This window comes from Elephas maximus, chromosome 5 (assembly GCF_024166365.1).
Source record: "Elephas maximus indicus isolate mEleMax1 chromosome 5, mEleMax1 primary haplotype, whole genome shotgun sequence".
NCBI classification, from domain to species: domain Eukaryota; kingdom Metazoa; phylum Chordata; class Mammalia; order Proboscidea; family Elephantidae; genus Elephas; species Elephas maximus.
The window spans coordinates 86,035,196-86,107,284 of NC_064823.1; positions in this window are offsets into that span (position 1 = coordinate 86,035,196).

Sequence of the window (72,089 nt, forward strand, 5' to 3'; positions counted from 1 at the left end):
AATCTATGAAAATACAGAAAATATCTCATTGTAATGGTAATCCATTGAAACTTAAAAAATTTTTTTTCTTTATAAATGTTATTTGAATTGTTTAAAAATATACAAAACAATAGAATTCCCCTGAGCTAAATAAAATCTTTGTAATGAAGCCTTCTGACTGGGTGGTATAGGTAGATGGGAGGAGACTCAAAGCAATAGAGCATTTTGTAGGAGAAAAGAGATCTGGGAATAGTGTTGCTTATCAAGAACACTTGTCTTTCAGCCTGCTCACGGCAATAATGAAAACCAAACCCTTTGCCATTGAGTCATTTCGATTCCAATTCATAGTTACCCTGTAGGACAGAGTAGAACTGACCCATGGGGTTTCCAAGGCTGTAATCCTAATCAAGAATAGGTTCATGTTCAACCATTTCGGGAGGTAGAATATGATCAGGAGCCAATGGTACTGAAGGAAGAAGTCCAATGCACTGAAGGCACTGGCAACAAACAAGGCTCTGGGAATTCATGGAATACCACTTGAGATGTTTCAACAAACAGATGCAGCGCTGAAAGTGCTCACTCATCTATGCCAAGAAATTTGGAAGACAGCCACCTGGCCAACCAACTGGAAGAGATCCGTATTTATGCCTATTCCCAAGAAATGTGATCCAGCCAAATGTGGAAATTATCGAGCAATATTATTAATATCCCACACAAGTAAAATTTTGCTGAAGATCATTCAAAAGTGGCTGCAGCAGTACATCAACAATGAACTGTTAGAAATTCAAGCAGGATTCAGAAGAGGATGTGGAACCAGGAATATCACTGCTGATGTCAGATGTATCCTGGCTGAAAGCAGAGAATACCAGAAAGATATTTACTTGTGTTTTATTGACTATGCAAAGACATTCGACTGTGTGGATCATAACACATTATGGATAACATTGCAAAGAATGGAAATTCCAGAACACTTAATTGTGCTCATGAGGAATGATTACATAGATCAAGAGGCAGTTCTAACAGAACAAGGGGATATTGCACGGTTTAAAGTCAGGAAAGGCGTACATCAGGGTTATATCCTTTTACCAGACCTATTCAATCTGTATGCTGAGCAAATACTCTGAGAGCAAATAATCTGAGGAGAACGGAGCATCGGAATTGGAGGAAGACTCATTAACAACCTTCGTTACGCAGATGACACCACCTTGCTTGCTGAAAGGGAAAAGGACTTGACACACTTACTGATGAAGATCAAAGTCCACAGCCTTCAGTATGATGACACCTCAACATAAAGGAAACAAAAATCCTCACAACTGCACCAATAAGCAACATCATAATAAATGGAGAACAGATTGAAGTTGTCAAGGATTTGATTTTACTTGGATCCACAATCAACATCCATGGAACCAGCAGTCAAGAAATCAAAAGATGCATTGCACTGGGCAAATAGGCTGCAAAAGACCTCTTTTAAAGTGTTGAAAAGCAGGTATCATGTTAAGGACTAAGGTGTGCTAACCCAAGTCATGATGTTTTCAATCGCTTCATAAACATGTGAAATCTGGATGATGAATAAGTAAGATCAAAGAAGAACTGATACCTTTGTATAGTGTTGGAGAAGAATATTGAATATACCGTGGATTGCCAAAAAGAACAAACAAATCTGTCTTGGAAGAACTACAACCAAAATGCTCCTTAGAAGCAAGGATGGTGAGACTATGTCTTACATTCTTTGGACATGATATCAGTAGGGATCAGTTTTTGGAGAAGGACATCATGCCTGGTAAAGTAGAGATTCAAAGAAAAAGAGAAAGGCCCTCAACGAGATGGACTGACACAAGGATTGTGACGATGGCGCAGGACGGGGCAGTGTTTCATTCTGTTGTTCACAGGGTGGCTATGAGTCAGAATTTAACTGACAGCTCCTAACAACAACAACAATCTTAGCCACTCCTTGGAAACCCTTTGTGGCAGTTCTACTCTGTACCATAGGGTTGCTATGAGTTGGAATCAACTAGACAGCAACGGGTTTGGCTTGGTAATCTTTACAGAGGCAGGCTACCACATCTTCCTCCTGCAGAGGGGCTAGTGGGTTTGAAATACTGACCTTCTGGTTAGCAGCTAACGCTCTTAACCACTGCACCACCAGGACTCCTTGTTCATAGGAACACACTGTCCCACAAATCACCTTCCTATGGAGTGAAGTTATCAGAACCACAGCAATGGGTCAGTTGGCCTGCCCTCTCTTCAAAGACCCAGAGTATTAATCCCACAGTATCTTGTACTCCTGTGTACCTCAGGACCACCAAGAACCCCAACCATTAACTTCCTGTCATTCCTACTGCTCTGTACTTTTGCTAATCTAATCCAATCCCTCTTCACTCCCTCCGCAACCCTCCACTCAGCCTTTAAAAGTCTCTATGACATAAACAAGTTCCTTTTAACTGTCCCAACCCCTTCTCAGAATGTTCCTTCCCCCTTGACTTAAATTAAAACTGGCTTTTTCCCTGAACACAGTAAATCATCTTGCATATGCCTCTCAACTGAACTTTATACATATATATATATATTTTCTTATTTAATCTCAAATAAGTATTTAGTTACTTTTAAAGTAAACCTTGAGAAAGTAAAAGGAGATAGGCCAAAATTTAATGTGTTTTTATTAATCTATATGATCATCTAATCAATGTGACCGGAGCTGACAGCCTCTGGCCACCATTACCAACCCCCAACTTGTAAGTAAAGTAGCATGAGCCACCTCCCCTTCTAAGTGGTTTCTCCAGATGCTTTTTAGGCAATCGGCCAACTTCCTGCCCAAGATAAGAAAAACAAGAAGCTGGGGTCGCAGACCACAGAACCAGGTAAGACCAGATCTGGCCCACCTAACATGTGCAGAACTATCAACCCCCGTCCTCTGTGTGACCCCGGAACTTTTCTCCCACTGGATGGAACAAACTTTAGCGGCCCAAGACTGGGGGAAGAGTTTAAGGAATTAAGGGTTCAAGCCTAAGATCCGGTTTGAGAGACTTCCCCCTCCCTTCTTTGAACTGAGCAATCGCAAATGAGGGAATTATCCCGGGAACGCCTTTTTGGCCAGGCCAATGACTTTGTTACTTCGTGCCAGGACCCTTCCTCAGTTTTTGCCCCTAATAAAAGCTGTTCAGAGACAGACAGGGAATCGGACTGGCTCAGGTAGATAAACTCTGGTTCAATATTCCTAACTGAAGCCTATACACAAGTTTCACCGCCCCTCCTCTCCTATGGATTGTTAGAATGTATTTCCTTCTGAGTAAATAACCTTTTCTTATATTTTGTCAGCAGCAGGTAAATGGCAACTTCCTCACGGTTGTTTTTCGGGTTCCCTGCCGGCTGCAGAGCTTGCACAACATTCCAGAGTGGGTCCTGTTTGACCCCCAGCAGCCCGCACGAAGGACTCCACCTTTGTTCCGACAGCCCTTGTTGGGGCTCCATCTTGAGTTTGGCAGCGAGGGCATCTGATTTTCATAATCCCTCCCCTTCTCTTGGAAATCTCCACCCATTTCATGAATAAAGATAATGCTTCTTCCTCGCCCCCCCCCTTCCAAAACCCTTATAAACCCTGGGAAGTCCTTTGTTAGTGGAGAGACTCGAGGCTAGCATAGGTTGAAGCCCATCTCTGTCTCTCCCTCAGGAGCCTCTGCCTTCTTTCTACCACTAATAAAAATAAACCTTTGTTTGTGTGGAAATTCTGAGCCTCTCTGGTCATTCTTGGTCAGGAGACGGCAAGAACCTAGGAAGAACTTAGTGCTGAACTGGGAAATCTTAACCTGCAACAACAGTTCTAGCTATTGTTCAGAGGGCCATCTTGACAAAAACAGTCCTGAAGTGCTCTTTTGCTTGGCCACCCAAATAAAGCTGCTTCTTTCACCTTCATCAGTTTCATGTCTCTGTATAGCCACACCGAGTGAGACCTAGACCCCTGGTAACTGACTGAAGAGCCGAAGTATAAACCTAAATCACATTAAAGTGTTAGTATCAAGAGAACACCTTGACTTTAATGGATTTTTTTTTAAGCCTTCTGATGTGCAAATTTGAAAATTATTAAGATATTTGCTTTAGCAGTTTAAAAGTTCAAATGGATTAGTTGCCTTATGAAATATTGTGGAAAGTCTGTTTATAATTAATTCAGATTGTTCGAGTCCAGTTATTGATTATTTTCAGAATTGTCACATTTATCTTTTTCTGGAGGTTAGTGGTGGTTCAGTGGTAGAATTCTTACCTTCCACGCAAGAGTCTTAGTTTCAGTTATCAGCCAATGTACCTCTAATGTAACTACCACCTATCTGTCAGTGGAGGTTTGTGTTTTGCTATGGTGCTAAACAGGTTTTAGTGGAGCTTCCAGACTAAGACAAACTAGGAAGATAAACCTGGAAATCTATGTCTGGAAATCAACCAAGGAAAACCCTTTGTATCACAGTGGTGCCAAACCATTGTACATGGGGTTGCCATGAGTCAGGGGCTGACTCCATGGCAGCTAACAACAACCACCACTTTTTTTCTTTTCTTTTTTGAGGGAGGGGTTGTCATTCCTTCTTGAAATTCTAATCTTCCTTCTAGGACCATTTTTCTCATTTTGAAGTTCATTCTTCAAATTTCATTTCATGAAGTGCTGTACCAATACACCAAAACCTGTTGCCATTGAGTGGATTCTGACTCATAGAGACCCTATAGGACAGGGTAGAACTGCCCCATAGGGTTTCCAAGGAGAAGTTGGTAGATTTGAACTGCTGATCTTTTGGTTAGCAGCCATAGCTTTTTACCGCTGTGCCACTGGGGCTTCAGTGAAGGGCTATTAGTGGTAAATAACCTGAGTTTCTGAGGGGATGGTACTCCTAAAACAGAAGTATCAACTTTCCATCAAATACCCGCTTAATAGTTTCAACATCTACCAACGATTCCTATTTGAATTGTTTCATTAAAAAGTTATAAAATGGCACTTTTTCTAGTTATTTTATTTCTTCTATATTTATTAGGGGCATTTTTCTTATACAATCAAATATAATTTACTCATTAACTAAGGCTATTTGGCTCTTCCTTTTTATTGTTTAATTACATTTTTAAAAGCCTCTATCCTACTAGGCTGAATCCTGCACATTGCTTTACAAGTGGATTTTGGAACAGTTTCCTCTTCTGAGACTAAACAGTATGCACAGAGTAACAAGGAAACAGCACGTGTATAAATCACTTATACACATCCATTAACAATAAAATGTTAGAGGAATGATCAATAATATGTCCCCAAATCAGTAAAAATAGTTAGAATAATCAACAGAGTTATGGAGTTTTTCATATTTCTTAGCCAAGATTTCAGTCAGGCAGTCTCACACCATTACTGCTGGAAGAGTGTCAGAGAAGTAGCTGCATTCTGAAGGTCGTAGTGTTACTTCAGCTCCAGATTGCTTCAGCTCACATATGTCTGAAATCTTCTTCAGAGAGATCAGAACTAGGAAGAAACGGGCCAACTAAGATCAATCCCATATAGGGAATACGGTGGTAAAAGAAAATTTATTATACTCTCCAGTCACTGAGGAGACAATCCTACCAACCACAGTAAGGAAACTTGACCTAAACAGCTCTGAAATATCACCAAGTTACCAGAGAATGAGATAGCACTTCTTTTTTCTTGAGTAGTAAACGTAAAATTTTTGTAGTAAAACTGTCTATGTCCAGGTGAGCAATATATTCACAGAAGTATTTTGGCATATACATAAGGAAAAGATTCCATTGCATATTCATTAGTTAAATGGTTGTGATTTTGTTTCCTCCTGACAATTATATTAATCCTACAGCAAACCCTAGCTTGGTGAGACAGCTTTTGTCCTTGAAGTTCTCCCACATTCTGTAGAGCATTCCATCTTTAATTCAGTTCACATTTTTATTGATTTGCAGTCATACCTAGGATATTATGGGTATCAAACCTTTGCCTGATATACTAATAAAGTCTAAGTGTTTTTGTTTTTTTATACTGTCTTTATAGTGGTTTTAAAATTTTAATACACTCAAAGCTATCATGTTTTTACTTTAGAGTTTACGGATTTAATGTCCTATGTAGAAAAATCTATGTCTTAAGTATATAAAAGCATACACTACTATTTTCTTCTAGAACTCTATCTTCAATTTTGACGTAAATCTTTTGTTGTTGTTGTTTTCCCTTCTGAAATTTTGGCTACAGAGTAAAATTGAAACCAAAATTTATTTATTTTTTTTATTTAGGCCACCTAGGAATAACATTTCCCAAGTTTTGAAATCTCCATTACATTCAGTATGTCTTCTGGAAGGCCAAAAAATCTGTTGTCATCAAGTCAATTTAGACTGAGAGAGGCCCTTTAGGACAGAGTAGAACAGCCCCATTGGGTTTCCAAGGCTATAATCTTTAGGGAAGCAGACTACCACAATTTTCTCCCAGAAAGCAGCTGATAAGTTCAAACCACTGACCTTTTGGTTGCCAGGTGAGTGCTTAACCACTGAGTCACTAGGGCTCCTCCTCTTAAAGACAATGGGTGGAAATGACTAAATATGCTAGAGTCCAGAACTACTGACAGAAGAAATGTTATCACTCACACCAAACACAGAAAAACTAGCCATCCGCTTCTCCAGAAGCAGACCAAGAAACGGTAGAAGTAAAGAAAAATCAAGGATTGACAAGAAAAAAAAAAATGTATACAAATCAGTAAACTGCTAGAAAATAGACTCAGGCTGTGGCTTGGATATATTTATCAGATATAACCACACCTTAACTTTTTAAATAATAAAGTGAAACATTCTCACTATCTAATTCTGATATGGCTGCACCAGGCAATCAAACAAATTTTGACCCTAAAACTGAAATTCCACTCAAAATCTTGGCTAAAATAATATAGAAAAGGTAATTGTATTTTGTTTATTACTGCTCTTTTGTATACAACTAGAGAATAAAACAAAACATGACAAAGCTAAATATTCCTTAGGATGTGGGCTCTCTAATTGGTAGCCACTAGCCAAATTAGAGGAGCCCTGGTGGTGCCATGGCTAAGCACTTAACAGCTAACGGAAATGTTAGTGGTTGGAACCCACCTGTTGCTCCTTGGGAGAAAAGACTTGACAATCTGCTCCTGTAAAGATTGCAGCCTAGGAAACCCTACAGGGCAGTTTTACTCTGTCATCTACTGTCACTACGAATTGGAATAGACTTGACTGCACACAACAACAACCAACCAAATTAGGCTACATAAACTAAAATTCAAATAAATAAAATTCTAAAATTTAGTTTTTCAGTCACATTAGATGAGTTTTCAGGCCTCAGTAGTCAGACGTAGTTAGTGGCAATCATATTAGACCGGACTTATTTTAGGTCAGTTCCATCGTTGCAAAAAGTTCCTTGGGGCAGAATTGCCTTGGAGAGCAGAATTCAACTCATAAAGTTTGAACTACAAAAAGCTAAGTCACATTAAAAAATCAATAGCATACCTTCCTTTCCCTTGTGATCATAATTTTATATATTAATTTATTCCTTCAAAAATACCTATTGAGTGTCTGCTATGCGTGAGATGCTAATCTAAGTATGGGACATAAAGGGGTAAAAAAGAGTGAAAACAACTCTTTTCTTGTAGCTTCTGCTTTCTATAGAGAGAGAACGGTAAAAAAAAAAAATAAACAAAAAAAGGATTTTGTTAGTAACCACACTTAGCATGTGAAATGAGAAGATATAATAGAAAGTGATTAGGAGAAGCCATGAGATGGGATCATGGAAGGAGATATTTCCTGATGTTAGAAGGTGAAACCAAACCCTTTGCTGTCTGGTCCATTCTGACACATAGCAGCCCTATAGGACAGACTAGAACTGCCCTATAGGGTTTCCAAGGCTGTAATCTTTACAAAAGCAGACTGCCAGGTCTTTCTGCTGACATTTTGGTTGGCAGCCAAGCACTTAAGCACTTCGCCATCAGGGCCCCTCATTAGAAAGTGAAGGCCTCTTTAAAGAAATTACATTCAGACCGAAACCTGAGAGACAAAGTGGAGCCCATCATGCAAACACCTGGGGAAAGAACATTCCTGGTAAAGGGTACAGCTAATGCAAAGATCCTAAGGCAGGGTCAGGTCTGGTTCATTCTAAACTGTGCAAAGGCTCATATTGCTAAACAGTAAAAAAAAAAAAAAAAAAAACGGGAAGACTGGTACGAAATGGAATCAGAAAGTAAACAAGGCTAGATCAAACAGGGTCTGATATTTCATTGTAAGGGTGTGAATTTTATTCCAAGTGTGGTGGGAAGTCATTGGAGAGTCTCCAGCATTGTTTTTAAACAATGGCTGTCGTGGTTGTCTGTAGATTTTGTCTGTCTACTAAATAACATTGACTGTCTGTACAGATATCTGCTTCACTCATTCCCAAAATTGTTATAAAGTCCCAGCCACAGAGCCAGCCTTCCCATGGTCAGCCTTGGAATTTAACATCCTTCAACTCTTCCCAGTACCACAAAAATACATTGAAAATCTTAGGTCAGGTCTGCAATGCCAAAAATATACTACCCACTCCACCACTTACTATTCATATGAGATTGCATAAGCTGTAAAACATCCATGGACCTCGTTTCCCCCACTCTAAAACAGGGCATGAAACCTACAACCACAATGGCCGAAAGGGATTAAGGGGGGAAAAAGTGTGTGAAAGTGCTTTGTGAAATTTAAGATTTTACTTAGTCATACCACAGCTTCATGTCCTGTGTTAAGTTTTGAACATAAAATATTTTAAAGTGTCAAATCTAGGAATGTAAGTTTTTATGTCTATAAATGTTGCACAACGGAACTAAATGCTGTCCAGTTCTCATCAGATCATGGTATCCATAGACTTTTCATGGCTGATTTTCAGAAGTGGATCACTAGTCCTTTCTCCTAGTTCATCTTATTCTGGAAGCTCCACTGAAATCTGTTCAGCAACACAGCAACAAGCAAGCCTCAACTGACAGACAGGTGGTGACTGTGCACAAGGTGCACTGGCCAAGAATTGAACCTGGATCTCCCTCAAGGAGGGCTAGAATTCTACTAGTGAACCACCAATGCTTCACCGATAAATAGGCCTAGCCAAGAGATGTATACTATATGATTTTTTTCAAAATAAATATTTAAGACCTAGGAAAGAAAGAATGAAAAAGACTTTACCATTCTGATAGAAATCTCCCAAGCTGTTACCTGAAATTTCTATGAAGTTACTACAGGTATTTTAACCTTAAAATTATTCAGCTTAGTCCATCAGTAAACTGTACATATGACTGAATATTCTCTTGATTACAAGCTGAAGTGCTAACAAATAAATGTATATGATCTAAGCAATCTCTTTGACACGAAGCTGACATTTCATTTTCGATTTTTTTCCTTTTCAAATTCAGTACATTGCTTTCAGTTGATTAGCAACCCGCTGGAAACATTTACTTTCCTGTTTTCCTTTTGTTGCCTCTCTGCTTACAAGCAGAGATGAAAACAGCTTTTGAATGTCAAGGGAAGTGAAAGTATGCTTCCTAAAGCTATTGTAAATATTCATTTTACCCTTTTACTCTTGGTTATAGAATCTTGAAGAGTTTCGTATACCATATTTAAGCAAATAATGCACACCTTCTATGTTTGTTTGCCAACCGAGCCCTCCCTCTGCAAGCTATTTTCATAAGTGCCGCTATGCCAATTATTTTTTATGTATTGCTGTAAAAAATTAGCATGATTCGCTTACAAAAATACCTTGGAGAAGCATGGTTGGCAAACAAATGTAGAGTTATTTGCTTAAAAACATGGTCTATGAAACTACCACCAGTTGGGATCCTGTAATATGTTTTTATTACATTCTATGGAATCTTTAAGAGTCCCATATATTCTCTTTATACTGTTTCTTAATATCTTACAATGAATACATCAGAATCAGTAATACCTTCTCACTCCATCTCTCCAATGTTATAGCAGATATTTGCATTTTAACACACTCTTACGTGCCAATTCTGGAAGTGGTTTAAAATATTAACATATTTAATCTCCATAACCACTGAAGTGCGTACTGCTTTGTTCCTATTTTACCACTGAGAAAATAAGAGAAACGTAGGAGTCAAGCAACATGTCTATACGTAAGCAGCTAGTAAAAGCTAGGATTCGAACCCAAGTAGTCTATGCTCTTAACCTGTACACTAAAATAGTCTATACTTGATATTATCAAAGTTGGTGTCAATGAATACGTGTAACAGACTGATCTAAGCCAACTTAGTCATACACATCCCTTAGGTCCTTCTTATAAAAATCAGTATTTGGAGGCTTCCTTACAAAGTTATAATGAAAGCAAGTCTCAGACAAAATTATGTCACAAATATGGACATTTATTACCTAGCAGGAACAAAGCAACCATACAATGGCCCAGTTCTGTCCTTTCAGTTGCTCTCGCAGCACTTGCATGAAAGATGCATGCATATTAATTGAGGCAATATCCTAGACACAGGCTCTGACAAATCATCTAGTCAGGGGTAGGGGGCCAAATAACTCTGAATTAGCAGCTGAACCCGGGATTACTTGAAAGTCAGCCTTAGGGCACCAATCCTTTAAGCTAAAAGATTCTTATAACCCATCTCTGTTAGGGTGAGAGTGTCTCTCCAATCAACAGATCATGAACATTACTAATTGTACCCATGAAAAGCCACTTCTACCATCTGCTAAGCTAATAACAAAACCTTTGGTACTGATCAGGGATAAAGGCAGCTGAAACACATATAGTAGCGTCCTTTTTAAGATTAAATGCTAGCCCACCACTCTAGGAGTATGCACCCCTTATCAGAGAAGCTGGGAACTTCTAGGGTATAGGCTAGAATTTATGTCGTACTATCAAAACTGAAGTATTGATAATAAAACAAATTATAGAACACCTATGTTATGGATTGGTGCCCTGGTGGTGCAGTTGTTAAGTGATATAGCTGCAAACCAAAAGGTCAGCAATTCAAATCTACCAGCTACTCCTTGGAAACACTATGGGGCAGTTCTACTCTGTCCTATAAGGTCTCTATGGTTCAGAATCAACTCAATGGCAATGGGTTGTTGGTTGGTTGGTTGGTTTTATGTTATGGATTGAATTGTATCCCCTAAAAATGTGTGTCAACAAATGATTCCATTTGTGATTTCCACCATTTTGTCATTTGATGTTATGTTAATAAGGTAGGACTAAATCTATAAGAATACATTGTATCTTGAGTCAATCTCTTTCGAGACATAAAAGAGAGAAGTGAGCAGAGAGTCAGGGGGACCTCACTGCAACCAAGAATGAAGTGCCAGGAGCAGCACGTCCTTTGGACCCTGGGTTCCTGTGCTGAGGAGTTCCTAGATCAAGAGAAGACTAATGATAATGACCTTCCCCCAGAGCCAATAGAGAGAGAGGGCCTTCCCCTGGAGCTGGCACTCTCAATTCATACTTCTAGCAACTGTGAGAGAATAAATTTCCGCTTGTTAAAGCCATCCACTTGTGCATTTCTGTTATAGCATCTAGATAACTAAGACTATTAGCTTTGTCTCCCATCTCCTTTAATAATCCTGATATTAGGCAATGCCAATATTGAATACCCATTAGGTAAACTAAGCATGTGTTTAAACTGCCAACAAAGCAGTGGTTTCCCAAAAATAAAAATTTTTTTTTCAAGTAAGTTGATTTCTATGTTTTAAAAAAAAGGGCTTTAGGTAGCCAATAAGTATCTTTTTTGGATTCGTTATATTATGATTTTTTTTTTTTAAAGGGTGTAGAGGAATAAGTCTTGGGCCTAATATTTAGGGTCTCTAAAGGTCTTAATCCAGCTCCAGAAATTGTCATTTGATCAAAATTACCCTAGCCTACAGCTCCCATGTATATATATTCATCCAATGTAGCTCTGCATCATTTTCATAGATTTCTTTTTCTTAGTTATATATTGTTTCATATTTTACGTTATTTTAAAAACAATGGAAGACCTCAATCTCGGGAAGTAGGTAACCATAATACGTATAACCTTTTAATAATCATCTTATGGTTTTTTTAATGCAAAAAAAGAGGCCTCAATCCTAAGAAGACTTAAAAATTTGTCCTAGGAGAAAATAAAAGAACTGTCTTTTCACGCACTTCTTGAAAAAAATAAAATCAATTTTCTTTTGTTGATGATAGAATGATTAAAGGCTGACACAAGGGTTGTAATAATTAAAAAAAAACAGCTCAATACAAAATGGGCAAAAGATCTCAACAGACATTTCACCAAAACAGGATATGTGAATGACCAATAAGCACATGAAAAAGTACTCAACATTATCAGTCATCGGGAAAACACAAACTAAAACCACAATGGTACACCACTACCACCCCACTACAATGTCTAAAATTAAAGATTGATAATACCAAATGTTGGTAAGAATATGGAACAACAGGACTTTAATATATTGTTCATGAGAGTGTAATATGATACAACCACTGTCTTTAATTATCTAGTGCTGCTATAACAGAAATACCACAAATGGATAGTTTAACAAACAGAAATTTATTCTTTCACAGTCTAGAGGCTAGGAGTTGGAATTCAGCATGCCAGCTCCAGGGAAAGGCTTTCTCATTCTGCCAGCTCTGGTGGAAGGTCCTTATCATCAATCTTCCCCTGGTCTAGGAGTTTCTCAGCACAGGAACTCTGGATCCAAAGAATGGACTCTCCTCTGGTTCTTCATTCTTGGTGGTAGGAGGTTCCATCTCCTCTGTGCTTATTTCTCTTCTCTGTAACTCAAAAGAGATTGACTTAAGATACAAACTAATCCTGTAGCTTGAGTTCTGTCTCATTAATATAACTACCCCTAATCCTGCCTCATTAACATCATAGAGGTTAGGATTTGCAATACATAGGATAATCACATCAGATCACAAAATGGTGAACAACCACACAATACTGGAAATCATGGCCTAGCCAAGTTGACACACATGTTATGGACTATTTAATCCATAACAATCGCTTTGGAAATGTTCTGTAATTTTCTTATAAAATCAAATTATAAGACCTAACAATTCTCATTCTAGGTATTTATCCAAAAAAATGGAGACATATATTCACAAAAAGACCTGAAAAAGAATGTGCATGGTAGCTTTATTTGCAATAGCCAACATCAGAAAAAAAGTGCAGGTGTTCATAAGAGGATGAGTAAACAAACTGTCATGTGTTTATACTACCAGCAATAAAAAATAAAACATTACTGATATATACAATGTAAATGAGTCTCAAAAGCATCAGCTAACTGAAAACGAGTCTTACAGAAAAGAGTCCATGTGTATGATTCCTTTTCTTTGAAAAGCTAAAAGTCATCTATAGTGGAAAAAGAATTAGAACATTGGTTACCTCAGGGTGGAGGATGGGGAGTTGACTGGGAAAGAGCATGAGGGAACTTTGTAGAATGATGATAATATTCTATATCTTAACAGGGGTTTGTGTTATGCAGGTCATACTCAGTGAATGTACATACAAGATTTATACACTTCGTTGTATCCAGCTTTTACAGAAAAGAAAAACAAGTGTAAATAAATATTAAACTATTGTTAATAATTTTATGTTGAATTATTTAGGAGGAAGTATACAGGGGTCTGGAGTTTGCATTGAAATTAACTAAAAATAAGATGGATTAGTAGATGGACAGTGATATAGAAATGGATAGAGAGGAGAATAGGTAGATAGATATGTGATGAAAACAAATGTAGTAAAACATAAATGGAAAAATCTAGATGTTAAGTATGCAAGTGTGCACTAAAAAATTCCTTCCATTTTTCTCTATGTGTGAAAATGTTCATAATAAAAAACAAAACAGAGAGCCTTTGTAGCATTTCATTCCACAAATATTTATTGAACACTTTGTATAAACCATGTATTGCTCAAGGTGCTGAGAATATGGCAGTGAAAAAAACAGGCAGAATCTTTTCTCTAGTGAAGCTTACATATTAACTATACAGAAAGAAATAATAACTAAGCATGAAAGTAGATTATGTGTCAAGTGGTGAGAGGTTCTTGAAATAAAAGTAAACCAAAAAAAAAAAAAGTTGCGGTCAAGTCAATTAGGACTCATGGTGACCCCACGCGTTTCAAAACTGAGCTCCATTGTGTTTTCAGTGGCTATATTGCAGAAGGTAGGTCACTAGGTCTCTCTTTTGAGGGGCATCTGGGTGGATCCAAACTACAAACCTTTCAGTTACTAACCAAGTGCTTAACCATTTGCACCACCCAGGGACTCCAATATAAGGGTATGGGGTTGCCATTCAGGTATGGCTAACAGGGAAGGCATACATGATAAGGTGACATTTTAGTAAGGACCTGAATGAAGTGAGAAAATATACCTGGGTTAATATTCCAGGCATAGGAAACAGCAAATTAAAAGGCTTTGAGGTGAGTATATATATGCCTGTTAAAAAATAAGGAGACCAGTGTGGCTGGAGCAAAACAGAAATGAAATAGAAAATAAGACCAGAGACATGGTGTTGGACAGAAGGATGGGGAAGATGAACAGTTCATGTGGGGCTTATAGACCGTGCTAAGAAATTCAGATTTTATTCTGAGATATATGGGCAGTCATGGAAAGGCTTTGAGAAGAGGAGTGATGGGATTTGACATAGATTTTTTAGAAAATCACCTTCACTGTTCTCTTGGTAACAGACTATAAAGAGACAGTCTTGACAATAGACTTGATGTGGACAAGGATACAAGGGAGACCACGTAGGTTTCTATAAAGCCTAAGTCCAGTCAACATATACAGGTGTCCCTGATTAGGGCAGTTGTAATGGAGGCGGTAAGGAATAACGTTATTCTGGAATATTTAGACAGTAAAGCTGACAGAATTTTCTCATGGATCTCATACAGGATGTGAGAGAAAAGAGACATAACAAGAAAAAAAAATAGAAAATGGAGTTTCCACATATTAAAACAGGAACTATTGAAGGGAAGAGCAAGCTCGAAATGGAAAAGATATTAAGAATTTACATCAAGGTCTGTCAAATTTGGCAAGTCTTTTAGCCCTCCAAAGAAGGGGTCTGTAGGTGGCTGGATAAGTGAAACTGAAGTTCAGGAAGTGGTTTGGTGTTCTGTGGAACTGGGTGCTATCAGCTGCGGAGTGTAGTAGATAGAATAAGAAGGAAGCTCAGTTCTACTCTGTCCTATAGGGTCGCTATGAGTCGGAATCGACTAGATGGCAGTGGGCTTTTCAGGTCTAGTACGTAGCTCTGAGGCACTTCAAATGTTAAAAGTCAGGGAGATGAAAGTCACCATTCAAGGAAACGAAAAAGGAATGCCCAGTGTAGTAGGAGGAGAAGTAAAAGTGTATATTCTGAAAGTTAAGTAAATAAATCTCAAGAAGGAAAGAGTAATGAAATGTGCCAAATGCTGCTAACAGCTCAGGTAAAGTGAGGCCTGATAATTGACAATTAGTGCTTATCAGCAACTAAATGCAAATCACCATGCTGCTGCTGCTGCCCTTGAGTTGATTCCGACTCGCAGCGACCCTAGGGGACAGAGTAGAACTGCCCCGTAGAGTTTCCGAGGAGCGCCTGGCGGATTGGAACTGCTGACCTTTTGGTTAACAGCCATAGCACATAACCACTACGCCACCAGGGTTTTCCAGATCACTATACTGCATGCATTATATTCTGATTTTTGAAGTTCTCTTTTACCCTTTAGTCTTCCATATTGTATGCTTAAGATTCTTAGAGCTGCTTTTTTCTTTAGATCTAACTAAATTAAATTTTAGTGCTACCTTTGAAACTGCAGTCCTCCCAACTGGTGGTGAAAAGAATTTCAAAAAGATGAGAAAGGGAGAATGTTCCATCTTCCCCTAGAGCTGCAAAAGAGCAAACAGAATTCTGGTCATAAAACCAGATTTGATAAGGTAGTAACTTGAAAACACCCATGGAAGGATTCATCTAACTTTTCTGTCCTGTGTGGAGCCTAGTACGGATGTAAAATTCTGTTCTATTTTTCTGACATTATAAAACTGTCCTTGAACTATTACATACACAAAAGTACATAAAAAGTATGCAGATGTATTGCTGAAGAGATTGTTCCCAATGTCCTGAGAAATGTAACCTTTAACACCTAAAACTCTCCAGTCTTATTTGTTGTTTTGACAATGTGTTCCCATAGTAATGACATTAAAATAACAACTCTGTGTTAGTTTCCTAGGGGTGCAGTAATAAAATACCACAAAGTGGATGGCTTTAAACAGTCCTGGAATCTGAGTGTACAAGATCAGAATGGCAGCCACGTTGAGATCTTTCGAGGCTTTGAGGGAGAATCTGTTCCTGACTCTCCTAGCTTCTGGTAGATCCGGGTGTTCCTTAGCTTGCAGCCACAGCATCACATGGTATTCTTCCTCTGCCTCCCTATCTCTGTGTATATCTTCTCCTTTATATAAGGACATCAGTAATATAGGGTTAGGACTCACCTTACTCCGGTATGACCTTGTGTTAACCTAACTGATAACATATTCAAAGATCCTATCTCCAAACAAGGTCATGTTCACAGGTGATAGGGATTACGACTTCAACATAGAATCTTGGGGGAACACAATTAAATGCATAAAAATATCTATTTTCCAAAAGGTTTAAATAAAAATGGCGATCTCTTTTTTAAGGCAAAGCTCCCCTCTTTTCCCTATATTAGTAAAGATTCTACAAGAATCCTTTTTCAAATAAGGAGTTCAGAGTCTTTGTTTCATTTAAATTAGCAGTGCCTTTCATCAAAGTCTTTAAGTGGAGTGGAGTAGACACAGTAAGTAAAGAAAACTCATCAAGAAGTTTTGCTGAAAAGGGGAGCAAAGAAATGGGACATTAGCTGAAACAGAATGTGGTTAAAGAGGATGAGTTTTATGTTTTTTTTTTTAAATGGAAATATTTATATTATTTTTGTATGCAATATAAATACAATGGAGACAGAAATTTTGAAGATGTAGGAAGGAGGGGTGGAGAATTGCAGGCACATGTCTTTGAGAACACTAGTGGGGATGGGACTTGAGCACAAGTGGAGTGGTTGACCTTGGATAGGACTGCAGTATCATCCAGTGTAACAGGAAGACAGGCAAAAACCTGAGTACAAACGTGATAAATTGCTACGTTTGATGGTGAGAGCATGTGGATGTTTCCTTTGCATTTCTCCGATTTTCTTGATGAAAAAAGGTACATGTTCATGTTCATCAGCTGATGTCAGGAAATAGAGTGTTCTAAGATTCAGGGAGTGGGAAGAAGAGAGTGGAAAATAGTGTGTAGAATTGAGGGAGAATATTATATTAAACACAGAGAACTTTAACAGAAACTTGACTAAACTTTAAAGGTCATAATTCATAAATACAGAGATAATTACAGTGCAGAAAAGCAGCAGCAGAATTTGAACAAGTAGTAACTGACTTAGCAAACCTAAGAAAACTGGTTCTAAAATGCAGTGGTGAAAGCTTAAAAGAAACCTCATTTATAGAGAAGGCTATGGCAAAGACTCACAAATTGATGATTGAGAGTGCAAAGAGATGTGGAACTAAAAACAACATTGATTGAAAGTCTGCTGAAGAAGGAGTTAGGAGTAAAAATAACAGAGTAAGGAAATCCAGAGGTCCATCCCTCAATAAAAGCAATGAAAAGACTAGCAAAAAAAAAAAAAAAATGGTGAGAATCAACACTTTTGGAACCTTAGAAACTAACGGTAAGTCTGCAGCAACTAGGGGAATGTTTAATGAAGAAAAACCAGTAGAATCTCAGTAAGAACAGCAAGATTTGTGGCATTTTGACTTACCCTGGTCCCATCCTCTGTTCCTGAGGCTGAGGTGTCCTTAAAGAAAAAAGCTCGCATTTCCATTACAGGTACCAGTACTGGAGGGAGCAGAAAGGATCTCATTTGTAAAGAGTATTGGTTGTTTTGACCAATCTGGTGGCTCCATGGAGGACCAGCTCAAAGGGCTTGCCTTTATCTTGCTTGACTCAAAATGACTCCATGTGCTGAGGCAGCTACCCAAAGGATGTTTTCTAAAAATATTTAGAGGCAAATGTATTAGTCACCTCTGACCAGGCAATGTGTAATAGTTGAGGGAAAACAGTAGTGGTTAAGAGCTTGGCTGCTAACCAAAAGACTGGCAATTCAAATCCACCAGCCATTCCTTGCAAACCCTGTGGGGCAGTTCTACTCTGTCCTACAGGCTCACTCGCTGTGAGCCAGAACTGACTAGAGGGCACCAAACAGCAACAAACAAAAATTTGAATAAAAGACTGGGTAATGAGGTAATACCATGAATAAGTGTATGACAACAAATTCTTAAAAACAAACTACCAGAATGACTGGAGAAGAAAAAGAAGATCTGAGAAATAGAAAATCTAGCTAGACCTATAAGAGTAAAGAGATTAAATAAGTAATCAAAAAAAATTCCAACCAAAAAAAAAAAAAAAGAAAGAAAAGCCAGGACCAGCTGCCTTCACTGGTAAATTCTACCAAAAGTTTAAAGACGAATTAACATGAATCTTTTCAAATTCATCCAAAACTAGAAAAGGAGGTAATACTTCCTAAATCACTCTCTGAGGCCAGTGTTATCCTGATACTAAAGCTAGGCAAAAAAAAAAAAAAAACCCACAAGAAAAGAAAACTACAGACTAATATCCCTTAAAAATACAGATGAAAATTTCCACCAAAATACTAAGAATCTAAATCTAACAGCATATTAAAATGATTATACATCATAAGCAATTGTGATTAATCCCAGGAATGCAAGGGTGGTTAACATATGAAAATCAGTCAAGGAAATACACCATATTAGAAGCATGATGGGGGAAAAACACATGATTATCTCAGTTGTTACAGAAAAAGCATTCTACAAAATCTAACAACCTCACATGTTAAAAATATTCAACAAACTAGGTAGATCTTCCTGAATCTGATAAAACATACTGATGACATCATACTTAATGGTAAAATGCTGAAGTTTTTCTCCTAAAGATCAGAAAAAAAGATCTATTTTTGTCACTTCTATTCAACATCTCACTGGTAGTTCTAAATCCACTGCTGTCGAGTCGATTCCGATTCATAGAGACGCTATAGGATGCAGTAGAACAGTCCCATAGTTTCCAAGGAGCTCCTGGTGGGTTCGAATTGCCTAACTTTTAGTTAGCAGCCATAGCACTTAGCCGTTACTCCACCAGGGTTTCCACTGGTAGTTCTAGCAAGAGTAATTAGGCCAGGAAAAGAAAGAAACAGCAACCAACTTGAAAAGAAATACAGTTATCTCTATTCACAGATGACATGATCTTATATATAGAAAACCTTAAAGAATACACACACACACATAAACTATTAGAGCTAGTAAACAAGTTTAGGAAAGTTGCAGGATACAAGATCAATGTGCAAAAATCAGTTACATGTCTATATACTTGAAATAAATAATACAAAAATGAAATTAAAAAAATCCATCCACAATAGTACCCAAAGGAATAAAATACTTCAGAAATAATTTAACCAAAGAAGTGCAGAACTTGTACACTGAGAAGTACAAAATATTGCTGAAAGTAACTTAAACAATGGAAAGACATTGCACATTCACAGATTGGAAGACTTAATACTGTTAAGATGGCAATAGTCCCCAAATTGAGCTACAGATTCAATGCAATCCCTAACAAAATCCCAGATACCTTTTTTTTTTTTCAGAAATGGACAAGTTAATTCTAAAATTGATATGCAATTACAAGGGAACCAGAATAGTTAAAAATCTTAAAAAGAACAAGTAGGAGGACTCAGAGTCCCAATTTAAAAATTTATGATAAAACTACAGTAATCAAAACAGTGTAGTATTGGCAGAAGGATAAACATACAGGTCAATGGAATAAATTGAGTGTCCAGAAACAAGCCCATACATCTATGGTCAACTGATTTTCGATGAGGGTGCCAAGACTATTAAGTTGGGAAAGAATAGCCTTTTCAGTAAATGGTGGTAAAACAACTAGATATTCACATATTCAAAAGAAAGAGTTTGGAACCCTACCTTAAACCAGAAAACCAAACTTGTTGCCGTTGAGCCGATGCCAACTCATAGTGACCCTACGGGACAGAGTAGAACTGTCCCATGGAGTTTCCAAGGAGTACCTGATGGATTCGAACTACACACCTTTTGGTTAGCAGCCATAGTTTTAGCCACTTGCCTCCAGGGACTCACTATATATAAAAATTAACTCAAAATGGATCAAAGACCTAAATGTAAAAGCTAAAATTATAAAAATCTTAGTCATTAGGGAAATGCAAAACAAAACCACTTCACGTCTACTAGAATGGCTATTAAAAAAAAAAAAAAAACAGAAAACAACTGTTGGTGATGATGTGGAGAAATAAGAATTCTTACTCATTACTGCTGGGAATGTAAAATGGTACAGTCACTGTTGAAAACAGCCTGGCGGTTCCTCAAGAAGTTAAACGTAAAAGTATCATATGCAATCTGGTGGTTCCACTCTTAGGTGCCCTGTGCCTAGAGAAATGAAGACATAGGGTCACGCAAAAACTTGTGCATGAATGTTCATAGCAGCATTAATCGCAATAGCAGAAAGATAAAGACAACTCAAATGTCTATCAATTGACAAGTAGCTGAGCAAAATGTGATATATCTATACAATGAAATATTATTTAGCCTCCTTCCCCACCAAAAAAATAGAAAAGAAGTACTGATACACGTGGATGAAATATATGGATGAAAGAAGCCAGATACAAAAGGCCACATATTATATGATTCCATTTACATGAAATGTAGATAAAGCCATAAAGACCAATGGATTGAATTGTGTCTCCTAAAAATATGTGTTGATAATCCATAGTGACTAACTTCTGGGGATTAGCAACATGTGGCCTTTTGTGTCTGGTTTCTTTTATTCATATGTTAACATGAATCAGTGCAGCGCAGTAAAGTGCTCGGCTGCTAAACAAAAGGTCAGTGGCTCAAACCCACCAGCCATTCCGTGGGAGAAAGATGTGGCAGCCTACTTCCATGAAGATTAAAGTCTTGGATACCCTATGGGGCAGTTCTACTCTGTCCTAAAGGGTCGCTGTGAGTCGGAATCAATCTGACAGCAATGGTTAATGCCTGTGGATATAATACCATTTGGGAATAGAGTTTTTCTTTGTTATGTTAGTGAGGCCATATCCATGTAGGGTGTGTCTTAAACAAATTACTTATGAGATCTAAAAGAGCAGGTTAGGCATAGAAGCAAGCAAGCACAGACGGGGGAAGACAGATGCCATGCCACACGAAGATCACCAAGGAAGTGACAAGGGCCTTCCCCCTGAGCCAACAGAGAGAGAAAGCCTTTGCCTAGAGTCAGTGCCCTGAATCCACACTTTTATCCTCCTAAACGGTGAGAAAATAAATTTCTGTTTGTTAAAGTCACTCACTTGTGGTGTTTCTGTTATAACAGCACTAAGAAACTAAGACAGTAACAGCAAGCACATTAGGTGCTGGGGAGAAGAGGAATAGGGGGTGACTGCTTAATGAACAAGAGGTTTCTTTTGGAAGTGATTAAAATGATCTGAAATTAGATAGTGCTGATGGTTGCACAACATTGTGAATATACCTGAACAACTGAATTGTACATTTTAAATTTATTTAAATGGTGAGGTTTTTTGTTGTTGTTGTTGTTATGTGAATTTTATCTCAATAATAATAAAAATAAATTAACCAGTTAGACACCCATATCCCTCCACTACAACTTGCAGCCAGTCAAGACCCTCCAACCACCCACTCTCATCTTCAACCACTTTGTGGAAAACTGAAGTTTTATTTTCTGGAGAGAGTAAAAGAAAATCTCTAAATGAGGGTACCCCAAGATTGTTTAATGGGAGTAAGATGGTTTTAACATTGAGAACTAAGTGGAAATGTTTATATTAACCACTGAGATGTTTAATCTGCTTCCCTCTTCTGGCTTCCAGAATTCTGGCAGCGAGGGTTACATCCATATGAGTTGAGGATGTCTCCTAGAACATGGAGTAAGATATTTTTAAAAACAGAAAAGAAGTTACAAACAATAAAATTAGAGAATCAATCCAAAAGATTGATCATCCAATTAATAGAAATTCCAGGAATATAGAGAATAAAGAAGATTAAGGAAAGGAAATAATCAGTAAGTAATCCCAGAAATTTTACAAAAAATTAGGCATGAGTTTTAGATTTACAGGGGCCATAAACAACCCAGTAAAATGGAAAACAAGAGACCCAGAACAAGGCCCATCTTGTGAAATTTCAGGACACTGGAGGCAAAAAAAGTAGATTGTGAAAGGTAAGAAAGAGAGGTGAAGAAGAAAAATGGTAGAGAATTAAAATGACATTATACTTCTCAACAGCAACATGGAAAGCTGGAAGATTAAGGAGCAAAGCTTTCCAGGTTGAGAATGAATTCCACACCCAATCAAGTTATCAATCAAGTGTAAGTATAGTATAAAGACAGTTTCAGACTACAAGGTCTAAAATATTTTATCTCACCTGTGATTCTATTTTTCTTAACAATTTCTGTAGAAATACTTTATCCAGGATTATAAGTTTGAGAAAAATACAAATTAATTTTTTAAAATGTTTCTTGTTTTTCATTGACTTACATTTAATGTAATGATTAATAGGAAAGTTAAAATTTTGAATTCTAACTTTGCTGAAGGGAAAGACAGTGCACAATATAGGGGAATCATCACAGCTTGACCAAGGCAAAGTTGTAGAAGCTTCATAGACACAGCCAAACACCCTAAGGGAAGAGTTACTGGGGCTGACAGCTTGAGGACCATGGTTGTGGGGGTTGTCTAAGTCAATTGGCATAACAAAGTTCATGAAGAAAATATTCTATGTCTAAATTTGGTGAGTAGAGTCTGGAGCCTTAAAAGCTTGTGAGCAGCCACCTAAGATACATCTGCTGGTCCCATCCTTTCCTGAGCAAAGGAGAATGAAGAAACCCAAAGACACAAGGGAAGTATTAGTCCAAAAGACTAATGGATCACAAGTACCACAGCCTCCACAAGCCTGAGCCCAGAAGAACTAGGTGGTGCCTGGCTACCACCACCAATGGCTCTGACAGGGATCACAATAGAGGGTCTTGAACAGAGTGGGAGAAAAATGTAGAAAAAAGTTGGCTTTGTCAAGTCTTTTCAATTATTCAATTTAGTTTCCATAGAAACAACTTTAACTATGTTACATAATTATAATAGCAAGTACAATTGGTACAAACACTTGGTAAACCTACAACTGGATTGATGGAAGCAGAAAAGAACAGCAGCCCACCAATCTGAAGGTCCAAAGTTTACCTTAGAGTTTCTGTGTTCAATATGGTGGTCATTATCCACATACGGCTACAAAGAGCTTGAAATGCAGCTAGTCTGCATATGTAATGTAAAAATATATACACAAAATTTAAAATACTCATTAAAAAAAGTAAAATCTCTTATTAATATATTTATATTGATTATATTTTGAAATGATAACTGGATATATTGGGTTAAATAAGATATATTATTAAAGCTAATTTTAATTAAGTATTTTTTATTTTTTATATGGCTATGAAAAATTTAATATGTGGCTATGAGAATATGTAGCCCACACTATATTTTCACTGAATTGCCTTGAAGGTAATAGGCAGCATTAAAGTGATTGGAGTAAGTAGAGCTTATTAAGAGAAATTCTACTGTGATTTGAAATGACTGACCCTTCAGCTCTGCTCCTCCAAAGCCTTGCTACTTATGATGATAGATCTGTGGGTGAGAATCAGCATAAAGTCACTTCTCAGAAGGCAGCGATCAATCCTATTCCTACTTTCCCATGTCTCCATAATTTCTGACACCAGCCACCCGCACAGCATGCTCTCTCCCTTGTCCCTAGCCACCTGAGGCTAGGCCAGGCTTTACAAATTAAGAGAACACTGCCCTTGGGATCATTAAGATCATTAATTCTTTGGAACAACTCACAGAACTCATGGAAGATATTAAACTTATGACTATTAGTTTTACTTTCATAAAATGATATAAATCAGGATCATCCTAAGGAAGAGATGCACAGGTGAGGGCTGGGAACGTTCCTGATGCAGAGCTGCCGTGCCTCAGAGAGGGCACATGACCCTCCCTTCATCAACCAAGAAGCTCTAGGAGCCTTAGTGTTCCAGGCTTTTATCGGCCAGTCCCGCATGATAGGGAAATCATGACTCCTAAGATTTGTTTATATCTACCTCCCAGGTGAGTCTTTTCTGGTCTGGCAAGCTCCCACTCACCAGCACGAATCCTGTGGTGCAACCTGAAACTTCCACACCAAGGCCAATTACTCCATGGATTATTTATCAGGAACCAAGTGCAAAGGACACCTTTCTTTTGGTAAAGCTAAATTCTTAACCCCACACTACCCCAAATGCCTTGGATGTGGAATCACAGCCTCTACCCAGACTTAAAGTTTACAATGTAGGTGATTGGTGTATATATTAAAATTTGGGAAGCTAAAGTTTTCTCAAAGCCTGGTCACCACCAACTCAGACTTCCTGAAATCCTCTGAACAAATAGATATTTCTAACACTCTCTCCAATGCCAGACTTTCTCCACGGGTATCTCTGAGAAGGGGCTCAGGAATGTTCATTGTAGCAATACCCTCTGTGATTCTAAAGTAAGTAATGTTTGATAATTGTTACTTTTAATGAAAGGAATATTAACATAAGTTATTTTCTATAGATCCAGAAAGAATGTTATAAAAATAAATGAGTTTCTCACTAGGAAAAAAAAATATGTGAATTCCAGCCACTTCTCTATTTCAAAAACAAAATCTCTGAATTTGATATGGTAAATTTAAATAAATTTAATGCAGTAAGTTAGTATCTATTTCCTAAGTAAAAAAAAAAAAGAAAAAAACAAAGCTTAGAAAGTCACAATCATCAGTCATATACCTGAAAAAGAAGAAGAAGGAGAAAAAAAAAGCTGTAGGTAGAAAAGGGCAGAGAAAGAGAGTAAGCAGAATGCTTAGGAAACACCTCCTACAGCAGTAAGGCTTGTAAAGAAGGTGAAAATTTAGTCAAATCATCTGCATATATTTATGCAGTACCTAAAATATACAACCACAAACTGCTTCTTTCTTCTACTTGTACTGGAAAATTCCCAAGGGAATCTAATAAATTTTAATTCTCATGTGTTGCCATATATAGAGCTAAAGCAGACAGACATTTTCAGAGATAAAATATGTGGCTAAAGGAAAAGATAAAAGAGGGAGGACTCTACGGTTTCAATTACAAAGAGGAAGAGGGCAGCACAGAAAATTGACCCATACCCTGAGACTTAAAACTCACAAACCAGAGCAGGAAATATGTCATAGATTTAAGAACTACAATCTGTAGTCCCTAATATATTCACATGAGTTTGTCAGTGAATATGTCCTAGAAACAGAGCTATTTCCCCAATAATCACAGTCACAGTATTATACAAATCATAAAGGTTGTGTTTCTAGAGATTGTGTAGCCTCGCTCTATGATTTATTTGAATATGTATTTAGAAACTTCTTATACTACTAATTTCATTTTCTGAAAGCCATAAAACATTTCCTATGCTCAAGAGCTTCAAATATTTCATTACTAAGAAGATAAAACCAACATAGGAATTATCCTTATGCATGTATAAGTAACTTCAACTGATGGACTTGTTAATATATTAAATTACTGTAACTTGGTATGATGATTTTTAAATAAAGGTTTCAGAGAAATTCCCAAATCATAGACTTACCCATCTCAGATGAAAGAGATCTCAAAATATGAAGTTGTATGTATCTCCATGAGATTATGCATGAGCTTATCCATGAGATTATGATTCTTACTTCAGACTTATAAATGATTTTGGTTATTTCAAGTATCTATACAACATTATTTTAAGTATAAAGATTTTTTTTAAAAAAACTGAAAAATACATATCTTAAAATAACTTATTTTGAAGTGAAGAGAATAAAATTTGTTGGAGTTTTATGAGAATTTATGTTTGACTATTTTTTTTTTTTTTTTTTTGCCATTGCCATCAAGTCAATTCTGACTAAGAGTGACCCTACAGGACAGAGTAGAACTGCCCCATAGGGTTTCCAAGGAGTGGCTGGTGGATTTGAACTGCCGACCTTTTGGTTAGCAGCTGTAGCTCTTAACCACTGAGCCACCAGGAGAATGGAAACCAATGATGCCTAAAATAAAATGATTTTCTTTTTTTATTTAAATCTTGCTTCAAGACTGGAAAATGTAAGCCTCTTATAAAGGGATCACCACAGAAAATCAATTTAGTTGAGAAGTGATGTGAAAATATTCTACCAAAAATTGTGTAAGTCTCAAGTTAGAAGCAAAGCAGACGGGAGGAAAAAATTATTCCATTATGCTTATAAATCTCTGAATAGAAAGGTGACCTGTCCACTTACCCTAGGGATTTAAAATAATTTATCAACCATGAGATAGTCAACAGCATATGGAAGAGATTAGAACTATTTTAGAAAATATGAGGCTACATAAATCCAAGAAAGATAACTCATTGCAAATGGCTGTAGTTAGACTTAAAATGAGTAGAGACACTAAAATGGGAGATAGGGTAGGTCAGAGAAATAATATGAAGTTCAACAGATAAACCTGATTGAAGAACTGGATAAACGAATGTGTAAGACTTTCTAGAAATAATAGAAAAAAAATTTGTTTAAATGCCCCCCCAAAAAATTTATGGGTGGGAGAGATAAAAGATTTTTGTTCCATTTTTTCTTTTTGCCTACAAAGGAGATAAAGCAATGAATGTTATTTTTCCCAATTCCTTATGTTCCAGAGAAAAGATTTGCCACTGTGAAATGTGAGCACAATTTTTCTGTTCTTATCTTACATGTGCCATGGACATCTCTCCCGAAGTCTTACACTACAGTGACCAAAGCATGCCTGGCCATAAATTGTTCAGAATGCTTCTACAGATTTCCTCTCACCAACATCAAAGAATCAATGGGGGCTTCATCTGGTTCCTGTTAGGCCCTAGAGAATGAAGGCCAAAAGATGCCTTCCCAGCTGCTAAGTTTGTCAGTGAATATGTCCTGGAAACAGAGCTATTTTCCCATTGATCACCATCCAATTTTGTAAAGCCAATTATAAGTGCTGAAGACTTCATTTAGTCCACTACAGGATATCTTAGGCCAGTAGGTGCTACGACTGTGGGGAATTTAGGCAATGGTTAATGTGAGGCATACTTGTTTGTCCTCTAATTCATGTGAGGTAACTCCCCTAAGATCATAGTGGATACCTGTTTTAATTTAGTGGGAACCCGAAGTATAACTGTAATTTCAGTGCTAGTACTGATTAAGGCCATAAAGTTTTGCCAACTAATATATTTTAGCATGTATTTCAAAAGATATTAAGAATTAGTCCAGAACCTTTGTTATAGAGGCAAAAAGGTCAATCAGAGCTCTTTTATGTTTCTGTCTAAATTATTTTACTGAGTTTTGGATTCCCAGGTGGGTCAAGTAATGAACCTCTATTTCAGTCTTTGTTTCCTCTCCCATATCTAGGTATGTCTGTTTTTTGGTGGTTACTGGATATACCTTGGTCCCTCTCCTGTTGTTGTTGTTGTTAGGTGCTGTCCAGTCAGTTCCAACTCAAAAAGAGCCTATATAAAAAAGAACGAAACACTGCCCAGTCCTGTGCCAACCTTACAATTGTTGTTATGCTTGAGCCCATTGTTGCAGCCACTGTTTCAATCCATCTTATTGAGGGTCTTCCTCTTTTCCTGTCACCCTCCACTTTACCTAGCATGATGTCCTTCTCCAGGGACTAATCCCTCCTGATAACATGCCCAAAGTATGTGAGACATAGTCTCGCCATCCTTGCTTCTAAGGGGCATTCTGGCTGTTCTTTTTCTAAGACAAATTTGTTCGTCCTTTTGGCAGTCCATGGTATATTCAATATTCCTCACCAGCACCATAATTCAAAGACACCTCTCACTGCCCTGCCAATATTTATAACTTCCTTCTGGAGTCTCAAGCCAGTATCTTCAGGGTTAGGGGCCTGCCCTGTAGCAATGGTGGTTTTGTTGGGTTTAAAGGCTCTGAGCTTAAGTTAGGTTTGAATTAATCCATTGACTGACCCATGGAGGTGCCGTGTGTGTATTTCACTATAATCCTAAGGATCAGCATCTTTCTGGCAACAGAAGCATAAACAGAAACATTTTGTAGAATCCTACCACGCTTTTCGACTAAATTTGTGGAAAGAGACAATGGAGAAGCTCAATATCATCAGTCAGAACAAGACTAGGGGCTGACTGTGGAACAGACCATCAATTGCTCATACGCAAATTCAAGCTGAAGCTGAAAAAAATTAGAACCAGTCCAGAAGAACCAGAGTATGACCTTGAGTATATCCCACCTGAATTTAGAGTCCATTTCAAGAATAGATTTAACACATTGAACGCTAATGATCCAAGACCGGGCAAGTTGTGGAATGACATCAGTGACATCATACATGAAGAAAGCAAGAGGTTATCAAAAAGATAGGAAAGAAAGAAAAGACCAAAATGGATGTCAGAAGAGACTCTGAAACTTGATATTGAATGTCGAGTAGCAAAAGCGAAAGGAAGAAATGATGAAGCAAAAGAGTTAAACAGAAGATTTCAAAGGGCAGCCCAAGAAAACAAAGTGAAGTATTATAATGGCGTGCGCAAAGACCTGGAGTTAGAAAAACAAAGGGGAAGAACACACTATGTATTTCTCAAGCTGAAAGAACTGAAGAAAAAATTCAAGCCCTGAGTTGCAATATTGAAGGGTTCTTTTATGGGCAAAATAATGAACGACATAGGAAGCATCAAAAGAAGATGGAAGGAATACATAGAGTCACCGTACTAAAAAGAATTGCTTGAAATTTAATCATTTCAGGAGGTAGCATATGATCAACAACTGAAGGAAGAAGTCCAAGCTGTTCTGAAGACATTGGCAAAAAAAAAAAAAAAAAACAAGACTCCAGGAATTGAGGGAATACCAATTGAGAGTTTGCTACAAATGGATGAAGCACTGGAAATGCTCACTCATCTATGCCAAGAAATTTGAAAGAAAGCTACCTGGTCAACTGACTGGAAGAGATGCACATTTACAAAGAAAGGTGATTCAACAGAATGTAGAAATTATGAAACAATATCATTAATGTCATACTCAAGTAAAATTTTGCTGAAGATCATTCAAAAGCTGTTGCAGCAGCACATTGACAAGGAATTGCCAGAAATTTAAGTCGGATTCAGAAAAGGACATGAAATGAGGGATATCATTGCTGATGTCAGATGGATCCTGGCTGAAAACAGAAACTACCAGAAAGATGTTTACCTGTGTTTTATTGACCATGCAAAAGAATTCAACTGTGTGGATTCTAACAAATTATGGATAACATTGTGAAGACTGGGAATTCCAGAGCACTTAATTGTGCTCATGAGGAACCTGCACATAGACCAAGAGGCGGTCGTTTGGACAAAACAAGGGGTTACTGCATGGTTTAAAATCAGGAAATGTGTGCATTAGGGGTGTATCACTTCACCATAATTATTCAATCAGTATGCTTAAAAAATAATCTGAGAAACTGGACTATATGAAGAAGAATAGGGCATCAGAATTGGAGGAAGGCTCATTAACAACCTGTTATGCTGATGACAGAACCTTGCATTCTGAAAGGAAGGAGGACTTGAAGCACTTACTGATGAAGACTAAAGACTACAGCCTTCAGTATGGATTACATCTGAACATAAAGAAAACAATCCTCACAACTGCACCAATAAGCAACATCATGATAAATGGAGAAAAGATTGAAGTTGTCAAGGATTTTGTTTTACTTGGATCCACAATCAACACCCATGGAAGCAGCAGTCAAGAAATCAAAACAACACATTGCATTGGATATATCTGCAGCAAAAGATCTCTTTATAAAGTGTTAAAAAGCAAAGATGTCACTTTAAGGACTAAGGCTTGCCTGACCCAAGCCATGATATTTTCAGTCACCTCCTATGCATGCAAAAGCTGGATGATGAATAAAGAAGACCAAAGAAGAATGATGCATTTGAATTATGACGCTGGCAAAGAATATTGAATATACCATGGACTGCCAAAAGAATGAACAAACCTGTCTTGGAAGAAGTACGGCCAAACTGTTCCTTAGAAGCAAGAATGGTGAGACTTCTTCTCACATACTTTGGACATGTGATCAGGAGGGATCAGTCCCTGGAGAAGTACATCATGCTTCATCAAGTAGAGGGTCAGTGATAAAGAGGAACACCTTCAACGAGATGGATTGACACAGTGGCTGCAACAATGGGCTCAAGCATAACAATGATCATGAGGATGGCAGTGTTTCATACTGTTGCACATAAGGTCACTATGAGTCAACTGGATGGCAGTTAACAACAACTGTTTAGGGGTGTGGACTTCAGCATGCCTCATGGTAACTCCTCTTCCTCCACATGAGGGAACAATGGGCCTACCTATTGCACAAAGTCTTTCCCCTGAGTGCTTGATTTGACAAGGCTCAATGCCTGCTTGAGACCCACAATCAATGCCCATAGAGTAAAAGTTATTCCCCTGAACATACAGCCAGTGTTGAAATACAGACAAACAGGTCCAAGCTGAGACATACGACCAAGGGTTGCTTTAAGGAGGGTCTCCTTATCGAAACTTTGACTTAGGTTAGTTACGTTTATAACAGAGTTTGGTAAAAAGCTGAAACCAAACCTGTTGCCATAGAGTCAATTCTGACTCATAGTGACCTTATAGGACGGAGCAGAACTGCCCCATAAGGTTTCTAAGGTTGTAATCTTTAAGGAAGTACACTGCCACATCATTCTGTGAAGCAGCTGGTGGGTTCAAACTGCCAACTTCTTGGTTAGCAGCCAAGTGCTTAACCACGGTGATACCAGGGCTCCTTAGAGGTTTGGTAAAACTCAGCAAATGCAGCCCACAGTAACACAACTCAAAGTGCAAGCTTGCCAGCAGGCAACAACACAACTCAAAAAGCATGCTCACCAGCAGGCGACAGAACCAATTAAAGCCAAAGCAAAAGAAAAAAAGATTCCCAGCTCTGCCTAGTTATCCTGCTCAAACATTGCTTGGATCCTACACCCAAAATTTGATTCAGATATTCAGACTGATCATGCTGCACATGCACCAGGAGGGTATGAAAAGTTTTATTACCCATGTAGTGAAGTTTCTGGGGAGAGCAGGACAGGCTGCAACACAGATCCAAAAATGGCTTGAGAGAGCAGGCAAAGAAGGCTCTTGGGATTTCATGGGGTAGAGGTAAGAGAAGGATAAGTGTTCTTCCTCATTCATTTTGGAGCTTGTATGATTTGAACTTTCTGCCAATGCCAAAGGAGGGAACATCTGGGCTTTCTTATCGGTGTGCCAGATCTGGAGCAGAAAAGGAGTGGCATTGTAGCACTTAAAGGCCCCTGGGTGGCACAAACAGTTTGTACTACACTAACTACACTACTAACCAAAAATTTGATGGTTGGAACCCACCCAATGGCAACACAGAAGGAAGATCTGGTGATCTGCTTCCATAGTGATTACAGCCAAGAAAACCCTATGGAGCTCAGTTCCACTCTGTAACAGCTGTGGTCGCCATGAGTCAGAATCAATTTGATGACAACTAATTTAGTAGGGTTTAACAGTTGTCAGGTGTCAAATATCAAAGATGGATCTTGGTCAATCAACATTGATTAGGACAGACATGGTCATAAGATGCAGTGGTAAAAACAGATGAGAATGAAAAGGGACTAGAGTACAAACATTTTCCTGCATATTCCATCTGTCAAGGTTTATGTGTGTAATTGCTGTTCGTGTTGTTGAAGAAAGATATTTCCAATGAATAGATCTTTGGTCTTGCAAAATTCTATCATGCAATATCCAGAGTCATTTCTATCACCAAGGCCATATTTTCTAACTACAGACCATTTTCTTTCTTTCCAACTTTGGCATTCCAATTACCAGTAATTGTCAATGCATCTTGACTGCATGTTTGATCAATTTCAAACTGCAGAAGTTGGTAAAAAATCTTTTCAATTTCTTCATTTTTTGCATAAATTTGAGTAATTGTTGTAATAACGAGTCTTCTTTGTAGATGTATGGATATTATCCTACCACTGACAGTGTTGTACGTCAGAATAGATCTCGAAATGTTCTTTTTGACAATGAATGCAACACCATTCCTTTTCAATTTGTCATTCCTGGCATAGTATAACATATGATCGTCTGGTTCAAAATGGCCAATACTAGTCCATTTCAGCTCACTAATGCCTAGAATACCAATCTTCAAGCATTCCATTTCATTTTTGACAACTTCCAATTTTCCTAGATTCATACTTCATAAATCTATATTGCGGTTATTAGTGGATATTTTCAACTATGTCTTCTCATGTGAGTTGTGCCACATCAGCAAATGAAGGTCCCAAAAGCTTGACTCCATCCATATCATTAAGTCGACTCTACTTTGAGGAGGAAGCACTTTCCGAGTAGTATTTTGAGTGCCTACTAACCTGAGGGGCTCATCTTCCAGCACTATCTCAGGCAATGTTGTGCTGCTATTCATAAGGTTTTCACTGGCCAATATTTTTAAAGGTAGATCGCCTGGTCCTTCTTACAAGTCTGTGTTAGTCTGAAAGCCCCACTGAAACCTGTCCACTGTTGCTGACCCTGCTTGTATTTGAAATACCGTTGGGCATAGCTTCCAGCATCAAAGCAACAGGCAAGCTGCCACAGTATGACAAACTGATAGAATTTTGCAAGATTAATGACCTATTCACTGGAAATACCTTTTTTCAACAACATAATATCAACTAAACACATGGACCAAGGCAGATAGAATAAACAGGAATCAAACAGGCTACGTATGTGGAAAGAGACAATGCGGAAGCTCAATATTATCAGTCAGAACAAGGCCAGTGGCTGACTTTGGAACAGATCATCAATTGCTTATACACAAGTTCAAGTTGAAGCTGAAGAAAATTAAAACAAGTCCTCAAGAACCAAAACGTGACTTTGACTATATCCCACCTGAATTTAAAAACCACCTGAAGAATACATTTGATTCATTGAACACTAATGACCAAAAGCCAGAGAAGTTGTGGGATGACATCAAGGACAACATAGTTGAAGAAAGCAAAAGATCATTAAAAAGACGGGAAAGAAAGTAAAGATCAAAATGGATGTCAGAAACACTCTGAAGCTTCCTCTTGAATGTAGAGTACCTAAAGTGAGTGGAAAAAATTATGAAGAAAAAGAGCTGACCAGACAAAGTAAAGTGTTATAACGAAATGTGCAAAGACCTGGAGTTAGAAAACCAAAAGGAAAGAATACAGTCAACATTTCTCAAGTTGAAAGCACTGAAGAAAACATTCCAGCCTTGAGTTGCGGTACTGAAGGATTCTACGAGGAAAATACTGAACATAGGAGGATAGAGAGAGAGGGAAGCCGGCAAAATTGTCAAGAAAGGAGAGACTGAAAGGGCTGACTCAAGAGGGGGAGAGCAAGTGGGAGTAGGGAGTGAGATGTATGTAAACTTATATGTGACAGACTGATTGGATTTGTAAACGTTCACTTGAAGCTTAATAAAAGTTATTAAAAAAAAAGAAGATGGAAGAAATGCACACAGTCACTGTACCAAAAAGAATTGGTTGACTTTCAACCATTTCAGGAAGCAGTATTTGATCAATAACCCATGATACTGAAAGAAAAAATTCAAGCTGCACTGAAGGTGTTGGTGAAAAACAAGTCTCCAGGAATTGACAGAATGCCAATTGACATGTTTCAAAAAAACAGATGCAACACTGGAAGTGCTCACCACACCTATGCCAAGAAATCTGGAAGACAGCTACCTGGCCAAGCAACTGGAAGAGATCCATATTTACACCCATTCCAAAGAAAGGTGGTCCAACAGAATGTGGAAATTATCAGACAATATCATTATCACACGCAAGTAAAATTTTGCTGAGGATTATTCAAAAATGGTGGCAGCAACACGTGGACAGCAAACTACCAGGAATTCAAGCCTGATTCAGAAGAGGATGTGAAATAGGGGTATCATCACTGTTGTCAGATTACTCTTGGCTGAAAGCAAAAAATACGAGAAAGGTGTTTACCTGTGTTTTACTGACTATGAAAAGGCATCTGACTGTGTGGATCATAAGAAATTATGGACAACATTTTGAAGAGTGGGAATTCCAGAACACTTAATTCTGCTCATGTGGAACTTTTGTATATACCAACAGGCAGTTGTTCAAACACAACAAGGGGGTACTGTGTGGTTTAAAATCAGGAAAGGTATGTGTCCAGGTATAAAAATGGTGCTGGGGCAGTGTCTGACCCACTCTAACTTGACAAGGGGGAAAGATAATCAAGATCAGCAGCCCAGGGCTGATTCCTATGATGTGGAGATAAGACATGCCTCCTCTCTCCGCCATTTTCCAATTCTGACACCAACCATCCCTCCCACGGCACACTATACTCTGCTGGGTTCAATAACTCATTGCAATGGTCACACAGAACTCCCAGACAACAGCCATGATTATGGGGTTTACTAGGGAAGTAACAGGTTATAATTCAGGTTGAGGAATGCTCAGGATACGGTTTTTCATCAGGAGATCCTCTTCCCAGCTGTGCTCTCAGGCAGGCATCTCTGGCCCTTGGCCTCTGGTCTCCTAGCCTTTAAGTGACCAGAGGTGCCCTACTCTGCCAGCAGGCCTTCTGCCCAAAGGCCCTCAACTTTCTCACTCCATGGGCCGGAAAGCCCACCACACTGCTTCCTGCCATTGTCTCTCTGCCACAGCCTCTCAAGAACTCTCTCTCTCTCTGTCTTGTGGTTCCAGGAGCCTCCCAGCACAGGGATCCCAGGTCCAAAGGATGTGCAGCACACTCCTTGCAGCTCCTCCATGGTGGTAGTGGGATCCTCTCTTTTTGGTCTCTGAGGTGGCTCATTTCAAGTCCAGTGGAATGGCAAAACTGACCGATCCAGCTGGTGGGCCACACTTACCCTATCTGCACAGTCCCACACAGTCATTTGGATGGGAGTTAGAAGGCCATAGCAAGAAAGGCCACACAAAAGTAATCCATCTCACCTCACGGGGTTGTATCTTTTCACCATACTTGTGCAATCTGTATGTTTAGCAAATAATCCAAGAACCTGCACTATATGAAGAAGAGCTCAGCTTCAGGATGGGAGGAAGATTCATTAACAACCTGTGTTATGCAGATGGCACAACCTTACTTGCTGAAAGTGAAGAGGATTTGAAGCACTTACTGATTAAGATCAAAGACCACAGCCTTAAGTATGAATTACACGTCAACATAAAGAAAAAAAAAATCCTCATAACTGAACGTGTAAGAAACATGACGATAAACAGAGAAAAGATTGAAGTTGTCAAGGATTTCGTTTTACTTGAATCCACAATCAACACCCATGGGAGTAGCAGTCAAGAAATCAAACGACGCATTGCACTGGGCAAATCGGCTGCAAAAGATGTCACCTTGAGGACTAAGATACACCTGACCCGAGCCATAGTATTTTCAATCACCTCATATGCATGCAAAAGTCGGACCGTGAGTGAGGAGGACCAAAGAAAAATTGATGTATTCGAATTATCGTGTTGGTGAAAAATACTGAATATACCATGGACTACGAGAAGAATAATCAAATCTGTTTTGGAAGAAGTACAGCCAGAATGCTCCTTAGAAGTGAGGGTGGCGAGACTTCATCGCACGTACTTTGGACATGTTATTAGGAGGTATCAGTTCCCAGAGAAGGGCATCATGCTTCATAAAGTAGAGGGTTAGTGAAAAAGAGGAAGACCCTCAGCGAGATGGGTTGACATATTGCTGCAACAAGGGACTCAGACATAGCAAAGTCCAGAGGATGGTGCAGGACTGGGCAGTGTTTGGTACTGTTGTACATGGTTGCTATGAGCTGGAACTGATAGAATGGCACTTAATAACAATAAAGCACTAAACATAAATGATAAAAATCTAATATATGGTATGTCTGGATTTTATCAAGGCATTTATGAGACCAATAATTAAATTTTATTCAAAAACAATTAGAAAATATAAGCTGAATAGAAAGGGTTAGGTAAACAATAATTAGTTTAACAACTGCACCCGTAATGATCAATATTAAGACTCTATGTTGAGGTTTATGTGGGGTCTGAAGTGTCAGAGATTTCGGATGAAATAAAAACCCAGGCAAGCTAATAAAAATATTTGATAGCAGAATCAGAATCTAAAATTTCCTGTCAGATTTAAGGAAGGATTTATATCTAATAATATGAATCTAAAAGTTTCTGCCTGAGTGCTTTAGGGAACCAGTGAATAGCATTCTTTCTTTCCCTGTGGTTTTAGGTCAATTGAACTATAAGTAACAACTAGAAACAAAAGTCAAAATTTCAACTTCATTATCCGTAAGGCAGACTGGAGTACATGGTTTAACATCTGCAGCTTAAAGGGACTGCAAATTCTTTGTCCTTGTATTAGACTGATATGAATAATCAGGAATGAACATGGCAGAATAACAACAGGATTCCCCAGTGGGGTCATAGTCTGACACAGGAAAACCTGCCTCAGGGCAGAAATGCAGACCAGCATATACCCTCTCTGTAGGGAGGAAGGTGAGAAAGAGGGAGAATGCTGGAGGACTCCAGGGTGAGGGCATGTGACCTGTAAATATCCAGTTCCTCACCCAAACTGACCAACCAGATATCACACCTCTGCGTTGGAGGAGTGCCTGAGGCTCTGGAAGGAGCTGCCCCTGTCATTCCAATATTCTAGCCTTCTGGGAAATCTCCTCTCTCTTGTTTATGGAAACTTGACAATAAGCGGCTACATGTCCATTCAACAAATCTCAAAAGATCAGTGTATAGCACAGGACAGGACCAATAAGGACATGTGACAAAGACTGGATGTCTTGTAAAAATTAGTGAACAGTGTAATAAAAAAAAAAAAAATGAACAGTGTGATAGTTACCAAAATTTGGGTGACCAAATGACCAGTTTGCCAGGGTCTGACGGATCTTCTAGACATGAGACCTTAAGTAACAAAATCTGAAAAGTCCTGGGTAAACTTGGACAAGCCAATAACTCCAACCAAAGCTTTGGATGGAATTAATATAATACCAAAATTCAAGGAAGTTCCTTGGGCTAGCCAGCTAGCTTCAATAAATCTCAACATCTTCATTTGTAATATTTCTAAAGGATTGTTTTAAGGATTAAAAAATGAAAAGAACAGTTTTTTTTTGTGTAATATCTGACATAAAGTAGATAGATAATTGCTGGCCAGTTTACTGACTCAAAACATTGCCTGGTCCTGCATCATCCTCATGATCACCAGCATGTTCCAATCCATTGTTGTAGCTACTGTGCCAATCCATCTCACTGAGAATTTCCCTTGCCCTCAATGGCCCTCTACTTCACCAAACATGATATCCTCCTCCAGCGATTGATCCCCCTTGATGACGTGTTCAAAGTAAGCAAGTAGGACAATGTTCTCACTCTGATAACCATAAGGTTTATATTGGCTAATTTTCAGAAGTAGATTACCAGGCCTTTCTTCCCAGTCTGTCTTAGTCTAGAAACTCCACTGAAACCCATGTACCGTGGGTGACCCTGGTGGTATTTGAAATGCCAGTGGCAAAGCTTCCAGCATTACAGCGATACTCAAGCCACCACAGTACAACAAACTGATAGATGGATGGTGTTTGACATACCACAGGCTCTAAAAAATTTTCTCCTTTATATCCTACCTAATGCAGATCATTGTTGGAATACTTCTATGCTCTAAATACAAGATTTTAAGATGAATAGAAGCCAAAATGTTGCAGAGCAACTGAAGGACAGGTAGAGATGATCGTCCATTGCTGAAAAGAACATTAGAAAATATGCCCAGCAAGCAACAGTCTAAGCCTGCTTTCTGCCCATATAAAGTTGAAAGTCAGAGGCCATTTTATCCAAGCTCGTGGCACTTTAGCCTGTATAATGCCCCTAAAAACATAATGGGTTTCTAACGAATTTGATTTGAGATTACTCCATTCAACAAAAGCTAAATCCACCATTCACTTTAAGACATTCCTCTCACTCTAGACGAAATCCAAACTACTTTCATGTATTTAAAGCTACTATAAGGCAATGTCCTTAAAATTCCTAGAGCTATTTTTCTAGCTGATAAAATTTAAAAGGCATCATCTTCTTTCACAGACCTCAACAAAGGATTTTAGAACCCTACTCTCGGTTTTAATTTTCCCTCTGGCCTCACGTTACTTTTAGAATCTTTTACAGGCTGGGGAAACTGAAGATAAGAAACAGGAAACAGTTTTATTTTCCAACCTGGCAAGTTCTGACTCCTGTCTGTTACCTCTAAATTCTACTTACAAACCAATCTGCACTTTCTGTAGCTTTTTTTTTTTTTTCCTAGTGCTTTTAACTCTCTCATTAACTCTTTCAACCAGGACTTTATTGTACACCAGCTGATATATAGTACATATCCTGGTAATCACCATGCCCAAGGCTAAAAGCTCATTAAGTACATCTTTTTTCATATATTCCAAATTACTGCAGGTAAAGTTTTGCCAAGTGTTTTACGACTTCGTAATTTGGGTTACCATTCTTCTAGTCTCTCATAGTTTTCTTGCCACATCTTTATTATAGGTATTTGTTATGCAGCATCCTACCCCAAACACCAATTCTGCATTTGTTAGCAATTGCAGTGTAAATCTCAAAACTTACTTACTGGCTTAAAAACAAAAACAAAACAAAAAGCATTTATTTAGCTCACAATTCTACCAATTGGGAATGTAGGGTGGAATCAGCTGGGCAATTCTTCTGGTCTTGGCTGTGCTCCCTCATGCACCTGTGTTCCCCGTGCATCTGTGATCAGCTGCAGATAGAAAGCAGCTCTCCTTTGGGATGGGAGATTGACCGCTGTCCAGGCACCTTGGCTCTCCTCCACAAGTCTCTTCCTCCACGTGTCTCTCGTATTCCTCAAACACGCTAGACCAACCGTGTTCTTGTGGCAAGGCTGAGGCATAACAGCAAGCAAGACCGTTTGAGTCAGAGCAAGCAGAAGTGTGGTATAGGCTCAGAAATGGAACATGCCACTTCTGCCACATTCTATTGGGCAAAGAAAATCACAAGACCAGCCCATAATCTGAGAAGGTAGGGACAACAAAATTATAGAGCCGCGGACATGAATATAGGGAAGCCTTTCATTGGAACCACCGATGCAATCAAATACAGGAAAGGCATAATTCCTGGGATAGCCACATAACTTCAATAGAACTAAACATCTTCATTTCTAGTATCTAGAAAGGATTGTTTCGAGGCTTAAGAAAAATCAAATATGTAATCATTTTTGTATCATACCTGACACACCAAACCTAAACCAAACAGCTGCTGTAGAGTCAGTTCCTACTCATGGCGACCGACCCCACGTGTGCCAGAGTAGAACTGTGCTCCATAGACTTTCGGTGGCAGATTTTTCAGAAGTCAATCACCAGGCCTTCTGCCAAGGTACCTCTGTGTGGACTTAAACCTCCAAACTTTTGGCTAGCAGTTTAGCATGTTAGCTATTTTTACCACCCAGGAACTCCATCTGAAGTGCAGCAGACCCTAAAAAGAGTAATTCCCTTTCTTTCTTTATATGCAGGGAGATACTGTGTCTCAGATGTGAAGAATCTGCTCTCCTGAACAAGCTAATCATTGCAAAGGTGGGCGTCTGATACAAGCCACGCCAATCAGAACTATTTCCCCAATTTTTGTCTTTTTTTTTTAACTTAACGTGGTGATAACAGTCAGTCCCTGTCAGATTATTAGAACTACGAAATAGAAGGCTTGGGAGCTATGAGTGGCCCTGTTTCCTATCATCCATCTGTTATGGAAGAAACAGTCAAGAGTATAAAAGAATAAAGCTCACACACAGAAAATATCACAGATTAAACCTGATTAAGACAGAGGGTTTTAGAGAGAGTTCAAGTGCTTGGTTCTAGCTCTCCCTGGAACCCACTTGTCCCAATGTCTTCCTTTAGTTATGCAAGATATTCCTATATATTTTCAAATTTTCATTTTTACCCAAGCAAATTCAAATTCGGTTTCCAATACAGCAGCTAAAAGAACGTTCGTTAATATACAGAGGCATATCCAAGTTCTTGTCAAACATTCTCTCAGTTCTGTAGGTAAACAAGAAGAACTAGAAACTGTGTTTTCATAGCTTTTAAAGATTAACAAAGGAGCAAAGGACAAATAATTGAGGTGGGAATGATTTAAAACAAAATTCTATGTTTGCATTTTCTATATATTTGAATTTTATAAATTCGATATAGTATGATATGAAAGTATCAATAGGCTTTGTTTTTGTTTTATGCGTAATAATGAAAATTCTCCTAAATGAAAAATTCGTCATGAATTCCAGTTTCCAACTGTGTTTTTGCCCTTGCCACATGGTACTGCCAATTTAAGTGAAACACAAAATATCAATTATTCTTCCTTATAATTAGACTCAAATTATGCAAAATTTCAATCATGCAAGTTTTAAAGATTGCACTCTCAAGTGAAATCTGATTGCTCTTTATTATTAATTAATAAGCACTCTGGTCAAGCCCTGAAAATTGTTACATGTTGGTCGGTTGGTTTAGAAACTTAGAGGAGCATCATACAAAAAGGTAAACTGTAGTCAGATGCTGATTTTAACAATCATTGGGTACAAAACATCTATAAGCTAAACAAGCCCATTACCGTAGAGTTGACTGTGACTCATAATGACTCTATAAGACACAGTAGGACTGCCCCAGAGGGTTTCCGATGCTGTAATCTTTATGAAAGCAGACTGCCACATCTTTCTCCCATGGAGCAGCTGGTGGGTTCAAATCGCCAACCTTTTGATTAGCATCTAAGCACTTAATCACTGCACCACCGAAGCTCCTTCCAAACGTCTATAATTATAAAAAAAAAAAAAAAAAGTTTAGACTGATTTATATAAAATTTCGAAGGTATTTAATCAGTTATATGTTTTAAGAGTTTATTAAGACAATGATAAATTACTTAAATTAAGAAAATGAACGTTCTATTTTTAAACTTTGTCTAAGATCTTTGCTTGTTCATAATAATAAGTTTAAAGTATTTTTTTATTTAGTGTCAAAAATGCACATGTCCAGTGGATATCTTAACTATTTAGATGGTTAATAACAGTACTTACTGTAAAATATTGACTGGATCACATATACAAAATATAATGACAAGCAATGGTAAGGACTAAAACTTCTTGAGTATCCTAGCACTATTCATTCATTGTGCTTTGTGTGTATTAATTCATTTACTCTTCAAAATAAATTTATGTGGTATTATAATAATTTTAAGAAGAAGAAATCGAAGCATAGAGATGTTGAATGACTGTACAAAGGCTACATAGCTAGGAGATGACCAGTATTTGAAGTGGGTAGTCTGGTTCTGGGGTCTGCAGTCTGAATCACTATTCTACTCTCAATATGTACTTACTAGCCAGAAACTTTTGAAATGAAGGTAACACTGCTGGCCTTGAACACAAAAATAACTCTATCACTGCATTCAGCAGGTACATTTTGTATACTGGTTAGAGGAATGGTGATAGGAAAGATGAGAAGAACTGAGGGCTGGGATGGAACGTTTTGAGTCAAACAGAAGGAAAAGTCACACACTCATACTATTCTGAATGACAGTGAAGCCATAGGTCAGTCACTATGGAATCCTGATTCTTAGGCTCATCAGTGGGTAAAGATCACAGGTGATATTGTCTTCTAATAAAAAGAGTAATTCTTAACAAAGAAGGTATACTATTCAGAAGCTACTAAAAAGTAGCTGGAATGTAGACATTATAAAAGCTGGAGCAAACCAAAAATATCAAGGGGATAAATAGGTAGTGGGTGGACTGAAGCAGCATTCAGTACTATGCTTCAAGTAAAGGAATGCTATAATGTCTGGACCCTATTCACTTTGCTCGGGGTGGTTGATGGAAGCTTTAGAAGTCAGGGCAGCCCCAGAGTGGAAGGGTTCTAGAAGCTGCCTTAGGCGATGCTTAGGAGTGACTTGTTGTTCGGTGCCATCGAGTAGATTTTGACTCATAGGGACCCCATGTGACAGAGTAGTACTTCTGTATAGGGTTTTCTTGCTGTAATGTTTACAGAAGCAGCTGGCCAGGTCTTTCTCCCGTTGAGCCACTGGGTGAGTTCAAACCGCCAACCTTTCAGTTATCAGCTGAGCTCTTAATGTTTTGTGCCACCTGGAAGGAGAAGGGAAACTGCAATGGGGGGAGGGGAATTTGGTGGTTCAGTGGTAGAATTCTCATCTTTCATGAGTGAGACTTGGGTTCAGTTCTCGGCCAATGCACATCATGCACAGCTGCCTGTCAGTGAAGGCTTGGGTGTTTCAGTGTAGCTTCCAGACTAAGAAGAACTAGGAAGAAAGGCCTGGTAATCTACTTATGAAAATCAGTCACTGAAAACCCTATGGATCACAAAGGTCCTATCCACCATTGATCATGGCGATGATGCAGAACTGGGCAGCATTTTGTTCCTCTGTGCATGGGATCACCATGATACAGGAGCCAACTCCTCAGCAGTTAACAGCAATGACAAGAAAAACTACATGGCTTTTGATGGAAAGACAATGCCTTCAGACTCTTTTGAGTAGCAAAGAAAAGTAGAAATGAGAAACCATGTAGCACTGTCAGCAGTCACTAAAATAATTGAAAGCAGGATGAAATGAGACTTGAATATGGCTTTATAGGTTCATTCCAGCATGCCCCTTTTTCATAGTTGTGTGAGGTTGCCACGGGGTAGTCAGAGAGCAATCCTAGACACTTTTACACTCACTTTCCAAAGTATGTGACTTCTAAGAGAAATAAACACACGGTATTTTTTCTGCAATCAGCTCAGAAAATGGTTGAGCCAGTTCCATGCAGCCTTGGCCTATATAATTTTTTAAGTGGTTTTGAAAGCATGTATCTTATTAGAATTATGTTCTCAAGAAAAGGTTAAAACAATCTTGACATCCTGGCAAGAGAGTAATCCTGAAACTAGAATGTGATGCCAGGAACTCTTTTTGGCTTTCTTTTTCCTGTTCTATAAAACTCCATGGCCTTTCCGTCCACCTTTGTAGGGGATGGACAGTGGGGCAGTGCACAGAGTGCTGAGCTCACCTCTGTATAGTCTCTCTGTTCTCTACACTAGCTCATAATCATGGTGTGGGGGTGATCTGGACAGAGAAAGCATAGGAGGACTCTCAACACTGCTGGTCATTTTCTTCTTGTTTTTTCCTCCCTATGCTCTTCTCCTGGTAGTCTTCTTTACTTTGGAGGAAACATAACAATTAAGAAATTTAAAATAATGGTTGTAAGAATAATTCTGTCATGATGGTTCTGATTTTAATCAAGCAACTGAGAGTAGAAATAGAAGAACTTGACTCTTCATACAGAACCCATTGAGCTCTCTCTACAGGCCAGAAGCCAGAGATGCACAAAAACCAAAACCAAATCCATTGCCTTCGAGTCGATTGCAACTCATAGAGATGCGCGTGGGGCCCCAAATATTCATATACATTCATGTTGTGGGCCCTTACTATGCAGAGGGCCCAAACCTAAATATTTGTGACATAGCAATAGACAAAAAAAAAAAAAAAAACTTTTCTCTCATGCAGCTTACATCTAGTGGGGGAGACAGGTTAAAAATATATGCACATAAGTGTATAATATATCAGATAGTAGTAAATGCTATAAAGAAAACAAGCAAAAGCAGAATCAGGGCAATGGAGTAATTGAGGATGAGTGAAAGAGGGTTATTTTCAGAGGGAAGGGGTCACTCTGATAAGGTGATAGTTTTGCAGAGAACTGTAAGAAGTAAGACAGTGACCTAGGAATACAGTGTTCTGGGCAAAAAGGAGAGTAAATGTAGAAACATGCTTGCTGAGTCTGAAGAACAGAAAACAGAGTGGTATGGTTGGAGTGGAGTAAGGAAGAAATCAGGAGGATAGGAATAGACGAGTTCAGAGGGATGGAAAAGGTTAGATGATGTTGGGCTTGTATATACCACAGGAAGGACTCTGAGTGAGATGGGAAGATATTAGTGGGTTTGGAGTAGTGAAATAGCAAACTCTGACAAATATTAAAAGGATCACTCTGAGACGTATGTAGAGCATAGTCTGTTGGTGATCAATGTGAAAGGGAGGAGACCTGAGAGATAAAAGACTATGGCAATAATTCAGGTGTAAGATGATGGTAGGAAACCCTGGTGGCATAGTGGTTAATTGCTATGGCTGCTAACCAAAGGGTCAGCAGTTTGAATCTGCCAGATGCTCCTTGGAAACTCTATGGGACAGTTCTACTCTGTCCTATAGGGTCGTTCTGAGTCAAAATTGACTCGATAGCACTGGGTTTTTTGGTTTTTAAGATGATGGTAGCTTGTCTATGGTGATGGCAGTGGAGGGGATGAGACATAGTTTAGACTTTCAACATATTTTGAAGACAGAATGAACAGCATTTGCTAATGGATTGGAATGGGGTGTAACAAAAGAGAGGAGTCAAGGATAATTGGAGGGCTGTTGGCCTAAGAAGAAAGTATAGAGCACAAGAAAGAGTTCTAAGCCAGAGATATAAACTTGAAATTCATCAGCAGATCACCTAGAGAATGAGCACATGAAAAGATTACGGTTTTAAGACAAGCCTTGGGGCAATCAATGAAAATAAAATAATGATATGAATAATAATTACAATATTAGTTGTTGTCATTGTGAGAGTTTACCATGATTCTTATTTTGTTTTAAGCACTTTACATTCAGCATCTCATTTAATATTACAGCAACAATAGGAAATAGTATTAAAATTAATATTTTGTACATAAAGATATAGACAATAGTTATTAATATTTGGACCCAGATCATTCCTAGTGAATTGGCAAGGGGGTGTGAAACACAAAATCTTTAATCCCGCAAGTCTCATCTAAAGTATTTTCTGTATTGTATTGTATTCATTCAGTGTATTTATTCAAGGCTAAATGGGGAAACTTTATTATCCCATTTAACCTGTCACAAACATGTTGTATAATGTCCAGCATTCATTTCCCCTTAAATCACAGCAAAAATATTTTTATTTCCTTTAATGTCCAGCAGGTATTTGCTGACCTGATTAAGCTGCTGGGTTAAGTTTACATGAGGGTCCCACTTCTTTGTACCTTTTAGTGACATGATCCGCATGAATCAGTTTTGATTGAAGTCTCTGTTACTTGCTACCAAAGATTCACAAATGAAATAGAACTATAAAAAAAAAAGTTTTTTTTTTTGGAACAAAAAATGATTTAGTGAAGTTTATCCATTTCTATTCAGTGAAGTTTTTATTTAATGAATTTTATTCACCTCTAAGCTCTTTCTTTCATAAAGAATCAAGGGAATTTCCTTTGAAAAACTTACATTTTCTTATTGTTGTTAGGTGTCGTCAAGTCGTTCTGATTCATAGCAACCTATGTACCACAGAACGAAATATTGCTTTGTCCTGAACCATCCTCATATTCATTGCTAAGTTTGAGTCCATTGTTGCAGCCACTGTGTCAATCCATCTCATTGAGGGTCTTCCTCTTTTTTCTCATCCTCTGCTAGGCATGATGTCCTTTTCCAGGAACTGGTCCTTCCTAATAATATGTTCAAAGTACATAAGACAAAGTATCACCATTCTCCTTTCTCAGGAGCATTCTGTCTGTACTTCTTCCAAGACAGACTTGTTCCTTTTTCTGGCAGTCCACGGTATATTTGATATCCTTCACCAACACCATAATTCAAATGTATCAATTCTTCTTCAGTCTTCCTTATTCATTGTCCCACGCATATGAGGTGATTGAAAATACTGTGGCTTAGGTAAGGCACACCTTAGTCCTCAAGGTGACATCTTTGCTTTTCAACACTTTAAAGAGGTCTTTTGCAGCACATTTGCCAATGCAATACATCGTTTGATTTCTTGACTGCTGCTTCCTTGGGCATTCATTACGGATCCAAGTAAAATGAAATCCTTGACAAATTCAATATTATCTCTGTTTGTCATGATATTGCTTATTGGTCCAGTTGTGAGGAGGTTTGTTTTCTTTTTGTTGAGTTGTAAACAGTACTGAAGGTTGTGGTCTTTGATCTTCATCAGTAAGTGCTTCGAGTCCTCTTCACTTTCAGCAAGCAAGGTTGTGTCATGTGCATAACACAGGTTGTTCATGAATCTTCCTGTAATCTTGATGCTGCATTCTTCATACCGTACAGCTTCTCAGAGTATTTGCTAAGCATACAGATCGAATAAGTATAGTGACAGGATATAATCCTGAAACACACCTTTCCTGATTTTATACCACACAGTATTTCCTTGTTCTGTTCAAACGCCTGCCTCTTGGTCTGTGTACAGGTTCTGCATGAGCACAACTAAGTGTTCTGGAATTCCCATTCTTTGCAATGTTATCCAAGGTTTGCTATGATCCACACAGTTGAATGCCTTTGCAAAATCAATAAAACACAGGTAAAAATCTTTCTGATATTCTCTCCTTTCAGCCAAGATCCATCTGACATCAGCAATGATATCCCTCATTCCACGTTCTCTTCTGAATCTGGCTTGAATTTCTGGCAGATCCCTGCTGATGTACTGCTGCAACCATTTTTGAATTATCTTCAGGAATATTTAACTTGCACGTAATATTACAGGCAGTCCCCAGGTTATAAATGAGATTTGTTCCTGAGTGTATCTTAAAGAATTTGTGGTAAGTCAGAACAGGTGGATACGATCTTTATTTAGCCTTACTTAAAAAAAAAATTACGTGCAGGAAAAGGCTCAAAGCCTTTTGTATAATTTAAAAAGGTGCATGTACAGCAAGCGAAAGAGACTGTGATGAACAGTTCGTGGTAAATAGGGGTTGGTTCTATGCACTTCCAGCACTGTACCCATTTGTTGAAACATCTCAATTAGTATTCCATCAATTCCTGGGGCCTGGTTTTTCTCCAATGCCTTCAGTGCAGCTTGGAATTCTTCCTTCAATACCATCGCTTCTTGAGCATATGCTACCTCCTGAAATGATTGAAAGTCGACCAGTTCTTTCTGGTACAGTGACACTGTGTATTCCTTCCCTCTTCTTTTGATGTTTCCTGCATCATTCAATATTTTTTCCGTAAAATCCTTCAATACTGCACCTCAAGGGCTGAATTTTTTCTTCAGTTCTTTCAGCTTGAGAAATGTTAAGCGTGTTCTTCCGTCTTGGTTTTCTAACTCCAAGTCTTTGCCCATTTTATTACAATACTTTGTCTTTGGGCGATGCCTATGAAATCTTCTGTTCAACTCTTTTACTACATCACTTCTTCTGTTCATTTAGCTACTGTACATTTTAGAGCAAGTTTCAGAGTCTCATCTGACATTCATTTTGGTCTTTTCTTTCTTTCCTGTCTTTTTAATGACCTCTTGCTTTCTTCACGTATGATGTCCTTGACGTCATCCCACAACTTGTCTGGTTTTCAGTCATTAGTGCTCAATGCATCAACTGTTCTTGAGATGGCTTCTATTCAGGTGGGATATACTCAAGACCATACTTTGGCTCTTATGGACTTGTTCTAATTTTCTTCAGCTTCAACTTGAAGTTGCGTATGAGGAATTCATAGTCTGTTCTGGAGTAGGACATTGGACTTGTTCTGACTGAGGATGTTGAGCTTCTCCATCATCTCTTTCCACGGATATAGTCGATTTAATTCCTGTGTAAATCCAGTAAGGCCCACATGTGTAGTCACCATTTATGCTATTGAAAAAAGATATTTCCTATGACTAGGGTTGTTGGTGTTACAAATTCTGTTGCACCATCTACGACATCATTTCTATCACCAAGGCCATATTTTCCAACTGCTGATCTTTCATCTTCATCCCCAACTTTTGGATTCCAATCACCAGGAATGATCAGTGCGTCTTGATTGCATGTTTGATCAATTTCAGACTACCAGAAGTTGGTAAAATGCTTTAATTTCTTCATCTTCGGCCCTAGTGGTTGGTGTGTAAATTTGAATAATAGTCATATTAATGTTTTTTTCTTGTAGACGTGTGGATATTATCGTATTACTGACAGCATTCTTCTTCAGGAGTGATCTTGAAATTTTCTTTTTAACAATTAATAGAGCACCATTCCTCTTCAATTTGTCATTCCCAGCATAGTAGACCATAAGATTTTCTGATTCAAAATGGCCAGTACTAATCCATTTCAGCTCACCAATGCCTAGGATGTCAATCTTAAGCTTTCCATTTCATTTTTGACAATTTTCAATTTTCCTAGGTTCATACTTTGTACATTCCACATTCTAGTTATTAATGGATCTTTGCAACTGTTTCTTCTCTTTCAAGTAATTTATTTTGAAAGTAACAAACCTTAAACTCTGTTTTCATTATTTTTTAATATATATAAAAGCATGTATTCTCACCCATTAACTAGCAATATCTTCATATGGTCCAGGATATAATCTTTTCAAGGAAACATTACTAACATCTGTAATCAATCATGCAATGAATGTTCACCTCTATGTACTGAGATCTTGTTCATTTTTAGTTTAATGATTATTATTTCTACAAAGTATTTTCTAATAGAGATGGAGCAATCATGTTCTTCTTTTTGCATTCTACTTGGCTAAATTCATATTTTAAAAGTTAGGACTGTGACCTAGTAGCTTGACTAATTATGCATTGAAAAATTAGGCCAATTAATAAGAAACCATAACAACGATTGGCTCTGAAGAGGGAATCTTGCTGGCTGGGGGATAGGGACAGGAGTCAATATTGCTTTTCACTCTGTATTCTTTGACAGCTTTTTAGTTTTTTACCATAGGCATATATTACCTATTAAAATGCTAATGTTCTTTCTTAAATTAATTTAAAAGGTTCAATTTGAAAATAAAACATTTCCTTCTCTAATATAAGCAACACTTTTAATATCCACAATACTATAAGCAAAAAAAATATTCTCCTAAAATATTAAATACCATTAGCATTATTGGATTAAGGTAATTAGCCTTAAATGCAACAGATCTGTAAAACACGAAGGAAAGATTTATCTCATGCCTGGATCTTTCTGCTTATTAATCCTTGTTGCCAAGAGCCAACACAAATTCTCACGTCACAGTAATAAAGGGCCTTAGATGTAATCTATTCTTATTGCCCAAATGAGGGCATTGCTGGTTGGTGAAGAGACTCCCTAAGCAGCCTGCACACTGAAATAGGAAAGTGTCATGGTATTTAATCCATCATTGCCTCAACATGACAAACAAGTAAAAATGTGATTGAAAAACAAAGCAACTCTATTGAGGCAGAATAGCCTAGAATTTAAATCATGAATCCTGAAACCCTACTGTCTTCTGCCACTTAAGCTCTGTGGAACCCTTCTCTTTGCTTCAGACATCTCAATTTTAAAATAGGGATTATAATTGCACCTGCCTATGGGATGTGTATGAGTTAATAACATCAAAAATGCCCAGAAATCGAAGATGGCGGACTAGGCAGACGCTACCTCGGATCCCTCTTACAACAAAGACACGGAAAAACAAGTGAATCGATCACATACATAACAATCTACGAACCCTGAACAACAAACACAGATTTAGAGACGGAGAACGAACTAATACGGGGAAGCAGCGATTGTTTCCAGAGCCTGGAGCCAGCATACCAGTCAGGTACGGCACAAGCACAGAGACCTGCTCCACCCCCCTGAACTAACCCCGGGAGGGGGACTAGCCGGTTCCACGGGCGGCGTGGGACGCAGCCGTTAGGAGAAGTCCCCGGGAGGCAGTGACTGATCTTGGAGCAGAAAGAGCAGCATCCGAGCCGGGGAACCGTCCCACAGGGATTTGGACTGCACGCAGGTACGCCATAAACACGGAGAGTTGCTCCACCCCCTGAACTAACCCCGGGAAGGTGACCATCCGGGTCGCGCGGGCGGCGTGGGACGCAGCCGGTAGGAGAAGTCCCCGGGAGGCAGCGACTGGTATTGGAGCGGGGAGAACAGCGTTCCAGCCGGGACACTCGGTCGCGGCACAAGCACGGGGAGCTACTCCACCCATCTGAACTAACCCCGGGAGGGGGCCCACCTGGTTCACGGGGGCGGCACGGCCACGCGGCTGGAGGGACGAGAAGTCCCCGGGAGGCAGCGACTGATTTTGGAGTCGAGAGTGCACCGTCCCAGTAGGGGAGCCTTGACGCTGGGCGTGGGGCTGGAAGCGGAGGATCTGACCGTGACTCCAGCGGGCCAGACCCCCCGGGGGCAATCTCCACACAGACAGCACACATAGGCGACGCGCCCGCGGGAATCTCAGATATAATAGTCTTTCCAAGCAAGACAAGCAACTCTGGCTATATTCTGAGGTGCTACTCTCCTATCTCTCTGTTCCCTCCCCCACCCTCCCCAGGCGGCTTCATTAACATCTGAATAGCCTGAGCCAGAGGGAGAACTCTGATAGGGATCTGACTGCATTTTTTTTTAGCGGATTTTCTGGAAAAACTAGTTTCCCAGTGATGGCTCGGAGACAACAATCCATATCAAACCACTTAAAGAAGCAGACCGTGACAGCTTCTCCAACTCCCCAAACAAAAGAATCAAAATCTTTCCCAAATGAAGATACAATTTTGGAATTATCAGATACAGAATATAAAAAACTAATTTACAGAATGCTTAATGATATCACAAATGAAATTAGGATATCTGCAGAAAAAGCCAAGGAACACACTGATAAAACTGTTGAAGAACTCAAAAAGATTATTCAAGAACATACTGGAAAAATTAATAAGTTGCAAGAATCCATAGAGAGACAACATGTAGAAATCCAAAAGATTAACAATAAAATAACAGAATTAGACAACACACTAGGAAGTCAGAGGAGCAGACTCGAGCAATTAGAATGCAGACTGGGACATCTGGAGGACCAGGGAATCAACACCAACATAGCTGAAAAAAAATCAGATAAAAGAATTAAAAAAAATGAAGAAACCCTAAGAATTATGTGGGACTCTATCAAGAAGGATAACCTGCGGGTGATTGGAGTCCCAGAACAGGGAGGGGGGACAGAAAACACAGAGAAAATAGTTGAAGAACTTCTGACAGAAAACTTCCCTGACATCATGAAAGACGAAAGGATATCTATCCAAGATGCTCATCGAACCCCATTTAAGATTGATCCAAAAAGAAAAACACCAAGACATATTATCATCAAACTCACCAAAACCAAAGATAAACAGAAAATTTTAAAAGCAGCCAGGGAGAAAAGAAAGGTTTCCTTCAAGGGAGAATCAATAAGAATATGTTCTGACTACTCAGCAGAAACCATGCAGGCAAGAAGGGAATGGGACGACATATACAGAACACTGAAGGAGAAGAACTGCCAACCAAGGATCATATATCCAGCAAAACTCTCTCTGAAATATGAAGGCGAAATTAAGATATTTACAGACAAACACAAGTTTAGAGAATTTGCAAAAACCAAACCAAAGCTACAAGAAATACTAAAGGATATTGTTTGGTCAGAGAACCAATAATATCAGATATCAGCACAACACAAGGTCACAAAACAGAACGTCCTGATATCAACTCAAATAGGGAAATCACAAAAACAAACAAATTAAGATTAATTAAAAAAAAATACACATAACAGGGAATCATGGAAGTCAATAGGTAAAAGATCACAATAATCAAAAAGAGGGACTAAATACAGGAGGCATTGAACTGCCATATGGAGAGTGATACAAGGCGATATAGAACAATACAAGTTAGGTTTTTACTTAGAAAAATAGGGGTATATAATGAGGTAACCACAAAAAGGTATAACAACTCTATAACTCAAGACAAAAACCAAGAAAAACGTAACGACTCAACTAACATAAAGTCAAACACTATGAAAGTGAGGATCTCACAATTTACTAAGAAAAACGCCTCAGCACAAAAAAGTATGTGGAAAAATGAAATTGTCAACAACACACATAAAAAGGCATCAAAATGACAGCACTAAAAACTTATTTATCTATAATTACCCTGAATGTAAATGGACTAAATGCACCAATAAAGAGACAGAGAGTCACAGACTGGATAAAGAAACACGATCCATCTATATGCTGCCTACAAGAGACGCACCTTAGACTTAGAGACACAAACAAACTAAAACTCAAAGGATGGAAAAAAGTATATCAAGCAAACAATAAGCAAAAAAGAAGAGGAGTAGCAATATTAATTTCTGACAAAATAGACTTTAGACTTAAATCCACCACAAAGGATAAAGAAGGACACTATATAATGATAAAAGGGACAATTGATCAGGAAGACATAACCATATTAAATATTTACGCACCCAATGACAGGGCTGCAAGATATATAAATCAAATTTTAACAGAACTGAAAAGCGAGATAGATACCTCCACAATTATAGTAGGAGACTTCAACACACCCCTTTCGGAGAAGGACAGGACATCCAGTAAGAAGCTCAACAGAGACACGGAAGATCTAATTACAACAATCAACCAACTTGACCTCATTGACTTATACAGAACTCTCCACCCAACTGCTGCAAAATACACTTTTTTTTCTAGCGCACATGGAACATTCTCTAGAATAGACCACATATTAGGTCATAAAACAAACCTTTGCAGAGTCCAAAACATCGAAATATTACAAAGCATCTTCTCAGACCACAAGGCAATAAAACTAGAGATCAATAACAGAAGAACGAGGGAAAAGAAATCAAATACTTGGAAAATGAACAATACCCTCCTGAAAAAAGACTGGGTTATAGAAGACATCAAGGAGGGAATAAGGAAATTCATAGACAGCAACGAGAATGAAAATACTTCCTATCAAAACCTCTGGGACACAGCAAAAGCAGTGCTCAGAGGTCAATTTATATCAATAAATGCACACATACAAAAAGAAGAAAGAGCCAAAATCAGAGAACTGTCCCTACAACTTGAACAAATAGAAAGTGAGCAACAAAAGAATCCATCAGGCACCAGAAGAAAACAAATAATAAAAATTAGAGCTGAACTAAATGAATTAGAGAACAGAAAAACAATTGAAAGAATTAACAAAGCCAAAAGCTGGTTCTTTGAAAAAATTAACAAAATTGATAAACCATTGGCTAGACTGACTAAAGAAATACAGGAAAGGAAACAAATAACCCGAATAAGAAATGAGAAGGACCACATCACAACAGAACCAAATGAAATTAAAAGAATCATTTCAGGTTATTATGAAAAATTGTACTCTAACAAATTTGAAAACCTAGAAGAAATGGATGAATTCCTTGAAAAACACTACCTACCTAAACTAACACATTCAGAAGCAGAACAACTAAATAGACCCATAACAAAAAAAGAGATTGAAACGGTAATCAAAAAACTCCCAACAAAAAAAAGTCCTGGCCCGGACGGCTTCACTGCAGAGTTCTACCAAATTTTCAGAGAAGAGTTAACACCACTACTACTAAAGGTATTCCAAAGCATAGAAAATGACGGAATACTACCCAACTCATTCTATGAAGCCACCATCTCCCTGATACCAAAACCAGGTAAAGACATTACAAAAAAAGAAAATTATAGACCTATATCCCTCATGAACATTGATGCAAAAATCCTCAACAAAATTCTAGCCAATAGAATCCAACAACACATCAAAAAAATAATTCACCCTGATCAAGTGGGATTTATACCAGGTATGCAAGGCTGGTTTAATATCAGAAAAACCATTAATGTAATCCATCACATAAATAAAACAAAAGACAAAAACCACATGATCTTATCAATTGATGCAGAAAAGGCATTTGACAAAGTCCAACACCCATTTATGATAAAAACTCTTACCAAAATAGGAATTGAAGGAAAATTCCTCAACATAATAAAGGGCATCTATGCAAAGCCAACAGCCAATATCACTCTAAATGGAGAGAACCTGAAAGCATTTCCCTTGAGAACGGGAACCAGACAAGGATGCCCTTTATCACCGCTCTTATTCAACATCGTGTTGGAAGTCTTAGCCAGGGCAATCAGGCTAGACAAAGAAATAAAAGGTATCCGGATTGGCAAGGAAGAAGTAAAGTTATCACTATTTGCAGATGACATGATTATATACACAGAAAACCCTAAGGAATCCTCCAGAAAACTACTGAAACTAATAGAAGAGTTTGGCAGAGTCTCAGGTTATAAAATAAACATACAAAAATCACTTGGATTCCTCTACATCAACAAAAAGAACACCGAAGAGGAAATAACCAAATCAATACCATTCACGGTAGCCCCCAAGAAGATAAGATACTTAGGAATAAATCTTACCAAGGATGTAAAAGACCTATACAAAGAAAACTACAAAGCTCTACTACAAGAAATTCAAAAGGACATACTTAAGTGGAAAAACATACCTTGCTCATGGATAGGAAGACTTAACATAGTAAAAATGTCTATTCTACCAAAAGCCATCTATACATTTAACGCACTTCCGATCCAAATTCCAATGTCATATTTTAAGGGGATAGAGAAACAAATCACCAATTTCATATGGAAGGGAAAAAAGCCCCGGATAAGCAAAGCACTACTGAAAAAGAAGAAGAAAGTGGGAGGCCTCACCTTACCTGACTTCAGAACCTATTATACAGCCACAGTAGTCAAAACAGCCTGGTATTGGTACAACAACAGACACATAGACCAATGGAACAGAATTGAGAACCCAGACATAGATCCATCCACGTATGAGCAGCTGATATTTGACAAAGGACCAGTGTCAATTAACTGGGGAAAAGATAGCCTTTTTAACAAATGGTGCTGGCATAACTGGATATCCATTTGCAAAAAAATGAAACAGGACCCATACCTCACACCATGCACAAAAACTAACTCCAAGTGGATCAAAGACCTAAACATAAAGACTAAAACGATAAAGATCATGGAAGAAAAAATTGGGACAACCCTAGGAGCCCTAATACAAGGTATAAACAGAATACAAAACATTACCAAAAATGATGAAGAGAAACCCGATAACTGGGAGCTCCTAAAAATCAAACACCTATGCTCATCTAAAGACTTCACCAAAAGAGTAAAAAGACCACCTACAGATTGGGAAAGAATTTTCAGCTATGACATCTCCGACCAGCGCCTGATCTCTAAAATCTACATGATTCTGTCAAAACTCAACCACAAAAAGACAAACAACCCAATCAAGAAGTGGGCAAAGGATATGAACACACATTTCTCTAAAGAAGATATTCAGGCAGCCAACAGATACATGAGAAAATGCTCTCGATCATTAGCCATTAGAGAAATGCAAATTAAAACTACGATGAGATTCCATCTCACACCAGCAAGGCTGGCATTAATCCAAAAAACACAAAATAATAAATGTTGGAGAGGCTGCGGAGAGATTGGAACTCTCATACACTGCTGCTGGGAATGTAAAATGGTACAACCACTTTGGAAATCTATCTGGCGTTATCTTAAACAGTTAGAAATAGAACTACCATACAACCCAGAAATCCCACTCCTAGGAATATACCCTAGAGATACAAGAGCCTTCATACAAACAGATATATGCACACCCATGTTTATTGCAGCTCTGTTTACAATAGCAAAAAGTTGGAAGCAACCAAGGTGTCCATCAACGGATGAATGGGTAAATAAATTGTGGTATATTCACACAATGGAATACTACGCATCGATAAAGAACAGTGACGAATCTCTGAAACATTTCATAACATGGAGGAACCTGGAAGGCATTATGCTGAGCGAAATGAGTCAGAGGCAAAAGGACAAATACTGTATAAGACCACTATTATAAGATCTTGAGAAATAGTAAACCTGAGAAGAACACATACTTTTGTGGTTACGAGGGGGGGAGGGAGGGAGGGTGGGAGAGGGTTTTTTTATTGATTAATCAGTAGATAAGAACTGCTTTAGGTGAAGGGAAAGACAACACTCAATACATGGAAGGTCAGCTCAATTGGACTGGACCAAAAGCAAAGAAGTTTCCGGGATAAAATGAATGCTTCAAAGCTCAGCGGAGCAAGCGCGGGGGTCTGGGGAACATGGTTTGCGGGGACTTCTAAGTCAATTGGCAAAATAATTCTATTATGAAATCATTCTGCATCCCACTTTGAAATGTGGCGTCTGGGGTCTTAAATGCTAACAAGCAGCCATCTAAGATGCAGCAATTGGTCTCAACCCACCTGGAGCAAAGGAAAATGAAGAACACCAAGCCCACATGACAACTAAGAGCCCAAGAGACAGAAAGGGCCACATGAACCAGAGACCTACATCATCCTGAGACCAGAAGAACTAGTTGGTGCCCGGCCACAATCGATGACTGCCCTGACAGGGAGCTCAGCAGAGGACCCCTGAGGGAGCAGGAGAGCAGTGGGATGCAGACCCCAAATTCTCATAAGAAGACCAAACTTAATGGTCTGACTGAGACTGGAGGAATCCCGGCGGTCATGCTCTCCAGACCTTCTGTTGACACAGGACGGGAACCATCCCTGAAGACAACTCATCAGACATGAAAGGGACTGGTCAGCGGGTGGGAGAGAGACGCTGATGAAGAGTGAGCTAATTATATCAGGTGTACACTTGAGATTGTGTTGGCAACTCTTGTCTGGAGGGGGGGTGGGAGGATAGAGAGAGAGGGAAGCCGGCAAAATTGTCAAGAAAGGAGAGACTGAAAGGGCTGACTCAAGACGGGGAGAGTAAGTGGGAGTAGGGAGTGAGATGTATGTAAACTTATATGTGACAGACTGATTGGATTTGTAAACGTTCACTTGAAGCTTAATAAAAGTTACTATAAAAAAAAAAAAAAAAAAGCCCAAAAAAAAAAAAAAAAAAAAAATGCCTGACAACTGGGAAGTACTCAGAAGCATTTTTCATGTTTTCTACTATTTAACTGATTTCTTGATTTTTTTAAGCTATGTCACACCTTCTCACAAAATTGTACATCTCTTCTATGGTAAGACATAAAACTCATAAATTCTGTGTTGCTTTATGAGTAAAAGTTTTAAAAAGTTGGGCTTCATTATTGACAGTTCATACTATGGGACTTTGGCAAGTCTGATTATTGGCTTACTTAAATATTTGATAAAATTACTCTAGTATAGGTTGCTCTTTGAAGAAGTTAACTTATTTTGTTAAGCAGCTCTACTTGCTATGGGACATAGGTCTTTGTTTGAATAACTATGTTTTCAAGTTAAATATGACAAATTGAACACATGAATTGACCCATGAATCACCACTAAAAGGACAGTAAAAGAATAAAAAAAATTAAATATTTAGCAAACACACTAGGAGAAAAAAATGACAGGAGATGAGAGATGGCAAGAATTTTTTGCAAGATGGAAAAGTAGATGGATGACTTCAGAGAAAGCTGAAATTTCAGGACCTCCTATTGCAATGGATAAATTTTCCATCTCCTAGGGCCAAGCTTTGACAGTACATCCTATCTTCTGTCTCATTGATTATAAGACATTGCTACAGCATTCTTCCTCATATCATCATTTGTTCCTCTCTTACTCATTTACATAACCCCATCAGCATGCTTTTTATTTCCCTTATACTCTCCAGTTATTGTCCCTTTTCTAAGTTATCTTCTAAAAAAATCACTTGAGAGTTGCTGGTCATTATCTCCAGTTCCCCTCTTCCCAATCATTCTTGAATTCAACCAATCTGGTTTCTATCCCCAACTCTCTGCCAGAAAAGTTTTGATAAGTTTTGATAAGGGTTATCATTTTTGCATTGATAAAATATACTATCAATTTTCATTTCTTATATTGCTTGATCTATCAGCAGTATTTGACAGCTGGACATTCCTGTCTTGAAACATTTCATTTTCACGTGGCTTCTGAGTTACCATCCTCACTTGCTTCCCCTTCTACCTCACCAGACATTTTCTTCTATGATCCTTTGCAGGTTTTTCTTCATCTCACCTACCTGTAAATATTCAGTCATTTGTTGTTCTTGTTGTTAGTTGCTGTCAAGTTGGCTCTGACTCATACAGACCTTACGTGCAACAGAAAAAATGTTGCCTGGTCCTGCCCGTTCTCATGACTGTTGATATGTTTGAGTCTGTTGTTATGGTTATTGTGTCAATCCATCTCATTGAGGGTTTCCTTCATTTTTGCTGACCCTGTACTTTACCAAACATGATGTCCTTTTCTAGGGATTGATCTTTACTGATAACATGTGCAAAGTAAGCAAGCCAAATTCTCACCACCCTTACATACAAGGAATATTCTGGTTATATTTGTTCTAAGAGTAATTTGTTATTCTATGGCAGCCCATTGTATATTCAATATTCTTCATTAGCACCATAATTTGAACACATCATTTCATTGTCCCACTTTTGCGTGCATATGAGGCAATTGAAAGGACCATGGCTCGGGTCAGGCACACCTTAGTCATTAGACTGTTCTCTAGCCCCGTTCACTAATTACAGTTGATATCATTTAGCTTGGTGACTTTAAAAACTACCTTACTTATATTTTATGTCTTACTGATATCTCCCAAATTTATATCTAAAGTTCATACCTTTCCCCTCAAATCCTCATCCATATATAAAACTCTGTATAGAATATTTCCTCAAAAAAATTAACTCCTGATTTATACTTCTCTCCCTCAATATTTGTGGTTCCCCTTATCATTAAAAAAAAAAAAAAATTTTTTTTTTTTTTTTTTTTTTTTAATCATAATATATGGTAACTCCATGCTTCCAGTTACTCAGGCCAAAAGTCTTAAAGTCATCACTGACTATTCTCTTTCTCTCGTTCTCCAAATCCAATATATCAGCAAATCCAGTTAATTCTATCTTGAAATTATATCTAGATCTTAACCAGTTTTACCACCTCCATTGATACCGTCCTGAACAAATCCACTGTTATTATTTATTCCTGTTTCTAACTTTGGAAAACGGAAGTTTATTTCCCATTCAGCAGCCAGAATAATCCTTTAAAATCCAAAGTCTGATTATGTCACTGTCATGTTGAAAACCCTGCAAAGGCTTACCATCACAGGTTCCTAGATGACTTGGTTCTCAACTCCTTCTCTGACTTCATCCCTTAACAGTCTCCCACTTGCTCATTTCTCTCCAATCTCATTAGCCTCCCTTGCTGAACATTGCACATAACTAGTACAGCCTCTGCCTGGAACACTGTTCTCCTGGATATCTGCATGGTCCCTCCCCTGACTCCTTTGAAAACTTTCTGTTCATATGGAACCTAACCAAGATAGCCAGCTCTCACCACGCTATATGGAACAGAAAGTCTCCTCCCTTACTCTGCTATTTCCAGTGCTTCTTACTCTGCTTTATTTTCTTCCATTCCTTTTCAACATGTGATATTCTATACACTTCTTGTTTGATTATTTATTTTTGCCCCCATGAGGGCAGGGACTTTGTCTCTTTTGTTCATTGCTCTTTCTCCAAACAGCAATGTGCATTACAGACACACAGCAAGGTTTTCGGAATGAGTGACTAAATAAATAAATAATTAAATAAATCAAATTGACATGATTCTCCCATTTGAAAGGGCTCACTGTGCACCTAGCACAATGAGTACACATAGACCTGCATCAGGACATGTTACTCTGAAATATTAGAAAATCTGGCATAAACAGAAGCTCCTTGAAGCTTCTGAAGAAAATATGAAGTCATATACAAAGGACCTGGTATCACAATTGCATCAGACTTCTTAATTGCCATGCCGCAACCTTCAAAAAAAAAAAAAAAAAAAATACAGTGGAGAAATGTGTTCTCAAAATTCTGAGGAAAATTATTTCCAACCTACTGTCCTACATCCAGACAAATATCAGTCATATACAAAGGGAAAATGAAGATGTTTTAGGCACAGAAGTTCTAAAAAAAAGATTAATTTCCTTCTTCTCTTTCTCAGGAAGCTATTAGAGGATGTGGTCTGTCAAAGAGAGGAAGTAAACAAAGAAGAGGTAGTCATCATGTTCAGTGAACAAGGTATCCAACATAGATAAAGGGGGACACTTTCAAGAATGGTGGTGGTAGCAACACTCCAGGATGTTACGTGTGTAGCAGGCCTAGGGAGAGATCAGTCCAGATAAGACCAGGAGGAATGGAACTCTCCAGGGAAAAAATATTCAATATACCAATGAAGCTTTACCATAGTAAATAGAACTTGACAGAACTGTTAGAAAGAATTACCTCTGGAAAAGCACAAAATGGTTCAGAAAAGAAATAATAATCGTAGAACACTGCCTGGCTCAGCTTTGAGTAGCATTTACATAGCCAAAATAGTATTAACAATGAATAGGTATTTAACCAAAAATTGTGATAGAGGATGAAAGGAGAAATTATTTGTATAAAGAGGAGGGATGGGAGGCTCCACCATGTAAAAAAGAATAGTATCTGATCAGAAGATGACAAAAGAAGTTGTAAAAAATTATTCTGGAAAGGGAGGTTGAAGGTTTGACAGATCTTTGAATGCCATCTGGAAGGCAATGCTTAGGGAAAAAGAACAAATAATTACAGCTGATATTTGAACGATGAATTTAAGATAAATAATCTAGAGGTGAGGAAACAAGTTTGAGAAGTGTGCATAAGACGATAGAAATTTAAACTGGACTGGCAGTGATCAGAATGTTGTTGTTAGGTGCCGTTGAGTCAGTTCCAACTCATAGCGACCCTACGCACAACAGAACAAAACACTGCCCAGTTCTGCACCATCCTCACAATCATTGCTATGCTTGAGCCCGTTGTTGCAGCCACTGTGTCAATCCATCTCCTTGAGGGTCTTCCTCTTTTTTGCTGACCCTCTACTTTACCAAGCATGATGTCCTTCTCCAGGGACTGATCCCCCCTGACAGCATGTCCAAAGTATGTAAGATGCAGTCTCACCATCCTTGCTTCCAAGGAGCACTCTGGTTGTACTTCCTCCAAGACAGATTTCTTCATTCTTTTGGCAGTCCATAATATATTCAATATTCTTCTCCAACACCACAACTCAAAGGCATCAATTCTTCTTCAACCTTCCCTATTCTTTGTCCAACTTTCGCATGCATATGAGGCAATTGAAAATACAATGGCTTGACTCAGACACACCTTAGTCCTCAAGGTGTCATCTTTTGCTTTTTAACACTTTAAAGAGTTCTCTTGCAGCAGATTTGCCCAATGCAATACGTCTTTTGATTTCTTGACTGTTGCTTCCATGGGTGTTGACTGTGGATCCAAGTAAAATGAAATCCTTGACAACTTCAACCTTTTCTCCGTTTACCATGATGCTGCTTATTGGTCCAGTTGTGAGGATTTTTGTCTTCTTTATGATGAGGTGTAATCCATACTGAAAGCTGTGGTCTTTGATCTTCATCAGTAAGTGCTTCAAATCCTCTTCATTTGCAGCAAGCAAGGTTGTGACATCTGCATAATGCAAGTTGTTAATGAGTCTTCCTCCAATCCTAACGCTCCGTTCTTCTTCACATAGTCCAGTTTCTAGGATTATTTGCTCAGGATACAGATTGAATAGGTATGGTGAAAGGATACAGCTCTGACCTGCAGCTTTCCTGGCTTTAAACCATGCAGTATGCCCTTGTTCTGTTCGAACAACTGCCTCTTGATCCATGTACAGATTCCTCATGAGCACAATTAAGTGTTCCAGAATTCCCATTCTCAGCAACGTTATGCATAATTTGTTATGATCCACACAGTTGAACTCAGGAAGCATCAATAGAAGATAGAAGGTGATCAGAATGGAAGAGGGAAAATAACCCTCAAGGTTGAATTTTTTTTAATGATTTAGGTCTGGAAAGATTGTGCAGACATATTTTCCTCTATCCCTTCTGCTATGTGCATGTAAAACCCCAGATTTTACATATAAAACAAACGTAAGAAAACTTTGAAAGCTGGAGAGAAGACAGATCAACTAGAAACCTCAGAACCTGACTAATAACACACGGTGAGTTCCTGCATGAACTTCTTTTTGCTTCATACCAAAAACCAAATCAAACCCACTGCCGTCTTGTTCATTCCGACTCATAACGACCCTATATAGTGCATAAATTTGGCATATTTGTCAAATCTGACAATTTAGTCAAAATGGACCAATTCCTAAAAAAAAGCAAACTATCACAACTTACTTAATATGAAGCAGTTAATTTTACTTGCCTTATAACTTTTAAAGAAATTGAATATGCAATTTAAAAACTTCCAAAAAGGATACCTCCAGGAACACATGGTTTCACTAGAGAATTCCAGTGAGCATTTCTATACAATGTTTCCAAGAAAACAGAAAAGAAAGATTCACTTCCCAATCCACTTTATGAAGCTAATATTACCCTGAAACCAAAACCAGACAAAGAAAATACAAGAAAGAAAAGTGCAAATCGATACCCCTGATGAATTCAGGTATAAAAATCCTTAACAAGATATTAGCACATACAATTCAGCAACATATAAGAATTGTACACCATGACCAAATGGTATTTATTTCAGGGATGAAAGGTTCATTCAATATTTAAAAGTCAATCAATGTAGAGATGCTGATAAGGAGTGAGCTACTTGCATCTGGTGGACACTTGAGACTATGTTGGCATCTTCTGTCTGGAGGGGAGATGGGAAGGTAGAAGGGGTTACAAGCTGGCAAAATGGCCACAACAAGAGAGATTGGAAGGAGGGAGCAGGCTGTCTCATTGGAATGAGAGTAATTGGGACTATGTAGTAAGGTGTATATAAGTTTTTATGTGAGAAACTGACTTGATTCATAAACTTTTACTTAAAGCACAATAAAAATTATAAAAAAAATCAATCAATGCAATCTGACATATTAACAGCCTTTAATAAAAACTGACATGATAATAGCTCTTAGAAAAATAGGAATAGAAGGGAACTTCCTCAATCTGATAAAGGACATCTATAAAAACTTACAACTAACATTATACTTAATGATGAAGAACTGAATACTTTCCCCTTAATACTGCAGGAAAAGGTAAGGATGTCCACACTCTTGAGTTTTATTCAACACTATTCTGAAGGTTCTAGCCAGTCCAATAAGACAAGAAAAGAAGTAAAAAGGCAAACATATTATAAAGGAAGAAATAAAACTATTCCTTTTACAAATGACTTGATTGTCTACAAGAAAATCTCAAGAAATCTACAAAAACACCACTTACGACTAATAATTGAGTTCAGCCAGGTCACAGGATAAAAAATAAATACACAAAAATTGACTGTATTTCTATATTAGCAATAAATACATGAACACCAAAATTAATAATTTAATACCATTTACAATCTCTCAAAATAAAATATTTAGGTCTAAATTTATTAAAACACACACAATTTGTATGCTGAAAACTACACAGTACTAATGAAAAAGACAATGAAAATCTAAATAAATGGAAAGACATACTATGTTCATGAATTAAAAGACTCAATAGAGTAAAGATGTTGATTCTCCCCTAAACTGATATACAGGTTTAGCAGAATTACTCTCAGTAACCCAGCAGCACTTAATGCAGATATAGACAAGATTATTCTAAAGCTTATTTGCAAAGGTAAAGGTACTAGAATAACTAGTTTTCAACAATTTTGAGGAATAAGAATAAAGTGGAGCAATCTGTCTACCCAGTTTTGAGGCTTATTGTATAGCTAAAGTGACAAAGACTGTGTGGTATTAACAGAGGAAACAGAATAATAAACCCCAAAATAGACCCAAACTAATATGCCCAAATGCTTTTTGACAAAAGTGTAAAAGGAATTCATTGAAGAAAAGATAGCTTTTTCAACAAATGGTGCTAGGGTAATTGGACACCCATAGCCCTCCCCCCAAAAATGAAACTCAACCTGAACCTCATATCTTATACCAAAATTAACTCAAAATGCATCATAGACTTAAATATAAAGCTTAAAACTATAATATTTTTTGAATGAAAGCTGGAGAAAATCTTTAGACTCTAGGGCTAGCAAACGGTTCTTAGACTTGACACCAAAAGCACAGTTCATAAAATGAAAAATGGATAACTTGGACTTCATCAAAATTTAAAACTCTTGCTCTGTGAAAGACCCAGTTATAGGACAAAAAGAGGAACTGAATATTGGGAGCAAATACTTGCAAACCACATATCCAACAGAAGATGAGCATATACAATACGTAAAGAACTCTGAAAAATAAATATTTTTTAAAAACCCACTTAAAAAATGGACAAAAGACACGAACATTTCACTGAAGCAGATACACAGATGACAGGGAAGCACATCAGAAGATGTTCAATGTCATTAGCCATTAATCAAAACCAAACCAATTGCCATCGAGTTGAATATTAGCCACTAGGAAAATGAAAATTAAAACTACAACAAGATATCACTATACACCTATCAGGATGACTAAAGTAAAAATAGTGACAATACCAAGTGCTGTCCCGGATGTGGAAAAGCTGGATCATTTTTGTGTTGCTGATGGGACTGTAAAATGTTACAGCTACTCTGGAAAATTCTTAAAAAGCTAAACATGCAAATACCACATAACCCAGAATTACATTTCTGGACATTTAATGCAGAGAAATGACTAATGTTCACACAAAAACTTGTACACAATTGTTTACGGCAATGTTGTTCATCCTAGTCAACTTCAGATGTCTTTCAATGGGTAAATGGCTAAAACAATTGTTGTACAACCATACAATAGAATGTTACTCAGCAATAAAAAAGAAACTAACTATTGATATATGCAACAGGCTAGATGAATCTCCAGAGGATTATGTTGAGTTAAAAAAAGTCAACATCAAAAGGTTCCATAATGTGTGACTTCATTTATATAACATTCTTGAAATGACAAAACTACAAAAAATGGAGAACAGGTTAGTGGTTGCCAGTAGTTAAGGAAGGAGGAAAATAGAGTCAGAATCGACTTGATGGCAATGGGTTTTGTATAAAATAGCAGCATAAAGAATCCTTATTGTGAGGGAAATGTTCTGTACCTTTACCGCATGAATATCAATATTCTTATGGTAATATTGTTCTACAGTTTTCCAAAATATTACTATTGTGGAAAACTGTATAAAGTATACATGAGATCTCCCTGTATTATTTCTTACAATTGCATATGAATCTATGATAATTTCAAAGCAAAAAGTTTAATTTAAAAAATTATTTGGAAGGAGGTATCTCTCTCTCTCTATCTATATATGTTATACTCCACCCCCCACCCTCGAAATAACTGGGATTTTGCTTTTTACTCTTTTAGGGAGAACATTTGAAGAAAGTCACACAGATGAGATTTGGGAGGTAACTCACCATTGGAGTAATTGGTGGTTATCTTGATCAGAGTGAGTAAGCAAATTCTTCACAAATCCTTCAAGGAATTCAAGCTCTATTTTCTATGCAAATCTTTCTATTATAAGAAGAAGCTCACAGGCAGATATGGAGAGGACTTACCCCTGACAAGTGCACAGGCAGCCCATCTTATGATATTTTTATTGTCCAGAAGGGAAATGGAAGGAATACTTAGTCTTCAGGGGTTGAAAAACAAATTTTCCTCACTCCAAAAGATCCCAGGATTGTGAATCAATTCACACCACCAAAAACCCAATGCAGGTGAAGTATTTTTGGATAGGCTGACCCTTTAACTGAGGAATGACTATGGTTTATACCAAAAGGGTGGGGCCCCAAGGCAGCCAGTATGGGGCTACTGAGTTTATGTCTAATAACGAAAGAAGAGATTCATCCTTAAAGTTGTTTGTCTCAAAAACCACTCTGTGAGCTAACCATGTCTAGCAAGACATGATTAGCAAGATTTTCATAATATGGATGACCATTATTCACAGAAAACACTATGTAACAGGGTGAGGCCCCAGCATCACAGATGGTAAAAGTGGATTAGGAACAAGGTCTCTTTCTACTTGTGTACGGCTGTCAGATGAATCTTCTTCTAGACTAGGTAAAGTGTTAGAATTTTAGAAAACCAATGGAAACGGAGATATTAAAACTGACACACTGACTCTTAAAATCGCAATCATTTTATTTGTAGAAATAAAGAGATGTGATCAAATTTGCTGATTTGTTTTGCATTATATCAAAAGGACAGGAGCCCTGATGGTGCAGTGGTAAAGTGCTTGGCTACTAACAAAAAGGTCAGTGGTTTGAACCCAGCAGCCACTCTGAGGGAGAAAGATGTGGCAGTCTACTTCCGTAAAGATTACAGCCTTAGAAACCCTATGGGGCAGTTCTACTCTGTCCTATAGGGTCACTATGAGTCAGTATCAACTTGATGGCAATGGATTTGGTTTTAATGATTTTATATCAAAAAGAAACAAGCTGGCATAGAGGAAAATAAAGAAAGGAAATACACTAAAACAGTAATGGTAGATAACATCTTTTTTCTTATTTTGTTTGTTTTTCAAATTTTCTTTAAGGTGGTTATGTCAATCATCTAATGGAATAAAAAATAAACTTTAAAGGATATGTAAATTGTAAAACACACCTAAAAGTAGAAAAATAAAATGATGTTTGTAAAAGGCAGAAGAAAAAATTTACCCCTGTCTCTTAGAAACAGTTGATTTAGTAAGAATTTAACATTGTGCCTACAACATAATTGAGTGTCACTGTGCCAGATTCTTCTTTGATTATTTTTTACAGTTCTTCGTTTCTAAGATTCTCATCTGAGATGTTACTCTATTTTATTTTCTGGAAAACAAGGTGACCTTTTGCTCCTGGGCATCCCTTGTCTCACCTCTTTTTCAAAGTGTCCTTCAAAATTAAAATAAAAAGTGCACATCAAAATCAAACTCTACCCCTCCTAACATAGAACTAAAGCCATCCCCAGAGGTCACCTTTCAGCCAAACAATAGATGGTCCTACAAAATAAGCAATAACACCCTAGAGGAACGAGCTCCTTAGAACAAATGAGACAAAAAGGCCAAAATCTGCCAAAAGCAAAGAAAAATGAGGATGGGGAAGGAAAACCAGATGAAAGGAAATGGGAACCGAGGGCAGAATGGGTAGAGTGCTTACACATTGGGGGGACTGCAACCAATGTCTTGAAACAGTCTGTGTACAAATTTTTGAACAGGAAACTATCTTGCTCTGTAATCCTTCATCTAAAGTACAATAAATTATTTTTCAAAAATTGAACTATTCTGGACTGATTTATATATGAGAATTAATGTCTTTAAAATGAAAAATGAAATTGGATTTTTTATGCCTAACTCTTAGACAAAGACAAAGACACCACAAAAGATAATCCAGGACATGAGGCATAATCATCAAATACAGGTTGATGACAGCTGAAATTGTGAAATGTGACTACTCTGGACTGAAGAAAACCACACCATAGACTATGGAACTCAGAGATAAGTAACCCACCAAGGTGGCGAGCCAAACGTGGAACATCAGAGAAAGGCAGATGTTACGTAGGCATCTATCTAACTTACACTCCCTTAAAGGTTAAAGCTATATATAGGAGCATGGTTGTCACAAGTGGTTTGAGGTGGGTTGCTGACCTAAAGGTTGGCAGGTGGAGCTGCTCTCATAAAGATTACAACCAAGAAAATCCTATGGAGCTTTTCTACTCTATAATACATGGGGCCACGACGAGTTGGGACCAACTGGGCTGGCAGCTAACAACAAAGCTATACTATATGTATATATATATAGTATATAGATATATAGAGTATATATATACAGTATATATATAGTATATAGATAAAGTATATATATAATATATATAGATATATATATACTATATAGATAAAGAAATATAAGGACACCAGGAAAGATCTAATGCTCTCAAAGTACGTGATCATCTAGCTATTGATGATGATGTAGAGATAGGTTTATTTGATAAAGCATAGTCTTCCATTAAAATGAAAACAACCACAAAAAAAAATCTTCTGAGTCAAATCCTTACCTAAAAGAGTTTAAAAAATTGTGGCACATGAAAGGAATACAGTTAAAGTAAAAGAAAAAAAAGTTTTAAAAAGAACAGAGAAAAAAAGAGAAAACTAGAAGGATCAAAGAAAAATTTTATCCTTTGGCATAAGTCTACACATATTTTCCTTTGTCTCATTCAGAGTGTCCAGAACTTTGATAGTCTCTAGTACAAAGACAAATCTCTGAAACCCAAGGCATTCATACAGTAAAAAAAATAGGTATTAGAAAATAGGGTAACCCAGACCCAGTGCTGTCAAGTCGATTCCAACTCATAGCGACCCTATAGGACAGAGTAGAACTGCCCCAAAAAGTTTCCAAGGAGTGCCTGTCGGATTTGAACTTTGGTTAGCAGCTGTAGCACTTAATCACTACACCACCAGGGTTTCCAAAAAAAAAACTTAAGCTCAGCAATAATTTTGTGACTTTCCATAACAGGGTCACTATGAGTCGGAATCGACTTGGCAGCAACGGGTGTTTTATTCACTAAAATCCTCTGATTCTCTAACCTTCCAACTTAAGAGCCAGTGGGCAGAGTCCTCTCAGACTGTAGGAGATGGTACTGTCCTTCTGCCTAAGTTGTCATTCTGAACAATATTTATGGCTAACATGATCTTCCTAATTATTCCAGTCTTATCTAACTTTCTGTTTTGGACCTATAATCTGCCCGATCTGTGACAATAGCCAAGTTTCCTCTCACTCATTTTCTCAGCACTCAGCTACATTGACTGTTTAAAAGAACCATCCAGATTTCCCCTATACACGGAAAAACTCATTTGCAAATTTTTATACTCTGTCCTAACATAATGGTTCTCAATTTGGACTGTACATTCGAATTGGTTGAAAGGTCTGAAAGTACAGAATCCCAAGCCCCAACAGAAGCCAATTAAAAATCCCTATGGGTAGGGCCCAAGCACAGTATTCTTAAAAGTCTCCAAGTGATTTGGCTGCATACTGTGGGTTCAGAACCACTCACAGGATGAGACACAAGTTTTTCAATTTGATGTACCTAAGAGTTTTTTTTTTTTTTTTTTAAGAGTTAGCTAAAGGTCTGGATAAAAAAAAAATACAAGTTTATGAATTCTTTAAATCTCAGATGAATCTCAGGAATCGAAATTCTTTATAAGCAACTTCAGATAATTCTAATGCAGGAGCATGAATCAAGGATCACCTCAGAGATACAACTCCCTAGAAGCAGCCCTGAATGCAAAACTGAAATTAAAAAACAATTAGATCTAAACATGACATGAGACATTAATTTACCGTTTATTGTAGAGACAATCTCTGCATGCATCTCAGTCTAAAAAATGTGGATAAAAACTAATGTCAAAGAGGACGTATTTCTGACAATATAATGGACCACACACATACAAAAACAACTTGTTTATAGAATATCTAAAATTTCTAGATAACAGAAATATTTTCATCAATATAAAGTATAGGAAACATTGAGAAGCCAAAATGATTGTATTTCTGTGTCTTCTTTGTTCCTCTTCTTCTCCACAGTCTCTTAATGTTGGATTACCATGGGCCAATGTGTGAATCCACCAGCTGCTTCTTGGAAAATCTATGGGGCACTTCTACTCTGTCCTTTAGGGTCATATGAATCAGAATCAACTCAATGACAACAGGTTTGATCAGCCTCCCCTGAAGAAGTGATGCTTGAGCAGAGATACAAGACATGGGAAGACACTAACAATGTAAGGGAATTAGAGAAAACAGCATGTGTAAAGGCCCTGTGGTAGAAGAGAGCTTGGGAATGTGTTGGGTAGTCAAACAAAACCAAGGCCCTTGAAGTGCAGAAAATGAGAGGGAACGGAATTTGAGATGAGGCTGATTGATAAGACAAAGCCATTCAGGGCCTTTCAGGGTCTTTATGCTAGATGGAATGCGAAGCCACTAAAAGGTATCAATCAGAAGAAGGAAAAGGAAAGAACATTCTGTAGTAATGTAGAAAACAGATTGAAGGGTACCCACATTGCATTTGAAAAGATGAGTTTGGAGACTATGGCAAAAATCTAGCCACAAAATAATGGCAATTTGACTAGCATGGTTTTGGCAGCAATAAAGAATGTCGGGTGGACTGGAGAGGTATTTAAGAAGTGAAATGAACAAAAATTTATGATAGAACTGATGGAGAGTATAAAAGAGTAGACTCCTGCATTTTGGCTAACTCGCCTACTTGGACTGTAATATTATGTATGACACAGAGACATTAAAAAAAAAAAAAAAGGTTTATCCTGATTTTGAAACATATTATACAGCTACAGTAATCAAAACAGCCTGGTACAGGCATAACAAGAGACACATAGGCCAATGGAATAGAATTGAGAGTGCAGAAATAAACCCACATGTCTATGGTCAACTAATTTTGACAAGGGTGCTACACGTTCATTTGATGGGGAAAGAAGTGTCTCTTCAATATATGGTGTTGGGAAAATTGGATTTCTACATGCAGAAAAATGAAACAGGATCCATGCCTCACACCATACATGAAAACAAATTCAAAGCAGATTAAGAACCTAAATGTACAAACCAAAACCATAAAATTCTTAGAAAAAACTGCAGGGCAATGCTGTCAATCCTAGCTTTTAACAATGGATTATCTAATGTGATAACAAAAACACAAACACCAAAAGACAAAGGAAATAAGTGGGACCTCATAAAATTAAAATTTTTCCTTCATCAAAACACTTTACTAAAAAAAGTGAAAAGACAAGCTACTGATTGGAAGAATACCTTCAGAAACCATATATCGGATAAGAATCTAATAACAAAAATATGTATAAAATATCAACAATTTAACAATAAAAAGACAAATAATCCAACCCTACAATGGATAAAGGACTTGAATAGACATTTCACAAAAGAGACATTCAAATAGCCACCATTAGTTATCAGAGAGATGCAAACCAAAACTAGAGCGAGATACCATTTCACGCCTACTAGGATGTTTAAGATTAAAAAAAAGAAGAAGAAAGAAAGAAAATAACAAATGTTGGTGAAGATGTGGGGAAATTGGAACCCTTATCCATGCTGATGGGAATGCAAAATGGTACAGCTGCTGTGGATAACAGTGTGATGGTTCCTCAAAAACTAAAAATAGAACTACTACATGACGCAGCAATTTCATCCCCAGGTATACGCCCAAAAGACTTGAAAGCAGAGATTCAAACAAAGACTTGCACACCAGTGTTCATTGCAGCACTATTCACAATCACCAAAAGTGGAAACAACATAAATGCCCATCAACAAATGAACTGATAAACAAAATGTGGTACATACATATAAGGGTATGTAACAGAAATGACGTCTTGATTGTTACAATATGGATGGAGCTTGAAGACATCATGCCGAGTGAAATAAGTCAATGGCAAAAGGACAAGTATTGTGTGATCTCACTTATATAAAAAGACAAATCTATAAGTCCAAAGTTTATTAGTGGTTACGAGGGATGGGAGGGAGGCTGAAAGGAGGGGGTTATTGCTTATGGAGTGCTGTTTTGGTTTATGGTGATAGAAAAAATGCGTTGATTAAGGTTAAGTTTGCACAGCCAGTTACTGAAATTGCTGTCAATAAGCTGTACAACTGTAAGAAGTTGAATTGGTGAAAGTTGTGTGATAGAATTATTTCAACAATGACAAAAAAAAGACTAGCTGCTGAGGCTGTTTATGTACAACCAAACACTTCATGGGATTTAGTTCCTTGCTTTGTAGGTCTAGGGTCATGGTTTCATGGGACTTCCCATTTAATAATGTGTTAGTGTTTCTCTTCTACCTCCTAGTTTGTTGCATGGTGTCTGGGGTCATAAAAGCTTGCAAGTGGCCATCCAAGGCACAACTGATCTCTATTCACCTGGAGCAACAGAAGAAAAAGGAGAGTCAAAAATAGGAGAAGGACATAGAATATGTAGCTAATTTGTCTCCACAATCAACTGCCATGAGATCAGAAGAACTGGATGGCACCAAGCTACCATTACTAAGCATTTTGAGCAAAGATTCTATAGAAGAATCCTGATCAAAAGGGGGAAAATGAAGGACAGAATTTTAAATTCTCCTGGAAGCCAGTCTTTCTGGGGCCATGGAAGCCAGATGAACCCCCAAAACTATTGACTTGAGAGAATCTTTAAACCTGAAACAAAAATATCACCTGAAATCTTCTTAAAACTAAATAACAACCTAGCTTAACT